Here is a 62,718-nt window from a genome sequence, read left to right as displayed (position 1 = left end):
CAGAATGACCACCTGCAACGTTTGGTTTATGTTTTATAAGCATTTTTTGTTTTATTGCTTAAATCGCATTTTCTCGACGAGCTGAGCACGTTTTCTGGATGGTGCCTCTCCCGTCACTCTGGTTAGGTTGGCATAGTAAAAAGCGCTCTTGGGGGCTTCAGAGTGCCCAGTTTATCACTGCGCATGCAGAAATGACCACCTGCAACGTTTGGTTTATGTTTTATAAGCATTTTTAGTTTCATTGCTTAAATCGCATTTTCTCGACGAGCTGAGCACGTTTTCTGGATGGTGCCTCTCCCGTCACTCTGGTTAGGTTGGCAAAGTAAAAAGCGCTCTTGGGTGCTTCAGAGTGCCGAGTTTATCACTGCACATAAAGAAATGACCACCTGCAACGTTTGGTTTATGTTTTATGAGCATTTTTAATTGTATTGCTTAGAGCGCATTTTCTCGACGAGCTGAGCACTATTTCTAGTAAAAAGCGCTCTTGGGTGCTTCAGAGTGCCGGGTTTATCACTGCGCATGCAGAAATGACCACCTGCAACGTTTGGTTTATGTTTTATAAGCATTTTTTGTTTTATTGCTTAAATCGCATTTTCTCGACGAGCTGAGCACGTTTTCTGGATGGTGCCTCTCCCGTCACTCTGGTTAGGTTGGCATAGTAAAAAGCGCTCTTGGGGGCTTCAGAGTGCCCAGTTTATCACTGCGCATGCAGAAATGACCACCTGCAACGTTTGGTTTATGTTTTATAAGCATTTTTAGTTTTATTGCTTAAATCGCATTTTCTCGACGAGCTGAGCACGTTTTCTGGATGGTGCCTCTCCCGTCACTCTGGTTAGGTTGGCAAAGTAAAAAGCGCTCTTGGGTGCTTCAGAGTGCCGAGTTTATCACTGCACATAAAGAAATGACCACCTGCAACGTTTGGTTTATGTTTTATGAGCATTTTTAATTGTATTGCTTAGAGCGCATTTTCTCGACGAGCTGAGCACTATTTCTAGTAAAAAGCGCTCTTGGGTGCTTCAGAGTGCCGGGTTTATCACTGCGCATGCAGAAATGACCACCTGCAACGTTTGGTTTATGTTTTATAAGCATTTTTTGTTTTATTGCTTAAATCGCATTTTCTCGACGAGCTGAGCACGTTTTCTGGATGGTGCCTCTCCCGTCACTCTGGTTAGGTTGGCATAGTAAAAAGCGCTCTTGGGGGCTTCAGAGTGCCCAGTTTATCACTGCGCATGCAGAAATGACCACCTGCAACGTTTGGTTTATGTTTTATAAGCATTTTTAGTTTTATTGCTTAAATCGCATTTTCTCGACGAGCTGAGCACGTTTTCTGGATGGTGCCTCTCCCGTCACTCTGGTTAGGTTGGCAAAGTAAAAAGCGCTCTTGGGTGCTTCAGAGTGCCGAGTTTATCACTGCACATAAAGAAATGACCACCTGCAACGTTTGGTTTATGTTTTATGAGCATTTTTAATTGTATTGCTTAGAGCGCATTTTCTCGACGAGCTGAGCACTATTTCTAGTAAAAAGCGCTCTTGGGTGCTTCAGAGTGGCGGGTTTATCACTGCGCATGCAGAAATGACCACCTGCAACGTTTGGTTTATGTTTTATAAGCATTTTTTGTTTTATTGCTTAAATCGCATTTTCTCGACGAGCTGAGCACGTTTTCTGGATGGTGCCTCTCCCGTCACTCTGGTTAGGTTGGCAAAGTAAAAAGCGCTCTTGGGGGCTTCAGAGTGCCCAGTTTATCACTGCGCATGCAGAAATGACCTCCTGCAACGTTTGGTTTATGTTTTATAAGCATTTTTAGTTTTATTGCTTAAATCGCATTTTCTCGACGAGCTGAGCACGTTTTCTGGATGGTGCCTCTCCCGTCACTCTGGTTAGGTTGGCAAAGTAAAAAGCGCTCTTGGGTGCGTCAGAGTGCCGAGTTTATCACTGCGCATGAAGAAATGACCACCTGCAACGTTTGGTTTATGTTTTATAAGCATTTTTAATTGTATTGCTTAGAGTGCATTTTCTCGACGAGCTGAGCACGTTTTCTAGTAAAAAGCGCTCTTGGGTGCTTCAGAGTGCCGAGTTGAGTGCGTGGTTTAGCGTCCGCCCCCGGTCCCTTATGGGACCCTATTTGGCCCGCGGACCGGCTGGCGGTACATCCGTGAATGCCTATCCGCCGTCCGAGCACTCCTGCCGGGCCTGAGTTAGAGACCGCGCCCGGTCACTTATGGGACCCTAAATGGCCCGCGGACCGGCTGGCGGTACCACCGTGAAAGCCTATCCGCCCTCCGAGCACTCCTGCCGGGCGTGAGTTCGAGACCGCGCCCGGTCACTTATGGGACCCTAAATGGCCCGCGGACCGGCTGGCGGGAGCTCCGTGAAAGCCTGTCCGCCCTCCGAGCACTCCTGCCGGGCGTGGGTTAGAGACCGCGCCCGGTCACTTATGGGACCCTAAATGGCCCGCGGACCGGCTGGCGGTACCACCGTGAAAGCCTATCCGCCCTCCGAGCACTCCTGCCGGGCGTGAGTTCGAGACCGCGCCCGGTCACTTATGGGACCCTAAATGGCCCGCGGACCTGCTGGCGGTACCTCCGTGAATGCCTATCCGCCCTCCGAGCACTCCTGCCGGGCCTGAGTTCGAGACCGCGCCCGGTCATGTATGGGACCCTGAATGGCCCGCGGACCGGCTGGCGGGACGTCCGTGGATGCCTATCCGCCCTCCGAGCACTCCCGCCGGGCGTGGGTTAGAGACCGCGCCCGGTCATGTATGGGACCCTGAATGGCCCGCGGACCGGCTGGCGGGACCTCCGTGAATGCCTATCCGCCCTCCGAGCACTCCTGCCGGGCGTGGGTTAGAGACCGCGCCCGGTCAGTTATGGGACCCTAAATAGCCCGCGGACCGGCTGGCGGGACCTCCGTGAATGCCTATCCGCCCTCCGAGCACTCCTGCCGGGCCTGAGTTTGAGACCGCGCCCGGTCAGTTATGGGAACCTAAATAGCCCGCGGACCGGCTGGCGGGACTTCCGTGAATGCCTATCCGCCCTCCGAGCACTCCTGCCGGGCCTGAGTTTGAGACCGCGCCCGGTCAGTTATGGGACCCTAAATAGCCCGCGGACCGGCTGGCGGGACCTCCGTGAATGCCTATCCGCCCTCCGAGCACTCCTGCCGGGCGTGGGTTTGAGACCGCGCCCGGTCAGTTATGGGACCCTAAATAGCCCGCGGACCGGCTGGCGGTACCTCCGTGAAAGCCTATCCGCCCTCCGAGCACTCCTGCCGGGCGTGAGTTAGAGACCGCGCACGGTCACTTATGGGACCCTAAATGGCCCGCGGACCTGCTGGCGGGGCTTCCGTGAAAGCCTATCCGCCTTCCGAGCGCTCTTGCCGGGCGTGAGTTAGCGTCCGCGCCCGGTCGCCTCACGTCACTGTGGTTAAGTTGGCATAGTAAAAAGCGCTCTTGGGTCCTTCAGAGTGCGGAGTTTATCACTGCGCATGAAGAAATGACAACCTGCAACGTTTGGTTTATGTTTTATAAGCATTTTTAGTTTTATTGCTTAAATCGCTTTTTCTCGACGAGCTGAGCACGTTTTCTGGATGGTGCCTCTCCCGTCACTCTGGTTAGGTTGGCAAAGTAAAAAGCGCTCTTGGGTGCTTCAGAGTGCCGAGTTTATCACTGCACATAAAGAAATGACCACCTGCAACGTTTGGTTTATGTTTTATGAGCATTTTTAATTGTATTGCTTAGAGCGCATTTTCTCGACGAGCTGAGCACTATTCCTAGTAAAAAGCGCTCTTGGGTGCTTCAGAGTGCCGGGTTCATCACTGCGCATGCAGAAATGACCACCTGCAACGTTTGGTTTATGTTTTATAAGCATTTTTTGTTTTATTGCTTAAATCGCATTTTCTCGACGAGCTGAGCACGTTTTCTGGATGGTGCCTCTCCCGTCACTCTGGTTAGGTTGGCATAGTAAAAAGCGCTCTTGGGGGCTTCAGAGTGCCCAGTTTATCACTGCGCATGCAGAAATGACCACCTGCAACGTTTGGTTTATGTTTTATAAGCATTTTTAGTTTTATTGCTTAAATCGCATTTTCTCGACGAGCTGAGCACGTTTTCTGGATGGTGCCTCTCCCGTCACTCTGGTTAGGTTGGCAAAGTAAAAAGCGCTCTTGGGTGCTTCAGAGTGCCGAGTTTATCACTGCACATAAAGAAATGACCACCTGCAACGTTTGGTTTATGTTTTATGAGCATTTTTAATTGTATTGCTTAGAGCGCATTTTCTCGACGAGCTGAGCACTATTTCTAGTAAAAAGCGCTCTTGGGTGCTTCAGAGTGCCGGGTTTATCACTGCGCATGCAGAAATGACCACCTGCAACGTTTGGTTTATGTTTTATAAGCATTTTTAGTTTTATTGCTTAAATCGCATTTTCTCGACGAGCTGAGCACGTTTTCTGGATGGTGCCTCTCCCGTCACTCTGGTTAGGTTGGCAAAGTAAAAAGCGCTCTTGGGTGCTTCAGAGTGCCGAGTTTATCACTGCACATAAAGAAATGACCACCTGCAACGTTTGGTTTATGTTTTATGAGCATTTTTAATTGTATTGCTTAGAGCGCATTTTCTCGACGAGCTGAGCACTATTTCTAGTAAAAAGCGCTCTTGGGTGCTTCAGAGTGCCGGGTTTATCACTGCGCATGCAGAAATGACCACCTGCAACGTTTGGTTTATGTTTTATAAGCATTTTTTGTTTTATTGCTTAAATCGCATTTTCTCGACGAGCTGAGCACGTTTTCTGGATGGTGCCTCTCCCGTCACTCTGGTTAGGTTGGCATAGTAAAAAGCGCTCTTGGGGGCTTCAGAGTGCCCAGTGTCACGTCCCCACGTCACCTGACTTCCAGCCTAGCCCGACTCATGGAATTGCCAGCACCTGCTACAGCTCGTTAGGTTCCCTATTTAACCTCTCTGTGTTCTGCCAGTAGTTGTCAGTTCGTCTGATTACCCTGCACGTGATACTGCTGCCTTTTTGTCCCCGGACCAAACTTTGTAGCCAACAGCTTCCTTGACCTTCGACCACGCTCCAGATCGCCGCCTGCCCTGACTACTTGCTCGTTCTACATCCCCGTTTTCCCTCTCACCATTAAAGGATCGTGCTGCACTTGGTTCCCTGTCTTTGTTGCCTGACAGAACGAACTGACCAGAAATGCAACCAGCGCACGATTCCCTAGACACGGCCCGCTTGACCCACACGGAGTGGGAGCTCGGCAAGACCACAGAGGAGATGGCGGCGTTAACCAGGGTCGTCCAGCAGCTGCAACAGCAGCTCCAGCTGCAGCAACAGCAACTGCAGCAGCAGCAACAGCAACTGCAGCAGCAGCAACAGCAACTGCAGCAGCACCACCAGCTCCACCAGGACCTGGTAGAGGCTCTCAGGGATCACAGAGACTTGGCTCCTCTGGCTGCTGCAGATCGGTTTGTGCCATCTCTGTCCACGTCCGTGCCGCTTAGCCCCGCCGATCAGCCCACCGTTATGTCCACGCCCCGTCCTGCCTCGGCACCCGGGCAGTACGTGGACGTCCCTGAGCCCAGACTCAGCAACCTCGCAAGGTTCGACGGTGACCCCAAGTACGTCCGGGCCTTTCTGACGAACTGCCGTGTCTTGTTCGACCTCCAGCCCGTCACATTTGCCACGGAGCCAGCCAAGGTGGGTTTCGTGCTGACTCACCTGACGGGCGAGGCATGGCTGTGGGGAACGGCAGAATATGAGCGGCAGGGACCCGCCTGTTCGTCGTTTGACGCCTTCGCCGCTGAGATCCTGCGCGTATTTGACCTGGGCTCCGCCTCGGAGGACGCCTCCACAGAGCTCCTCACGCTGCGCCAAGGCAGCAGATCCGTCGCCCAGTACGCCATCCGGTTCCAGACGGTGGCGCGTCGTAGCGACTGGAACACCCCGGCTCTCGTCGGTGCCTTCATCCACGGACTCGCGGACTATATCAAGGACGAGATGGTGTCCTGCGAGCGCCCACAGACCCTTGAAGTGGCCATGGACCTGGCAGTACGGGTGGACCGGCGGATCCAGTCGAGGCGACGCGAGGAGAGGAGAGCGGCTCCGCCCCCCCGTCACCGTGACATCAGCCCGACACCTCGGGTGTCATGGAGCGCACCGGTTTTTTCACCGGACCTGTCGTCCGCCAGGGACCCTGTCCACGTAAGTCAGCGCGCCTTTATTGCTCCTCACACCCAGCCCAGCAGGTCAGAACCCATGGAGATCGGACGCACCTCTCTCTCTGTGAGGAAACGCAGTCAGCGCATCAGAGAGGGGCTTTGCCTGTACTGCGGGGGTGAGGGTCACTGGGTGGTCTCTTGCCCGACGAGACCCAAGGACACCCGCCAAGCAAGGATCCGTGTGGGGTCGGTTTTTTTTGCCCCCCACTACCTGTCGCGAGTCCCTGTCCCAGGACCACTACTCGACTCCAGCCCGCGCCCTTGCCTCTCGGCCCTCCGCTTCTCCAATCCGTGGGCAGCCGCCGCGGGTCCGGTCTCGCCGTCGGCCGCAGCGGATGGCCCGGGCCCTTACTCCGCTGCCGTTGCGACGTCCGCAGCCGGGTTCTGCTCCGGTGGGCGGGGTATTGGGGTCTGACCGGCTTCCTGCTCGGAGTCGTCCGGTAGGGACCCGTCCGGTTCCCACGCCGGCCCCCTGGTCGGCGTCTCCCGACGCCGCGGCTGGGAAGGTGGACTGGGCGGGAGTGCCGCCTGATGACGGGGCTTGGTCGACGTGTTCTGATTCGGAATATTGACTGCCGCACGTCTTGGGTTCCCCCCCTCCCGCCCGGTCTCATGCTCCGTCTTGGGGTTCTGCTTTTGGGACGTCGGGGGCCGTCCCTTGGGGGGGGGGTTCTGTCACGTCCCCACGTCACCTGACTTCCAGCCTAGCCCGACTCATGGAATTGCCAGCACCTGCTACAGCTCGTTAGGTTCCCTATTTAACCTCTCTGTGTTCTGCCAGTAGTTGTCAGTTCGTCTGATTACCCTGCACGTGATACTGCTGCCTTTTTGTCCCCGGACCAAACTTTGTAGCCAACAGCTTCCTTGACCTTCGACCACGCTCCAGATCGCCGCCTGCCCTGACTACTTGCTCGTTCTACATCCCCGTTTTCCCTCTCACCATTAAAGGATCGTGCTGCACTTGGTTCCCTGTCTTTGTTGCCTGACACCCAGTTTATCACTGCGCATGCAGAAATGACCACCTGCAACGTTTGGTTTATGTTTTATAAGCATTTTTAGTTTTATTGCTTAAATCGCATTTTCTCGACGAGCTGAGCACGTTTTCTGGATGGTGCCTCTCCCGTCACTCTGGTTAGGTTGGCAAAGTAAAAAGCGCTCTTGGGTGCTTCAGAGTGCCGAGTTTATCACTGCACATAAAGAAATGACCACCTGCAACGTTTGGTTTATGTTTTATGAGCATTTTTAATTGTATTGCTTAGAGCGCATTTTCTCGACGAGCTGAGCACTATTTCTAGTAAAAAGCGCTCTTGGGTGCTTCAGAGTGCCGGGTTTATCACTGCGCATGCAGAAATGACCACCTGCAACGTTTGGTTTATGTTTTATAAGCATTTTTTGTTTTATTGCTTAAATCGCATTTTCTCGACGAGCTGAGCACGTTTTCTGGATGGTGCCTCTCCCGTCACTCTGGTTAGGTTGGCATAGTAAAAAGTGCTCTTGGGGGCTTCAGAGTGCCCAGTTTATCACTGCGCATGCAGAAATGACCACCTGCAACGTTTGGTTTATGTTTTATAAGCATTTTTAGTTTTATTGCTTAAATCGCATTTTCTCGACGAGCTGAGCACGTTTTCTGGATGGTGCCTCTCCCGTCACTCTGGTTAGGTTGGCAAAGTAAAAAGCGCTCTTGGGTGCTTCAGAGTGCCGAGTTTATCACTGCACATAAAGAAATGACCACCTGCAACGTTTGGTTTATGTTTTATGAGCATTTTTAATTGTATTGCTTAGAGCGCATTTTCTCGACGAGCTGAGCACTATTTCTAGTAAAAAGCGCTCTTGGGTGCTTCAGAGTGCCGGGTTTATCACTGCGCATGCAGAAATGACCACCTGCAACGTTTGGTTTATGTTTTATAAGCATTTTTTGTTTTATTGCTTAAATCGCATTTTCTCGACGAGCTGAGCACGTTTTCTGGATGGTGCCTCTCCCGTCACTCTGGTTAGGTTGGCATAGTAAAAAGCGCTCTTGGGGGCTTCAGAGTGCCCAGTTTATCACTGCGCATGCAGAAATGACCACCTGCAACGTTTGGTTTATGTTTTATAAGCATTTTTAGTTTTATTGCTTAAATCGCATTTTCTCGACGAGCTGAGCACGTTTTCTGGATGGTGCCTCTCCCGTCACTCTGGTTAGGTTGGCAAAGTAAAAAGCGCTCTTGGGTGCTTCAGAGTGCCGAGTTTATCACTGCACATAAAGAAATGACCACCTGCAACGTTTGGTTTATGTTTTATGAGCATTTTTAATTGTATTGCTTAGAGCGCATTTTCTCGACGAGCTGAGCACTATTTCTAGTAAAAAGCGCTCTTGGGTGCTTCAGAGTGCCGGGTTTATCACTGCGCATGCAGAAATGACCACCTGCAACGTTTGGTTTATGTTTTATAAGCATTTTTAGTTTTATTGCTTAAATCGCATTTTCTCGACGAGCTGAGCACGTTTTCTGGATGGTGCCTCTCCCGTCACTCTGGTTAGGTTGGCAAAGTAAAAAGCGCTCTTGGGTGCTTCAGAGTGCCGAGTTTATCACTGCACATAAAGAAATGACCACCTGCAACGTTTGGTTTATGTTTTATGAGCATTTTTAATTGTATTGCTTAGAGCGCATTTTCTCGACGAGCTGAGCACTATTTCTAGTAAAAAGCGCTCTTGGGTGCTTCAGAGTGCCGGGTTTATCACTGCGCATGCAGAAATGACCACCTGCAACGTTTGGTTTATGTTTTATAAGCATTTTTTGTTTTATTGCTTAAATCGCATTTTCTCGACGAGCTGAGCACGTTTTCTGGATGGTGCCTCTCCCGTCACTCTGGTTAGGTTGGCATAGTAAAAAGCGCTCTTGGGTGCTTCAGAGTGCCGAGTTTATCACTGCACATAAAGAAATGACCACCTGCAACGTTTGGTTTATGTTTTATGAGCATTTTTAATTGTATTGCTTAGAGCGCATTTTCTCGACGAGCTGAGCACTATTTCTAGTAAAAAGCGCTCTTGGGTGCTTCAGAGTGCCGGGTTTATCACTGCGCATGCAGAAATGACCACCTGCAACGTTTGGTTTATGTTTTATAAGCATTTTTTGTTTTATTGCTTAAATCGCATTTTCTCGACGAGCTGAGCACGTTTTCTGGATGGTGCCTCTCCCGTCACTCTGGTTAGGTTGGCATAGTAAAAAGCGCTCTTGGGGGCTTCAGAGTGCCCAGTTTATCACTGCGCATGCAGAAATGACCACCTGCAACGTTTGGTTTATGTTTTATAAGCATTTTTAGTTTTATTGCTTAAATCGCATTTTCTCGACGAGCTGAGCACGTTTTCTGGATGGTGCCTCTCCCGTCACTCTGGTTAGGTTGGCAAAGTAAAAAGCGCTCTTGGGTGCTTCAGAGTGCCGAGTTTATCACTGCACATAAAGAAATGACCACCTGCAACGTTTGGTTTATGTTTTATGAGCATTTTTAATTGTATTGCTTAGAGCGCATTTTCTCGACGAGCTGAGCACTATTTCTAGTAAAAAGCGCTCTTGGGTGCTTCAGAGTGCCGGGTTTATCACTGCGCATGCAGAAATGACCACCTGCAACGTTTGGTTTATGTTTTATAAGCATTTTTTGTTTTATTGCTTAAATCGCATTTTCTCGACGAGCTGAGCACGTTTTCTGGATGGTGCCTCTCCCGTCACTCTGGTTAGGTTGGCATAGTAAAAAGTGCTCTTGGGGGCTTCAGAGTGCCCAGTTTATCACTGCGCATGCAGAAATGACCACCTGCAACGTTTGGTTTATGTTTTATAAGCATTTTTAGTTTTATTGCTTAAATCGCATTTTCTCGACGAGCTGAGCACGTTTTCTGGATGGTGCCTCTCCCGTCACTCTGGTTAGGTTGGCAAAGTAAAAAGCGCTCTTGGGTGCTTCAGAGTGCCGAGTTTATCACTGCACATAAAGAAATGACCACCTGCAACGTTTGGTTTATGTTTTATGAGCATTTTTAATTGTATTGCTTAGAGCGCATTTTCTCGACGAGCTGAGCACTATTTCTAGTAAAAAGCGCTCTTGGGTGCTTCAGAGTGCCGGGTTTATCACTGCGCATGCAGAAATGACCACCTGCAACGTTTGGTTTATGTTTTATAAGCATTTTTTGTTTTATTGCTTAAATCGCATTTTCTCGACGAGCTGAGCACGTTTTCTGGATGGTGCCTCTCCCGTCACTCTGGTTAGGTTGGCATAGTAAAAAGCGCTCTTGGGGGCTTCAGAGTGCCGAGTTTATCACTGCGCATGCAGAAATGACCACCTGCAACGTTTGGTTTATGTTTTATAAGCATTTTTAGTTTTATTGCTTAAATCGCATTTTCTCGACGAGCTGAGCACGTTTTCTGGATGGTGCCTCTCCCGTCACTCTGGTTAGGTTGGCAAAGTAAAAAGCGCTCTTGGGTGCTTCAGAGTGCCGAGTTTATCACTGCACATAAAGAAATGACCACCTGCAACGTTTGGTTTATGTTTTATGAGCATTTTTAATTGTATTGCTTAGAGCGCATTTTCTCGACGAGCTGAGCACTATTTCTAGTAAAAAGCGCTCTTGGGTGCTTCAGAGTGCCGGGTTTATCACTGCGCATGCAGAAATGACCACTTGCAACGTTTGGTTTATGTTTTATAAGCATTTTTTGTTTTATTGCTTAAATCGCATTTTCTCGACGAGCTGAGCACGTTTTCTGGATGGTGCCTCTCCCGTCACTCTGGTTAGGTTGGCATAGTAAAAAGTGCTCTTGGGGGCTTCAGAGTGCCCAGTTTATCACTGCGCATGCAGAAATGACCACCTGCAACGTTTGGTTTATGTTTTATAAGCATTTTTAGTTTTATTGCTTAAATCGCATTTTCTCGACGAGCTGAGCACGTTTTCTAGTAAAAAGCGCTCTTGGGTGCTTCAGAGTGCCGAGTTGAGTGCGTGGTTTAGCGTCCGCCCCCGGTCCCTTATGGGACCCTATTTGGCCCGCGGACCGGCTGGCGGGAGCTCCGTGAAAGCCTGTCAGCCCTCCGAGCACTCCTGCCGGGCGTGGGTTAGAGACCGCGCCCGGTCACTTATGGGACCCTAAATGGCCCGCGGACCGGCTGGCGGTACCACCGTGAAAGCCTATCCGCCCTCCGAGCACTCCTGCCGGGCGTGAGTTCGAGACCGCGCCCGGTCACTTATGGGACCCTAAATGGCCCGCGGACCTGCTGGCGGGAGCTCCGTGAAAGCCTGTCCGCCCTCCGAGCACTCCTGCCGGGCGTGGGTTAGAGACCGCGCCCGGTCACTTATGGGACCCTAAATGGCCCGCGGACCGGCTGGCGGTACCACCGTGAAAGCCTATCCGCCCTCCGAGCACTCCTGCCGGGCGTGAGTTCGAGACCGCGCCCGGTCACTTATGGGACCCTAAATGGCCCGCGGACCTGCTGGCGGTACCTCCGTGAATGCCTATCCGCCCTCCGAGCACTCCTGCCGGGCCTGAGTTCGAGACCGCGCCCGGTCATGTATGGGACCCTGAATGGCCCGCGGACCGGCTGGCGGGACGTCCGTGGATGCCTATCCGCCCTCCGAGCACTCCCGCCGGGCGTGGGTTAGAGACCGCGCCCGGTCATGTATGGGACCCTGAATGGCCCGCGGACCGGCTGGCGGGACCTCCGTGAATGCCTATCCGCCCTCCGAGCACTCCTGCCGGGCGTGGGTTAGAGACCGCGCCCGGTCAGTTATGGGACCCTAAATAGCCCGCGGACCGGCTGGCGGGACCTCCGTGAATGCCTATCCGCCCTCCGAGCACTCCTGCCGGGCCTGAGTTTGAGACCGCGCCCGGTCAGTTATGGGACCCTAAATAGCCCGCGGACCGGCTGGCGGGACTTCCGTGAATGCCTATCCGCCCTCCGAGTACTCCTGCCGGGCCTGAGTTTGAGACCGCGCCCGGTCGGTTATGGGACCCTAAATAGCCCGCGGACCGGCTGGCGGGACTTCCGTGAATGCCTATCCGCCCTCCGAGCACTCCTGCCGGGCGTGGGTTTGAGACCGCGCCCGGTCAGTTATGGGACCCTAAATAGCCCGCGGACCGGCTGGCGGTACCTCCGTGAAAGCCTATCCGCCCTCCGAGCACTCCTGCCGGTCGTGAGTTAGAGACCGCGCACGGTCACTTATGGGACCCTAAATGGCCCGCGGACCTGCTGACGGGGCTTCCGTGAAAGCCTATCCGCCTTCCGAGCGCTCTTGCCGGGCGTGAGTTAGCGTCCGCGCCCGGTCGCCTCACGTCACTGTGGTTAAGTTGGCATAGTAAAAAGCGCTCTTGGGTCCTTCAGAGTGCGGAGTTTATCACTGCGCATGAAGAAATGACAACCTGCAACGTTTGGTTTATGTTTTATAAGCATTTTTAGTTTTATTGCTTAAATCGCATTTTCTCGACGAGCTGAGCACGTTTTCTGGATGGTGCCTCTCCCGTCACTCTGGTTAGGTTGGCAAAGTAAAAAGCGCTCTTGGGTGCTTCAGAGTGCCGAGTTTATCACTGCACATAAAGAAATGACCACCTGCAACGTTTGGTTTATGTTTTATGAGCATTTTTAATTGTATTGCTTAGAGCGCATTTTCTCGACGAGCTGAGCACTATTTCTAGTAAAAAGCGCTCTTGGGTGCTTCAGAGTGCCGGGTTTATCACTGCACATAAAGAAATGACCACCTGCAACGTTTGGTTTATGTTTTATGAGCATTTTTAATTGTATTGCTTAGAGCGCATTTTCTCGACGAGCTGAGCACTATTTCTAGTAAAAAGCGCTCTTGGGTGCTTCAGAGTGCCGGGTTCATCACTGCGCATGCAGAAATGACCACCTGCAACGTTTGGTTTATGTTTTATAAGCATTTTTTGTTTTATTGCTTAAATCGCATTTTCTCGACGAGCTGAGCACGTTTTCTGGATGGTGCCTCTCCCGTCACTCTGGTTAGGTTGGCATAGTAAAAAGCGCTCTTGGGGGCTTCAGAGTGCCCAGTTTATCACTGCGCATGCAGAAATGACCACCTGCAACGTTTGGTTTATGTTTTATAAGCATTTTTAGTTTTATTGCTTAAATCGCATTTTCTCGACGAGCTGAGCACGTTTTCTGGATGGTGCCTCTCCCGTCACTCTGGTTAGGTTGGCAAAGTAAAAAGCGCTCTTGGGTGCTTCAGAGTGCCGAGTTTATCACTGCACATAAAGAAATGACCACCTGCAACGTTTGGTTTATGTTTTATGAGCATTTTTAATTGTATTGCTTAGAGCGCATTTTCTCGACGAGCTGAGCACTATTTCTAGTAAAAAGCGCTCTTGGGTGCTTCAGAGTGCCGGGTTTATCACTGCGCATGCAGAAATGACCACCTGCAACGTTTGGTTTATGTTTTATAAGCATTTTTTGTTTTATTGCTTAAATCGCATTTTCTCGACGAGCTGAGCACGTTTTCTGGATGGTGCCTCTCCCGTCACTCTGGTTAGGTTGGCATAGTAAAAAGCGCTCTTGGGTGCTTCAGAGTGCCCAGTTTATCACTGCGCATGCAGAAATGACCACCTGCAACGTTTGGTTTATGTTTTATAAGCATTTTTAGTTTTATTGCTTAAATCGCATTTTCTCGACGAGCTGAGCACGTTTTCTGGATGGTGCCTCTCCCGTCACTCTGGTTAGGTTGGCAAAGTAAAAAGCGCTCTTGGGTGCTTCATAGTGCCGAGTTTATCACTGCACATAAAGAAATGACCACCTGCAACGTTTGGTTTATGTTTTATGAGCATTTTTAATTGTATTGCTTAGAGCGCATTTTCTCGACGAGCTGAGCACTATTTCTAGTAAAAAGCGCTCTTGGGTGCTTCAGAGTGCCGGGTTTATCACTGCGCATGCAGAAATGACCACCTGCAACGTTTGGTTTATGTTTTATAAGCATTTTTTGTTTTATTGCTTAAATCGCATTTTCTCGACGAGCTGAGCACGTTTTCTGGATGGTGCCTCTCCCGTCACTCTGGTTAGGTTGGCATAGTAAAAAGCGCTCTTGGGGGCTTCAGAGTGCCCAGTTTATCACTGCGCATGCAGAAATGACCACCTGCAACGTTTGGTTTATGTTTTATAAGCATTTTTAGTTTTATTGCTTTAAATCGCATTTTCTCGACGAGCTGAGCACGTTTTCTGGATGGTGCCTCTCCCGTCACTCTGGTTAGGTTGGCAAAGTAAAAAGCGCTCTTGGGTGCTTCAGAGTGCCGAGTTTATCACTGCACATAAAGAAATGACCACCTGCAACGTTTGGTTTATGTTTTATGAGCATTTTTAATTGTATTGCTTAGAGCGCATTTTCTCGACGAGCTGAGCACTATTTCTAGTAAAAAGCGCTCTTGGGTGCTTCAGAGTGCCGGGTTTATCACTGCGCATGCAGAAATGACCACCTGCAACGTTTGGTTTATGTTTTATAAGCATTTTTTGTTTTATTGCTTAAATCGCATTTTCTCGACGAGCTGAGCACGTTTTCTGGATGGTGCCTCTCCCGTCACTCTGGTTAGGTTGGCATAGTAAAAAGCGCTCTTGGGGGCTTCAGAGTGCCCAGTTTATCACTGCGCATGCAGAAATGACCACCTGCAACGTTTGGTTTATGTTTTATAAGCATTTTTAGTTTTATTGCTTAAATCGCATTTTCTCGACGAGCTGAGCACGTTTTCTGGATGGTGCCTCTCCCGTCACTCTGGTTAGGTTGGCAAAGTAAAAAGCGCTCTTGGGTGCTTCAGAGTGCCGAGTTTATCACTGCACATAAAGAAATGACCACCTGCAACGTTTGGTTTATGTTTTATGAGCATTTTTAATTGTATTGCTTAGAGCGCATTTTCTCGACGAGCTGAGCACTATTTCTAGTAAAAAGCGCTCTTAGGTGCTTCAGAGTGCCGGGTTTATCACTGCGCATGCAGAAATGACCACCTGCAACGTTTGGTTTATGTTTTATAAGCATTTTTTGTTTTATTGCTTAAATCGCATTTTCTCGACGAGCTGAGCACGTTTTCTGGATGGTGCCTCTCCCGTCACTCTGGTTAGGTTGGCATAGTAAAAAGCGCTCTTGGGGGCTTCAGAGTGCCCAGTTTATCACTGCGCATGCAGAAATGACCACCTGCAACGTTTGGTTTATGTTTTATAAGCATTTTTAGTTTTATTGCTTAAATCGCATTTTCTCGACGAGCTGAGCACGTTTTCTGGATGGTGCCTCTCCCGTCACTCTGGTTAGGTTGGCAAAGTAAAAAGCGCTCTTGGGTGCTTCAGAGTGCCGAGTTTATCACTGCACATAAAGAAATGACCACCTGCAACGTTTGGTTTATGTTTTATGAGCATTTTTAATTGTATTGCTTAGAGCGCATTTTCTCGACGAGCTGAGCACTATTTCTAGTAAAAAGCGCTCTTGGGTGCTTCAGAGTGCCGGGTTCATCACTGCGCATGCAGAAATGACCACCTGCAACGTTTGGTTTATGTTTTATAAGCATTTTTTGTTTTATTGCTTAAATCGCATTTTCTCGACGAGCTGAGCACGTTTTCTGGATGGTGCCTCTCCCGTCACTCTGGTTAGGTTGGCATAGTAAGAAGCGCTCTTGGGGGCTTCAGAGTGCCCAGTTTATCACTGTGCATGCAGAAATGACCACCTGCAACGTTTGGTTTATGTTTTATAAGCATTTTTAGTTTTATTGCTTAAATCGCATTTTCTCGACGAGCTGAGCACGTTTTCTGGATGGTGCCTCTCCCGTCACTCTGGTTAGGTTGGCAAAGTAAAAAGCGCTCTTGGGTGCTTCAGAGTGCCGAGTTTATCACTGCACATAAAGAAATGACCACCTGCAACGTTTGGTTTATGTTTTATGAGCATTTTTAATTGTATTGCTTAGAGCGCATTTTCTCGACGAGCTGAGCACTATTTCTAGTAAAAAGCGCTCTTGGGTGCTTCAGAGTGCCGGGTTTATCACTGCGCATGCAGAAATGACCACCTGCAACGTTTGGTTTATGTTTTATAAGCATTTTTTGTTTTATTGCTTATATCGCATTTTCTCGACGAGCTGAGCACGTTTTCTGGATGGTGCCTCTCCCGTCACTCTGGTTAGGTTGGCATAGTAAAAAGTGCTCTTGGGGGCTTCAGAGTGCCCAGTTTATCACTGCGCATGCAGAAATGACCACCTGCAACGTTTGGTTTATGTTTTATAAGCATTTTTAGTTTTATTGCTTAAATCGCATTTTCTCGACGAGCTGAGCACGTTTTCTGGATGGTGCCTCTCCCGTCACTCTGGTTAGGTTGGCAAAGTAAAAAGCGCTCTTGGGTGCTTCAGAGTGCCGAGTTTATCACTGCGCATAAAGAAATGACCACCTGCAACGTTTGGTTTATGTTTTATGAGCATTTTTAATTGTATTGCTTAGAGCGCATTTTCTCGACGAGCTGAGCACTATTTCTAGTAAAAAGCGCTCTTGGGTGCTTCAGAGTGCCGGGTTTATCACTGCGCATGCAGAAATGACCACCTGCAACGTTTGGTTTATGTTTTATAAGCATTTTTTGTTTTATTGCTTAAATCGCATTTTCTCGACGAGCTGAGCACGTTTTCTGGATGGTGCCTCTCCCGTCACTCTGGTTAGGTTGGCATAGTAAAAAGCGCTCTTGGGGGCTTCAGAGTGCCCAGTTTATCACTGCGCATGCAGAAATGACCACCTGCAACGTTTGGTTTATGTTTTATAAGCATTTTTTGTTTTATTGCTTAAATCGCATTTTCTCGACGAGCTGAGCACGTTTTCTGGATGGTGCCTCTCCCGTCACTCTGGTTAGGTTGTGTTAGGTTACGGATTTTAGCTATTGATCTGACTCCAAATTATGATCAACACTTAACACAAGAGTTGTTACGTCCAAATCTACACACTGTCGCACCTAACAATTCTGCGAGTTCGTTCTGTCAAAGAGAAGACCAGTAGATCAATTAGGCCGAATTTACCAATTGTTTAATCCTGACAAAGCAAACTAATACAGGCCTGGGTCTCGGGTCCCTAACACAAAAACTCGTGTGCCTTCGTGACCATCAAAGACAACACATTCTTCCGGGTTGCCCAGTTTTAAAGAAACACAATATGAATATTCAAGCATGCAAAATATTGTGTGGTGATTGGTCGATGGTCGATGGTCGATGGTCGTCTCCTCCTGGTTTGGGTTTTACCCCTGCTCAGCACAGGTGTCTGGACCACAAAGACGAGTTGTTCTTCACCGGCCTTGAGATATCCTCCCTGTCTGGTCATCCTGTTCCACAATACTTTGTAGAGAACAAATTCATTGTAGCCTGCACATTCCTTTCCACTTATTAATCACCACACGAGTACACTACTACTGATATGATTGATATGATTATAAGTCTAGCGCTGTCTTAACAAAATATGTTTGCAAACTGCCGAAAGCACATTTCCCTTTTTTCCCTCTCATGACCTCATTTATGAGGTCATCACCAGTTACTCTAGTAATCAGCGACCAGCACACTGTCGGTCCTTTCTTCCCCCCGCGGCTCCTGTTGAGTCACCAGGGTATATTGGCCCTTCGGTGACAACGGGCCAACGGTTTTCTCGATCAACCGAACAGTGAGTGATCTAATACATGGAATACAGCAACAACCGCATAAAATCATTATTGTAGTAAAAATAGCCACAGCAACCAGCACAGACATGATGAGGCCTTTCCAGTTTCCGAACGTTTTCATCCAATCAGACCAAATATCGGTGCGTACACCTGAATGATCTTTCATCTTTTTATTCAGTATCCTTAGTCCTTCCAACGCCCGGGTCAGTCGGCCCCCTGGTGCCGTGTTGTTGGGGATGAAAGTACAACATGCATCCCCGAACATTCCGCACACACCATGTTCCTTAGCCAATAGCATGTCCAACGCAATTCTATTTTGGAACGACATCAATGACGTCGCGGCCAATTGTTCATGGACCGCTGCAAATGATTCAGCTGTATAATTACCCAGCCGTTGGACATTGTAATGAATATAATTAATACGGTCAACATTTTTATTGGGGGTGATCCATAAGAAAATGCTTTCGAATCCCGAGGACACTTGATTAACGAGTTTATACTCATCTGGCACACCCCGGGGCACTCCTATAGCGTCAATATATGTCGGACCATGGGGGCAAAACGTCTCTTTTGGCTCGCCTTAGGAGCCCCGCCAATGGGAACTCCATGTTCCAATTGAGATTCTGTATTTCAATGGGGACAACCACCACAGGCATTATCAAAGACACAAGGGCACAGATACCTGATGCATTCTTCGGCAAGCGATCATATAATTTGTTGTCACCACACCACAACCAGAGGTCTGCACGAGAGAGAGGAGAGGGGACATTCAAAAACAAATTTATCCTGCACCATGTGTGATCTATTGTCCCAATACTTATGCCGTTTCCCTTTAACTTTAAACATGTCATATTTTGTTGAGTCACATGGCTATCAAAAATGGGCTTTCTTTTCTCCAAGCCCACGACTGGGAAAATATCATTATAAATCAAACAATCGCCACTGGTCCTGGACTGGGTCAACACCTGTAAAACACATGCTGATTCTATTGCAGCTGGAACAATTTTTAACACTACTCTTGCTTCGAGACAAACCACACAATCTTCACCAGTTGCATTAGCAGCTTGTTCCGCCATCAAAAGCCAATTATTGTTTACAGCGGTGACTCCCGTAGTGACCCGAAACCAATCATCTACGCTCCTAATCGCTTTCGCTAAAATTCGGGGGTCTGTTGAGGGACTCAAAGATACTTCTTGTTTGGCATCCTCACCTTGACAGAGGAACATCTGCCAATACGGGTATTTATACACATATATGTTTAACTGGAAACCCCAGCACCCTACTGTGCGTCTTCCTAAATGTAAATCGTGTGAAGCATTAACCCACAAGGTGATGCCTGTCTGCGTTTTTTCCCCTTTTATCATTTGCTGATGTTGTTTTGCTTGAACACTAGTCCCCCATGACTTATACCAATCTTTAGTGTCCCATACCAGATCTTTCCAACCCCTATTTACCAAGTCGTTGGTCAAATACCAATCATAATCCCGATAATCCTGTCCTCTAATCTGCCCGTTCACCAAACTTTCAAACGGTATGATAATTTGTACTGTCACGTTTTTAGGGATGCAAACCTGGATCCCCCATTTAAATGATTGGACCGGTTCGCAGTGTCCCCGGTGTGTCTGAGTGACCCCGGTCACTTGTCTTTTGGACCGGATGTTTAAATGATGCTCAGACATGATGTTGTTTGTGACCGATTTTTGTTCCGGGGACGTGGCACCCTGGGCGGCACACAGATCGGCATGCGAGAGTGACAGAGGCAAACAGGAGTCGGGGTGTTCCCCGTCCACAATTAGTGGACCGCGGGACACCATCATGTCCTCTGCCCCGCCATACCCGGCCGTCTGCTTGGCCAATTCATCAGCCGCTCGATTCCCCCTAGCTACTAAGGTGTCAGCTTTGGAGTGACCAGGCACTTTGACAATGGCCACCTCGCTCGGGTACTTCAATGCCTCAAACAAATGCAACATCAAATCCTTGTGCGCAATCTCCGAGCCCCTGGCCGTCGTGAACCCATTCTGCAGCCACCCCACCAGATCGAGTAAAGCCGCCGACACCGCATAAGCGGAGTCAGAATAGATGGTCACGGCTTCCCCCTTGCATTGTCGTAAAGCTAACACCAGAGCAAAGACTTCTGCCGCCTGGGCCGATGGGTGGGTGTTGAGCTTCATCACTTTAAGAGGCTGGAAGGAACCATCCCTCCACTCGACCGCAGCCGCGGCCGCATGGAGGGAGCCCATCCTGTCTCTCCAGCAGCAGCCATCTGTGAACACCACACGACCGTGCCCGAGCGGAGTCGAATAGAGGTCAGGTCGGACTTTCGCCACCGTCTGGACCTTTGATGCACACTCATGGGGTCCCACCAACAATTGATCGGCCATGTTCACTCCGGAATGGACATAGTTGACATTTGGGGCAGTCAATATTTTCAACAACCGTGTTTGTCGCAGTGGAGTCAACGTGAACGCCGCCGATGCGACAAATGAAGACACTGCATGATCAGTTAACACATAAACTGGATGCCCCATGACCGTGTGGGCTGTTTTGAGTAAGACCTTTGCCAGGCCAGCCGCATATCTGGAACAATCGGGTTGTCGTTGCTCAATGTTGTCCAAGGGGACGCTGCAATACATCAACACTGCACGTCCATGCTGCATTTTCTGGTACAGAGCTCCATTCACAACTTTCCCTGAAATAGAGACATCTAGATGGAAGGGCAGAGTGTAGTCAGGAGTGGCCAAAGCCGCAGCAGAGGCCAGCTCCTGCACCAGTGACACAAAGACCTCAGCAGCCTCCGGTGTCCAAACCAGGCAAGCCCTGAGATTCCTCGCCCCCTGTTCGCGGATCAGGGCCCGTAGGACACCAGTTTTGTCAGCAAAACAGGGTATGTAATGTCTGCTGTAGCCGCACAACCCCAGGAATGATAGCATCTCCTGGACGGTGGCGGGCCGTGGGTGTCGGAGGATGGAGCTTCTATGTTCAGGCGACATGGCGAGGCCACTAGGGGTCAACACACGTCCCAGAAAAGTGACCTGTTGGCGACAGCATTGCAGTTTCTTTCTTGACACCTTGAACCCTTTCTCCCCTAACCACAACAACACTTTCTTTGTTCCTTCAAGACACGTCTGCTCGTCTTTTGCTGCAATCAACAAATCATCGACATATTGCAACAACAATGTGCCATCCGGCATTTGGCATGGTTCGAGGAGTTCTTTGAGGACCTGATTGAACAATCCTGGCGAATTTTTGAATCCCTGCGGCATGCGTGTGTATTGCAATTTCATCCCTTTGTAAGTGAAGGCGAACACGTGCCGCACTGAGGGGGAAAGCGGGAGGCAGAAGAAGGCATTAGCCAAATCAATTACGGTGAACCACTGATAGGCAGGGTTCAATGATGCAAGGATTCGGTGCGGGTCTGGCACGGGAAGAACAGGAGTTATAGTGACATCATTTACTGCTCTCAAATCATGTGCCATGCGCCATGTTTTCCCATCTGCTTTTTGGACTGGCCTTAACGGGGTGTTCCATTCGGAGCATGACACTTCCAACACCCCTGCGTCCCAGAGGCCGCACAGAGTGTCTTCCATGCCTTGGTCCGCCTCACTCGGCCAACGATATTGGGGTCGTTTGATAGGCTGCGTCTCATCCATTTGGAGATCAATAGGGGCCATCGAGTGACAAAACCCGACATCAAATGGACCTTGGGACCACAAGGTGTCGGGCAAGGCCGCGAGCATTACTTCAGCGTCCTCATGATCAGTTAATTCCCTGCCATGTGTGCGAGATACCAACATCATCTCCAGCAGCCCTGAGTCTACCATGGGTTGTTTAATTTGGTAAGCTTTCTGAGACTCTGACCAATACAAATTAGGGATGTGTGTTTTCCGCCAGTCGGTTTGCAGCAACAAATGTTTGACCATTGAGCCCAATTGTCTGGCTTCATGACCTGGGGCAAGAGCTAGCGAAATGTGTGGTACCCCTTTTTCTGTCATTTTGAACCACTGCATTTGTTCAGGTGTTAATTCAGTAGCTGCTGCAACTCCCTCTTTACCAATCAAAATGCATGATGAAGTTAAATCCCACATGTGCCCTTCAATTTCTTCAAACAAATCCCGATAAACATCATCACTTTTTCGGTCATAATATAGAGTGCAATGCAAAGGATCAACAGGTGGGTGGTATGGCGCCAGTGAGCAGATCCAGGGCTTCCACAGTAGGTAGGTCGAGAACACACCGCCACCAGCAGGGGTTTCTGGCTCCAGCCTGGCCCAGTAGATGGTTGCAGTTTCTGCTTCTGTCTGTAGGGGCGCCATCAGCCACTGGCCATGTTGTTGTAGCTGCTGTGAGCACGGAATGCTGACACCATTTGGAAATTGAATTATCACTCCCTCCGGCCCACACAGGATTTTAGCTTCAACGGCTGACAGCAAATCCCTCCCCATCAAATTGATCGGAGTGTCTGTAGAATGGATATATTTGTGCCACAGTCTACACCCCGTCTGGGTGATCACCGTCTCAAGTGGTTTGGTAAAAGGCAGAGTTCGTGGTTGTCCCGAAAAGCCGACTAAAGTTGTTGTTTTCTTTGACAGTGAGGATACAGGTAGGGCAGTGTTTATTGATGAATAAGTTGCTCCTGTGTCCACCAGCATCTGCACAGGTTTTCCCTCCACTGTCACATGAAGCATTGGCTCCGCCGCGCCACTGCTTCTCTGGCTTCCCGGGCAGCCCTATTCAAATTGTCCACACCAGAGATCATCATGTTGGTAGTACTGACCTCCGTGTGTTTGTGGCTGTTGCCAGGGCCGTCCACCAAATGGAGCTGTTGCTGCCTGTTGCATCGGCGCCCCGGGTTGGCGTGGGGGGCCTCCGGCTGGGCGGGCGGCTCCGCGCGGTCGACTTTGTGGGCATCCTCTTGCCCAATGATCGGTTTCGCCGCAGATGAAGCATGCGTTGGATGGGTCGGGTTGGTATGTCATCCTGCCCGGGTAAGCGGGTGCACTCCCTCCCCGGCCTCTGTATCCACCCCGGAACTGGCCCCTCCCGCGCCCAACCACCTGAGGAGCCTGTGACATTTGCATTTCCTTTTTCTGTGATTTTGACTGTTTAGCTTCACCATGCATCTTTGCCAATTGTAATTTCAGCAACTGTTTTGATAATGCGTCTGTCTCGTTCTCAACTTTAGCTTGTGACTCAGTGAACGTTCTGCAGTGATACAAAAGATGACGTTTAAATCGTGCTTCGGCACAAACCAGAATGTCAGGGTCTGACATCAGCTGCTGCTTCACGTCTGGCGGAAGTCCATCCACTAGCGCCGTCCGGAAGAGCACCTCTGCCTCGGGCGAGAGAGCCGGATGACGACCTGTAGTTTCAATCCAACTTTCCACACATGTTACATAATGCTGTGCTGGTGACATTTTCACATCATAAGGAAACATAGTGGGGGCCAGATCGGTGGGTTGTGGGAAAGTCAATTTAATGTTTTCAAACAGGGGCGCTGCTACTTGTGGCAAGGGCACCTCCCTCCCCAGTCTCGCTGTGCCTGCTGCTTCCTCAATCGCCTGCAATTGTACTAGAGAGCATGCTCCTGCCAATGTCTGACGCATGTCACCGAGTGTACAGCTCTGCCCACTCATCAGAGCCAAAAATTTGTTCAGCCACACTTTACCTCCTCTGTGAAGTGGGGGCATTTTTTCCATCATCGCAGTCACATCACGGAGCACCATAGGCTCGTAGTGCTGGCCGCCTGGTGTGGTCACCAGCGGACACATTAATTCATTTTTCTGCCCCTCGGTCTGCGTCATCTGACCCTGACCACTCCGCAAATTGTATCCTTTCCGCATCTCTTTCTCTCCCTGCCTGTACCTCTTTCTACTATCCTGATTCGCGTACTGTAACATTTTCCTCTGTTGCATTACAACGTTATCTTCCCCCTCCCCCTCGCTGCTATCACACTGTGGAAGCTCTTTCTGTCTCCGCTCGCCCTTTGCGTCTTCTCGTCTCACTTTTTCTGTTGCCCATTTCAACATCTGCATTTCCAGTCTACGCTGCTCCTCAGCTTGATCAACTTTTTTCTTTAGCTCCTCATTTTCAGCACTAAGTCTCTGCCAACTTTCTCCTTTCGTCACGTTGGAGGAGTGGGGGCTCGGGCCGGGGGTGGATGTGACCACGTGGGCTATATCCCCCTCCCGGGCCCGGCGCCTCTCTTTATTTACTGCTTGTTCAATCAGCTGCACAATGCTCTGATCTGCCCTTTCGCCTTCGCCCTCAACATCCAACACCATCCGGCCACCCAACGTCACCACCGGAGCCATCACTCCGGGGGCGCCGTACGGCGGCGGTCCAACATTGGTCACTCCGAGTGTGGGGGCACTCGGGTGTGTCACATCATGCAAAGATGGATAAATGCCCTTGTATTCATTCCTTTCCTCGTCTATTTTCACCACTTTCTCTACCTTCTCTGCTCTTCTCTCACTCTCTGCATGTTCTACGGGAATTTTCTTTTGAGTAGCGAACAAAGCTGTTGCAGCTGTCGCCAAATTGTGCAGAGAGCGCCGCTCTTCCTCTTTTTCCCTAATGTGCTTCTCTAGCAACCTGCGCTTGCGCCAGTCGGCGCCTTTTTTCTCAACCTCTAGGTCAAGCTTTCCTTTCAACACCACACACTCTTTTTTCTGCAATTGCCTTGCCAGGCGTTCCATGTCCCAAGCTGTTGGGAAGCCCTGAAACAATTTGTCAGCTTCCAATTTCACGAAGACTTTTCTGTGTTTCATGCGCTCCTTTGCAACTTCTTTTCGGTCAAATCCACTCACAATTTGCGCTTCCACATCAGCATACAATCCTTCAACCTCATTCCATTCATTCCTCTCACCACACACACTCTCACTCCATTCATTCCTCTCACCACACACACTCCCCCCAATTTGGTTGCTCATTTTGGACATTTTAGCGGTCTTATCTCTCACAGGAGGAACTGTTATCACCGGATACTTTTTGAGGAGGCCTCACTTCTCCTCGGGGATCTCAAAAAACACCCCAGCTATTTGAATACGATCGTCACCGCACCCTTGTCCGCCACGACGAAGCACTAGGTCCCTGACCTATTCTTAGTACGCGTAAGTCCCTGACTTTACCGTACACGTTACACACGTAAGTTCACTAGGTCCCTGACCTATTCTTAGTACGCGTAAGTCCCTGACTTTACCGTACACGTTACACACATAAGTTCCACGACGAAGCACTAGGTCCCTGACCTATTCTTAGTACGCGTAAGTCCCTGACTTTACCGTACACGTTACACACGTAAGTTCCAAACTTACTTAACTTCTTGCACACCTTATTTGATCTGAACGACAGTCTCCTCTTAAATTTCCTCTTTCAATTTGCAGAATTTCGACATATAGTAACAGGTATTCTGCTTACCTCATCAGTGATGAGCTCAGGGTTGAGGAGACGTCGTACCAGCTCAACGTTGTGCGCTTATTCCTTATTCCCAAACGGTACGCCGACCGGGAGACAGCTGTCCCAGACTAACTGTCCGATGACCTGGATACAGACCACGAGTTTGTCAATTACCCTTCTCTTGACATCACGTTCGGGGTCACCAAGAAATTGTTAGGTTACGGATTTTAGCTATTGATCTGACTCCAAATTATGATCAACACTTAACACAAGAGTTGTTACGTCCAAATCTACACACTGTCGCACCTAACAATTCTGCGAGTTCGTTCTGTCAAAGAGAAGACCAGTAGATCAATTAGGCCGAATTTACCAATTGTTTAATCCTGACAAAGCAAACTAATACAGGCCTGGGTCTCGGGTCCCTAACACAAAAACTCGTGTGCCTTCGTGACCATCAAAGACAACACATTCTTCCGGGTTGCCCAGTTTTAAAGAAACACAATATGAATATTCAAGCATGCAAAATATTGTGTGGTGATTGGTCGATGGTCGATGGTCGTCTCCTCCTGGTTTGGGTTTTTCCCCTGCTCAGCACAGGTGTCTGGACCACAAAGACGAGTTGTTCTTCACCGGCCTTGAGATATCCTCCCTGTCTGGTCATCCTGTTCCACAATACTTTGTAGAGAACAAATTCATTGTAGCCTGCACATTCCTTTCCACTTATTAATCACCACACGAGTACACTACTACTGATATGATTGATATGATTATAAGTCTAGCGCTGTCTTAACAAAATATGTTTGCAAACTGCCGAAAGCACATTTCCCTTTAGTTGGCATAGTAAAAAGCGCTCTTGGGGGCTTCAGAGTGCCCAGTTTATCACTGCGCATGCAGAAATGACCACCTGCAACGTTTGGTTTATGTTTTATAAGCATTTTTAGTTTTATTGCTTAAATCGCATTTTCTCGACGAGCTGAGCACGTTTTCTGGATGGTGCCTCTCCCGTCACTCTGGTTAGGTTGGCAAAGTAAAAAGCGCTCTTGGGTGCTTCAGAGTGCCGAGTTTATCACTGCACATAAAGAAATAACCACCTGCAACGTTTGGTTTATGTTTTATGAGCATTTTTAATTGTATTGCTTAGAGCGCATTTTCTCGACGAGCTGAGCACTATTTCTAGTAAAAAGCGCTCTTGGGTGCTTCAGAGTGCCGGGTTTATCACTGCGCATGCAGAAATGACCACCTGCAACGTTTGGTTTATGTTTTATAAGCATTTTTTGTTTTATTGCTTAAATCGCATTTTCTCGACGAGCTGAGCACGTTTTCTGGATGGTGCCTCTCCCGTCACTCTGGTTAGGTTGGCATAGTAAAAAGCGCTCTTAGGGGCTTCAGAGTGCCCAGTTTATCACTGCGCATGCAGAAATGACCACCTGCAACGTTTGGTTTATGTTTTATAAGCATTTTTAGTTTTATTGCTTAAATCGCATTTTCTCGACGAGCTGAGCACGTTTTCTGGATGGTGCCTCTCCCGTCACTCTGGTTAGGTTGGCAAAGTAAAAAGCGCTCTTGGGTGCTTCAGAGTGCCGAGTTTATCACTGCACATAAAGAAATGACCACCTGCAACGTTTGGTTTATGTTTTATGAGCATTTTTAATTGTATTGCTTAGAGCGCATTTTCTCGACGAGCTGAGCACTATTTCTAGTAAAAAGCGCTCTTGGGTGCTTCAGAGTGCCGGGTTTATCACTGCGCATGCAGAAATGACCACCTGCAACGTTTGGTTTATGTTTTATAAGCATTTTTTGTTTTATTGCTTAAATCGCATTTTCTCGACGAGCTGAGCACGTTTTCTGGATGGTGCCTCTCCCGTCACTCTGGTTAGGTTGGCATAGTAAAAAGCGCTCTTGGGGGCTTCAGAGTGCCCAGTTTATCACTGCGCATGCAGAAATGACCACCTGCAACGTTTGGTTTATGTTTTATAAGCATTTTTAGTTTTATTGCTTAAATCGCATTTTCTCGACGAGCTGAGCACGTTTTCTGGATGGTGCCTCTCCCGTCACTCTGGTTAGGTTGGCAAAGTAAAAAGCGCTCTTGGGTGCTTCAGAGTGCCGAGTTTATCACTGCACATAAAGAAATGACCACCTGCAACGTTTGGTTTATGTTTTATGAGCATTTTTAATTGTATTGCTTAGAGCGCATTTTCTCGACGAGCTGAGCAGTATTTCTAGTAAAAAGCGCTCTTGGGTGCTTCAGAGTGCCGGGTTTATCACTGCGCATGCAGAAATGACCACCTGCAACGTTTGGTTTATGTTTTATAAGCATTTTTAGTTTTATTGCTTAAATCGCATTTTCTCGACGAGCTGAGCACGTTTTCTGGATGGTGCCTCTCCCGTCACTCTGGTTAGGTTGGCAAAGTAAAAAGCGCTCTTGGGTGCTTCAGAGTGCCGAGTTTATCACTGCACATAAAGAAATGACCACCTGCAACGTTTGGTTTATGTTTTATGAGCATTTTTAATTGTATTGCTTAGAGCGCATTTTCTCGACGAGCTGAGCACTATTTCTAGTAAAAAGCGCTCTTGGGTGCTTCAGAGTGCCGGGTTTATCACTGCGCATGCAGAAATGACCACCTGCGACGTTTGGTTTATGTTTTATAAGCATTTTTTGTTTTATTGCTTAAATCGCATTTTCTCGACGAGCTGAGCACGTTTTCTGGATGGTGCCTCTCCCGTCACTCTGGTTAGGTTGGCATAGTAAAAAGCGCTCTTGGGGGCTTCAGAGTGCCCAGTTTATCACTGCGCATGCAGAAATGACCACCTGCAACGTTTGGTTTATGTTTTATAAGCATTTTTAGTTTTATTGCTTAAATCGCATTTTCTCGACGAGCTGAGCACGTTTTCTGGATGGTGCCTCTCCCGTCACTCTGGTTAGGTTGGCAAAGTAAAAAGCGCTCTTGGGTGCTTCAGAGTGCCGAGTTTATCACTGCACATAAAGAAATGACCACCTGCAACGTTTGGTTTATGTTTTATGAGCATTTTTAATTGTATTGCTTAGAGCGCATTTTCTCGACGAGCTGAGCACTATTTCTAGTAAAAAGCGCTCTTGGGTGCTTCAGAGTGCCGGGTTTATCACTGCGCATGCAGAAATGACCACCTGCAACGTTTGGTTTATGTTTTATAAGCATTTTTTGTTTTATTGCTTAAATCGCATTTTCTCGACGAGCTGAGCACGTTTTCTGGATGGTGCCTCTCCCGTCACTCTGGTTAGGTTGGCATAGTAAAAAGCGCTCTTGGGGGCTTCAGAGTGCCCAGTTTATCACTGCGCATGCAGAAATGACCACCTGCAACGTTTGGTTTATGTTTTATAAGCATTTTTAGTTTTATTGCTTAAATCGCATTTTCTCGACGAGCTGAGCACGTTTTCTGGATGGTGCCTCTCCCGTCACTCTGGTTAGGTTGGCAAAGTAAAAAGCGCTCTTGGGTGCTTCAGAGTGCCGAGTTTATCACTGCACATAAAGAAATGACCACCTGCAATGTTTGGTTTATGTTTTATGAGCATTTTTAATTGTATTGCTTAGAGCGCATTTTCTCGACGAGCTGAGCACTATTTCTAGTAAAAAGCGCTCTTGGGTGCTTCAGAGTGCCGGGTTTATCACTGCGCATGCAGAAATGACCACCTGCAACGTTTGGTTTATGTTTTATAAGCATTTTTTGTTTTATTGCTTAAATCGCATTTTCTCGACGAGCTGAGCACGTTTTCTGGATGGTGCCTCTCCCGTCACTCTGGTTAGGTTGGCATAGTAAAAAGCGCTCTTGGGGGCTTCAGAGTGCCCAGTTTATCACTGCGCATGCAGAAATGACCACCTGCAACGTTTGGTTTATGTTTTATAAGCATTTTTAGTTTTATTGCTTAAATCGCATTTTCTCGACGAGCTGAGCACGTTTTCTGGATGGTGCCTCTCCCGTCACTCTGGTTAGGTTGGCAAAGTAAAAAGCGCTCTTGGGTGCTTCAGAGTGCCGAGTTTATCACTGCACATAAAGAAATGACCACCTGCAACGTTTGGTTTATGTCTTATGAGCATTTTTAATTGTATTGCTTAGAGCGCATTTTCTCGACGAGCTGAGCACTATTTCTAGTAAAAAGCGCTCTTGGGTGCTTCAGAGTGCCGGGTTTATCACTGCGCATGCAGAAATGACCACCTGCAACGTTTGGTTTATGTTTTATAAGCATTTTTTGTTTTATTGCTTAAATCGCATTTTCTCGACGAGCTGAGCACGTTTTCTGGATGGTGCCTCTCCCGTCACTCTGGTTAGGTTGGCATAGTAAAAAGCGCTCTTGGGGGCTTCAGAGTGCCCAGTTTATCACTGCGCATGCAGAAATGACCACCTGCAACGTTTGGTTTATGTTTTATAAGCATTTTTAGTTTTATTGCTTAAATCGCATTTTCTCGACGAGCTGAGCACGTTTTCTGGATGGTGCCTCTCCCGTCACTCTGGTTAGGTTGGCAAAGTAAAAAGCGCTCTTGGGTGCTTCAGAGTGCCGAGTTTATCACTGCGCATGAAAAAATGACCACCTGCAACGTTTGGTTTATGTTTTATGAGCATTTTTAATTGTATTGCTTAGAGCGCATTTTCTCGACGAGCTGAGCACTATTTCTAGTAAAAAGCGCTCTTGGGTGCTTCAGAGTGCCGGGTTTATCACTGCGCATGCAGAAATGACCACCTGCAACGTTTGGTTTATGTTTTATAGGCATTTTTTGTTTTATTGCTTAAATCGCATTTTCTCGACGAGCTGAGCACGTTTTCTGGATGGTGCCTCTCCCGTCACTCTGGTTAGGTTGGCATAGTAAAAAGCGCTCTTGGGGGCTTCAGAGTGCCCAGTTTATCACTGCGCATGCAGAAATGACCACCTGCAACGTTTGGTTTATGTTTTATAAGCATTTTTAGTTTTATTGATTAAATCGCATTTTCTCGACGAGCTGAGCACGTTTTCTGGATGGTGCCTCTCCCGTCACTCTGGTTAGGTTGGCAAAGTAAAAAGCGCTCTTGGGTGCTTCAGAGTGCCGAGTTTATCACTGCACATAAAGAAATGACCACCTGCAACGTTTGGTTTATGTTTTATGAGCATTTTTAATTGTATTGCTTAGAGCGCATTTTCTCGACGAGCTGAGCACTATTTCTAGTAAAAAGCGCTCTTGGGTGCTTCAGAGTGCCGGGTTTATCACTGCGCATGCAGAAATGACCACCTGCAACGTTTGGTTTATGTTTTATAAGCATTTTTTGTTTTATTGCTTAAATCGCATTTTCTCGACGAGCTGAGCACGTTTTCTGGATGGTGCCTCTCCCGTCACTCTGGTTAGGTTGGCATAGTAAAAAGTGCTCTTGGGGGCTTCAGAGTGCCCAGTTTATCACTGCGCATGCAGAAATGACCACCTGCAACGTTTGGTTTATGTTTTATAAGCATTTTTAGTTTTATTGCTTAAATCGAATTTTCTCGACGAGCTGAGCACGTTTTCTGGATGGTGCCTCTCCCGTCACTCTGGTTAGGTTGGCAAAGTAAAAAGCGCTCTTGGGTGCTTCAGAGTGCCGAGTTTATCACTGCGCATGAAGAAATGACCACCTGCAACGTTTGGTTTATGTTTTATAAGCATTTTTAATTGTATTGCTTAGAGTGCATTTTCTCGACGAGCTGAGCACGTTTTCTAGTAAAAAGCGCTCTTGGGTGCTTCAGAGTGCCGAGTTGAGTGCGTGGTTTAGCGTCCGCCCCCAGTCCCTTATGGGACCCTATTTGGCCCGCGGACCGGCTGGCGGGAGCTCCGTGAAAGCCTGTCCGCCCTCCGAGCACTCCTGCCGGGCGTGGGTTAGAGACCGCGCCCGGTCACTTATGGGACCCTAATTGGCCCGCGGACCGGCTGGCGGTACCTCCGTGAATGCCTATCCGCCGTCCGAGCACTCCTGCCGGGCCTGAGTTAGAGACCGCGCCCGGTCACTTATGGGACCCTAAATGGCCCGCGGACCGGCTGGCGGTACCACCGTGAAAGCCTATCCGCCCTCCGAGCACTCCTGCCGGGCGTGAGTTCGAGACCGCGCCCGGTCACTTATGGGACCCTAAATGGCCCGCGGACCGGCTGGCGGGAGCTCCGTGAAAGCCTGTCCGCCCTCCGAGCACTCCTGCCGGGCGTGGGTTAGAGACCGCGCCCGGTCACTTATGGGACCCTAAATGGCCCGCGGACCGGCTGGCGGTACCACCGTGAAAGCCTATCCGCCCTCCGAGCACTCCTTCCGGGCGTGAGTTCGAGACCGCGCCCGGTCACTTATGGGACCCTAAATGGCCCGCGGACCTGCTGGCGGTACTTCCGTGAATGCCTATCCGCCCTCCGAGCACTCCTGCCGGGCCTGAGTTCGAGACCGCGCCCGGTCATGTATGGGACCCTGAATGGCCCGCGGACCGGCTGGCGGGACGTCCGTGGATGCCTATCCGCCCTCCGAGCACTCCCGCCGGGCGTGGGTTAGAGACCGCGCCCGGTCATGTATGGGACCCTGAATGGCCCGCGGACCGGCTGGCGGGACCTCCGTGAATGCCTATCCGCCCTCCGAGCACTCCTGCCGGCCGTGGGTTAGAGACCGCGCCCGGTCAGTTATGGGACCCTAAATAGCCCGCGGACCGGCTGGCGGGACCTCCGTGAAAGCCTATCCGCCCTCCGAGCACTCCTGCCGGGCGTGAGTTAGAGACCGCGCACGGTCACTTATGGGACCCTAAATGGCCCGCGGACCTGCTGGCGGGGCTTCCGTGAAAGCCTATCCGCCTTCCGAGCGCTCTTGCCGGGCGTGAGTTAGCGTCCGCGCCCGGTCGCCTCACGTCACTGTGGTTAAGTTGGCATAGTAAAAAGCGCTCTTGGGTCCTTCAGAGTGCGGAGTTTATCACTGCGCATGAAGAAATGACAACCTGCAACGTTTGGTTTATGTTTTATAAGCATTTTTAGTTTTATTGCTTAAATCGCTTTTTCTCGACGAGCTGAGCACGTTTTCTGGATGGTGCCTCTCCCGTCACTCTGGTTAGGTTGGCAAAGTAAAAAGCGCTCTTGGGTGCTTCAGAGTGCCGAGTTTATCACTGCACATAAAGAAATGACCACCTGCAACGTTTGGTTTATGTCTTATGAGCATTTTTAATTGTATTGCTTAGAGCGCATTTTCTCGACGAGCTGAGCACTATTTCTAGTAAAAAGCGCTCTTGGGTGCTTCAGAGTGCCGGGTTTATCACTGCGCATGCAGAAATGACCACCTGCAACGTTTGGTTTATGTTTTATAAGCATTTTTTGTTTTATTGCTTAAATCGCATTTTCTCGACGAGCTGAGCACGTTTTCTGGATGGTGCCTCTCCCGTCACTCTGGTTAGGTTGGCATAGTAAAAAGCGCTCTTGGGGGCTTCAGAGTGCCCAGTTTATCACTGCGCATGCAGAAATGACCACCTGCAACGTTTGGTTTATGTTTTATAAGCATTTTTAGTTTTATTGCTTAAATCGCATTTTCTCGACGAGCTGAGCACGTTTTCTGGATGGTGCCTCTCCCGTCACTCTGGTTAGGTTGGCAAAGTAAAAAGCGCTCTTGGGTGCTTCAGAGTGCCGAGTTTATCACTGCACATAAAGAAATGACCACCTGCAACGTTTGGTTTATGTTTTATGAGCATTTTTAATTGTATTGCTTAGAGCGCATTTTCTCGACGAGCTGAGCACTATTTCTAGTAAAAAGCGCTCTTGGGTGCTTCAGAGTGCCGGGTTTATCACTGCGCATGCAGAAATGACCACCTGCAACGTTTGGTTTATGTTTTATAAGCATTTTTTGTTTTATTGCTTAAATCGCATTTTCTCGACGAGCTGAGCACGTTTTCTGGATGGTGCCTCTCCCGTCACTCTGGTTAGGTTGGCATAGTAAAAAGCGCTCTTGGGGGCTTCAGAGTGCCCAGTTTATCACTGCGCATGCAGAAATGACCACCTGCAACGTTTGGTTTATGTTTTATAAGCATTTTTAGTTTTATTGCTTAAATCGCATTTTCTCGACGAGCTGAGCACGTTTTCTGGATGGTGCCTCTCCCGTCACTCTGGTTAGGTTGGCAAAGTAAAAAGCGCTCTTGGGTGCTTCAGAGTGCCGAGTTTATCACTGCACATAAAGAAATGACCACCTGCAACGTTTGGTTTATGTTTTATGAGCATTTTTTGTTTTATTGCTTAAATCGCATTTTCTCGACGAGCTGAGCACGTTTTCTGGATGGTGCCTCTCCCGTCACTCTGGTTAGGTTGGCATAGTAAAAAGCGCTCTTGGGGGCTTCAGAGTGCCCAGTTTATCACTGCGCATGCAGAAATGACCACCTGCAACGTTTGGTTTATGTTTTATAAGCATTTTTAGTTTTATTGCTTAAATCGCATTTTCTCGACGAGCTGAGCACGTTTTCTGGATGGTGCCTCTCCCGTCACTCTGGTTAGGTTGGCAAAGTAAAAAGCGCTCTTGGGTGCTTCAGAGTGCCGAGTTTATCACTGCACATAAAGAAATGACCACCTGCAACGTTTGGTTTATGTTTTATGAGCATTTTTAATTGTATTGCTTAGAGCGCATTTTCTCGACGAGCTGAGCACTATTTCTAGTAAAAAGCGCTCTTGGGTGCTTCAGAGTGCCGGGTTTATCACTGCGCATGCAGAAATGACCACCTGCAACGTTTGGTTTATGTTTTATAAGCATTTTTTGTTTTATTGCTTAAATCGCATTTTCTCGACGAGCTGAGCACGTTTTCTGGATGGTGCCTCTCCCGTCACTCTGGTTAGGTTGGCATAGTAAAAAGTGCTCTTGGGGGCTTCAGAGTGCCCAGTTTATCACTGCGCATGCAGAAATGACCACCTGCAACGTTTGGTTTATGTTTTATAAGCATTTTTAGTTTTATTGCTTAAATCGAATTTTCTCGACGAGCTGAGCACGTTTTCTGGATGGTGCCTCTCCCGTCACTCTGGTTAGGTTGGCAAAGTAAAAAGCGCTCTTGGGTGCTTCAGAGTGCCGAGTTTATCACTGCGCATGAAGAAATGACCACCTGCAACGTTTGGTTTATGTTTTATAAGCATTTTTAATTGTATTGCTTAGAGTGCATTTTCTCGACGAGCTGAGCACGTTTTCTAGTAAAAAGCGCTCTTGGGTGCTTCAGAGTGCCGAGTTGAGTGCGTGGTTTAGCGTCCGCCCCCGGTCCCTTATGGGACCCTATTTGGCCCGCGGACCGGCTGGCGGGAGCTCCGTGAATGCCTATCCGCCCTCCGAGCACTCCTGCCGGGCGTGGGTTAGAGACCGCGCCCGGCCAGTTATGGGACCCTAAATAGCCCGCGGACCGGCTGGCGGGACCTCCGTGAATGCCTATCCGCCCTCCGAGCACTCCTGCCGGGCCTGAGTTTGAGACCGCGCCCGGTCAGTTATGGGACCCTAAATAGCCCGCGGACCGGCTGGCGGGACTTCCGTGAATGCCTATCCGCCCTCCGAGCACTCCTGCCGAGCCTGAGTTTGAGACCACGCCCGGTCAGTTATGGGACCCTAAATAGCCCGCGGACCGGCTGGCGGGACCTCCGTGAATGCCTATCCGCCCTCCGAGCACTCCTGCCGGGCGTGGGTTTGAGACCGCGCCCGGTCAGTTATGGGACCCTAAATAGCCCGCGGACCGGCTGGCGGTACCTCCGTGAAAGCCTATCCGCCCTCCGAGCACTCCTGCCGGGCGTGAGTTAGAGACCGCGCACGGTCACTTATGGGACCCTAAATGGCCCGCGGACCTGCTGGCGGGGCTTCCGTGAAAGCCTATTCGCCTTCCGAGCGCTCTTGCCGGGCGTGAGTTAGCGTCCGCGCCCGGTCGCCTCACGTCACTGTGGTTAAGTTGGCATAGTAAAAAGCGGTCTTGGGTCCTTCAGAGTGCGGAGTTTATCACTGCGCATGAAGAAATGACAACCTGCAACGTTTGGTTTATGTTTTATAAGCATTTTTAGTTTTATTGCTTAAATCGCATTTTCTCGACGAGCTGAGCACGTTTTCTGGATGGTGCCTCTCCCGTCACTCTGGTTAGGTTGGCAAAGTAAAAAGCGCTCTTGGGTGCTTCAGAGTGCCGAGTTTATCACTGCACATAAAGAAATGACCACCTGCAACGTTTGGTTTATGTTTTATGAGCATTTTTAATTGTATTGCTTAGAGCGCATTTTCTCGACGAGCTGAGCACTATTTCTAGTAAAAAGCGCTCTTGGGTGCTTCAGAGTGCCGGGTTTATCACTGCGCATGCAGAAATGACCACCTGCAACGTTTGGTTTATGTTTTATAAGCATTTTTTGTTTTATTGCTTAAATCGCATTTTCTCGACGAGCTGAGCACGTTTTCTGGATGGTGCCTCTCCCGTCACTCTGGTTAGGTTGGCATAGTAAAAAGCGCTCTTGGGGGCTTCAGAGTGCCCAGTTTATCACTGCGCATGCAGAAATGACCACCTGCAACGTTTGGTTTATGTTTTATAAGCATTTTTAGTTTTATTGCTTAAATCGCATTTTCTCGACGAGCTGAGCACGTTTTCTGGATGGTGCCTCTCCCGTCACTCTGGTTAGGTTGGCAAAGTAAAAAGTGCTCTTGGGTGCTTCAGAGTGCAGAGTTTATCACTGCGCATGAAGAAATGACCACCTGCAACGTTTGGTTTATGTTTTATAAGCATTTTTAATTGTATTGCTTAGAGCGCATGTTCTCGACGAGCTGAGCACGTTTTCTAGTAAAAAGCGCTCTTGGGTGCTTCAGAGTGCCGGGTTTATCACTGCGCATGCAGAAATGACCACCTGCAACGTTTGGTTTATGTTTTATAAGCATTTTTTGTTTTATTGCTTAAATCGCATTTTCTCGACGAGCTGAGCACGTTTTCTGGATGGTGCCTCTCCCGTCACTCTGGTTAGGTTGGCATAGTAAAAAGTGCTCTTGGGGGCTTCAGAGTGCCCAGTTTATCACTGCGCATGCAGAAATGACCACCTGCAACGTTTGGTTTATGTTTTATAAGCATTTTTAGTTTTATTGCTTAAATCGCATTTTCTCGACGAGCTGAGCACGTTTTTGGATGGTGCCTCTCCCGTCACTCTTGTTAGGTTGGCAAAGTAAAAAGCGCTCTTGGGTGCTTCAGAGTGCCGAGTTTATCACTGCACATAAAGAAATGACCACCTGCAACGTTTGGTTTATGTTTTATGAGCATTTTTAATTGTATTGCTTAGAGCGCATTTTCTCGACGAGCTGAGCACGTTTTCTAGTTAAAAGCGCTCTTGGGTGCTTCAGAGTGCCGGGTTTATCACTGCGCATGCAGAAATGACCACCTGCAACGTTTGGTTTATGTTTTATAAGCATTTTTTGTTTTATTGCTTAAATCGCATTTTCTCGACGAGCTGAGCACGTTTTCTGGATGGTGCCTCTCCCGTCACTCTGGTTAGGTTGGCAAAGTAAAAAGCGCTCTTGGGTGCTTCAGAGTGCCGAGTTTATCACTGCACATAAAGAAATGACCACCTGCAACGTTTGGTTTATGTTTTATGAGCATTTTTAATTGTATTGCTTAGAGCGCATTTTCTCGACGAGCTGAGCACTATTTCTAGTAAAAAGCGCTCTTGGGTGCTTCAGAGTGCCGGGTTTATCACTGCGCATGCAGAAATGACCACCTGCAACGTTTGGTTTATGTTTTATAAGCATTTTTTGTTTTATTGCTTAAATCGCATTTTCTCGACGAGCTGAGCACGTTTTCTGGATGGTGCCTCTCCCGTCACTCTGGTTAGGTTGGCATAGTAAAAAGCGCTCTTGGGGGCTTCAGAGTTCCCAGTTTATAACTGCGCATGCAGAAATGACCACCTGCAACGTTTGGTTTATGTTTTATAAGCATTTTTAGTTTTATTGCTTAAATCGCATTTTCTCGACGAGCTGAGCACGTTTTCTGGATGGTGCCTCTCCCGTCACTCTGGTTAGGTTGGCAAAGTAAAAAGCGCTCTTGGGTGCTTCAGAGTGCCGAGTTTATCACTGCACATAAAGAAATGACCACCTGCAACGTTTGGTTTATGTTTTATGAGCATTTTTAATTGTATTGCTTAGAGCGCATTTTCTCGACGAGCTGAGCACTATTTCTAGTAAAAAGCGCTCTTGGGTGCTTCAGAGTGCCGGGTTTATCACTGCGCATGCAGAAATGACCACCTGCAACGTTTGGTTTATGTTTTATAAGCATTTTTTGTTTTATTGCTTAAATCGCATTTTCTCGACGAGCTGAGCACGTTTTCTGGATGGTGCCTCTCCCGTCACTCTGGTTAGGTTGGCATAGTAACAAGCGCTCTTGGGGGCTTCAGAGTGCCCAGTTTATCACTGCGCATGCAGAAATGACCACCTGCAACGTTTGGTTTATGTTTTATAAGCATTTTTAGTTTTATTGCTTAAATCGCATTTTCTCGACGAGCTGAGCACGTTTTCTGGATGGTGCCTCTCCCGTCACTCTGGTTAGGTTGGCAAAGTAAAAAGCGCTCTTGGGTGCTTCAGAGTGCCGAGTTTATCACTGCACATAAAGAAATGACCACCTGCAACGTTTGGTTTATGTTTTATGAGCATTTTTAATTGTATTGCTTAGAGCGCATTTTCTCGACGAGCTGAGCACTATTTCTAGTAAAAGCGCTCTTGGGTGCTTCAGAGTGCCGGGTTTATCACTGCGCATGCAGAAATGACCACCTGCAACGTTTGGTTTATGTTTTATAAGCATTTTTTGTTTTATTGCTTAAATCGCATTTTCTCGACGAGCTGAGCACGTTTTCTGGATGGTGCCTCTCCCGTCACTCTGGTTAGGTTGGCATAGTAAAAAGTGCTCTTGGGGGCTTCAGAGTGCCCAGTTTATCACTGCGCATGCAGAAATGACCACCTGCAACGTTTGGTTTATGTTTTATAAGCATTTTTAGTTTTATTGCTTAAATCGAATTTTCTCGACGAGCTGAGCACGTTTTCTGGATGGTGCCTCTCCCGTCACTCTGGTTAGGTTGGCAAAGTAAAAAGCGCTCTTGGGTGCTTCAGAGTGCCGAGTTTATCACTGCGCATGAAGAAATGACCACCTGCAACGTTTAGTTTATGTTTTATAAGCATTTTTAATTGTATTGCTTAGAGTGCATTTTCTCGACGAGCTGAGCACGTTTTCTAGTAAAAAGCGCTCTTGGGTGCTTCAGAGTGCCGAGTTGAGTGCGTGGTTTAGCGTCCGCCCCCGGTCCCTTATGGGACCCTATTTGGCCCGCGGACCGGCTGGCGGGAGCTCCGTGAAAGCCTGTCCGCCCTCCGAGCACTCCTGCCGGGCGTGGGTTAGAGACCGCGCCCGGTCACTTATGGGACCCTAATTGGCCCGCGCACCTGCTGGCGGTACCTCCGTGAATGCCTATCCGCCGTCCGAGCACTCCTGCCGGGCCTGAGTTAGAGACCGCGCCCAGTCACTTATGGGACCCTAAATGGCCCGCGGACTGGCTGGCGGTACCACCGTGAAAGCCTATCCGCCCTCCGAGCACTCCTGCCGGGCGTGAGTTCGAGACCGCGCCCGGTCACTTATGGGACCCTAAATGGCCCGCGGACCTGCTGGCGGGAGCTCCGTGAAAGCCTGTCCGCCCTCCGAGCACTCCTGCCGGGCGTGGGTTAGAGACCGCGCCCGGTCACTTATGGGACCCTAAATGGCCCGCGGACCGGCTGGCGGTGCCACCGTGAAAGCCTATCCGCCCTCCGAGCACTCCTGCCGGGCGTGAGTTCGAGACCGCGCCCGGTCACTTATGGGACCCTAAATGGCCCGCGGACCTGCTGGCGGTACCTCCGTGAATGCCTATCCGCCCTCCGAGCACTCCTGCCGGGCCTGAGTTCGAGACCGCGCCCGGTCATGTATGGGACCCTGAATGGCCCGCGGACCGGCTGGCGGGACGTCCGTGGATGCCTATCCGCCCTCCGAGCACTCCCGCCGGGCGTGGGTTAGAGACCGCGCCCGGTCATGTATGGGACCCTGAATGGCCCGCGGACCGGCTGGCGGGACCTCCGTGAATGCCTATCCGCCCTCCGAGCACTCCTGCCGGGCGTGGGTTAGAGACCGCGCCCGGTCAGTTATGGGACCCTAAATAGCCCGCGGACCGGCTGGTGGGACCTCCGTGAATGCCTATCCGCCCTCCGAGCACTCCTGCCGGGCCTGAGTTTGAGACCGCGCCCGGTCAGTTATGGGACCCTAAATAGCCCACGGACCGGCTGGCGGGACTTCCGTGAATGCCTATCCGCCCTCCGAGCACTCCTGCCGGGCCTGAGTTTGAGACCGAGCCCGGTCAGTTATGGGACCCTAAATAGCCAGCGGACCGGCTGGCGGGACCTCCGTGAATGCCTATCCGCCCTCCGAGCACTCCTGCCGGGCGTGGGTTTGAGACCGCGCCCGGTCAGTTATGGGACCCTAAATAGCCCGCGGACCGGCTGGCGGTACCTCCGTGAAAGCCTATCCGCCCTCCGAGCACTCCTGCCGGGCGTGAGTTAGAGACCGCGCACGGTCACTTATGGGACCCTAAATGGCCCGCGGACCTGCTGGCGGGGCTTCCGTGAAAGCCTATCCGCCTTCCGAGCGCTCTTGCCGGGCGTGAGTTAGCGTCCGCGCCCGTTCGCCTCACGTCACTGTGGTTAAGTTGGCATAGTAAAAAGCGCTCTTGGGTCCTTCAGAGTGCGGAGTTTATCACTGCGCATGAAGAAATGACAACCTGCAACGTTTGGTTTATGTTTTATAAGCATTTTTAGTTTTATTGCTTAAATCGCATTTTCTCGACGAGCTGAGCACGTTTTCTGGATGGTGCCTCTCCCGTCACTCTGGTTAGGTTGGCAAAGTAAAAAGCGCTCTTGGGTGCTTCAGAGTGCCGAGTTTATCACTGCACATAAAGAAATGACCACCTGCAACGTTTGGTTTATGTTTTATGAGCATTTTTAATTGTATTGCTTAGAGCGCATTTTCTCGACGAGCTGAGCACTATTTCTAGTAAAAAGCGCTCTTGGGTGCTTCAGAGTGCCGGGTTTATCACTGCGCATGCAGAAATGACCACCTGCAACGTTTGGTTTATGTTTTATAAGCATTTTTTGTTTTATTGCTTAAATCGCATTTTCTCGACGAGCTGAGCACGTTTTCTGGATGGTGCCTCTCCCGTCACTCTGGTTAGGTTGGCATAGTAAAAAGCGCTCTTGGGGGCTTCAGAGTGCCCAGTTTATCACTGCGCATGCAGAAATGACCACCTGCAACGTTTGGTTTATGTTTTATAAGCATTTTTAGTTTTATTGCTTAAATCGCATTTTCTCGACGAGCTGAGCACGTTTTCTGGATGGTGCCTCTCCCGTCACTCTGGTTAGGTTGGCAAAGTAAAAAGCGCTCTTGGGTGCTTCAGAGTGCCGAGTTTATCACTGCACATAAAGAAATGACCACCTGCAACGTTTGGTTTATGTTTTATGAGCATTTTTAATTGTATTGCTTAGAGCGCATTTTCTCGACGAGCTGAGCACTATTTCTAGTAAAAAGCGCTCTTGGGTGCTTCAGAGTGCCGGGTTTATCACTGCGCATGCAGAAATGACCACCTGCAACGTTTGGTTTATGTTTTATAAGCATTTTTTGTTTTATTGCTTAAATCGCATTTTCTCGACGAGCTGAGCACGTTTTCTGGATGGTGCCTCTCCCGTCACTCTGGTTAGGTTGGCATAGTAAAAAGCGCTCTTGGGGGCTTCAGAGTGCCCAGTTTATCACTGCGCATGCAGAAATGACCACCTGCAACGTTTGGTTTATGTTTTATAAGCATTTTTAGTTTTATTGCTTAAATCGCATTTTCTCGACGAGCTGAGCACGTTTTCTGGATGGTGCCTCTCCCGTCACTCTGGTTAGGTTGGCAAAGTAAAAAGCGCTCTTGGGTGCTTCAGAGTGCCGAGTTTATCACTGCACATAAAGAAATGACCACCTGCAACGTTTGGTTTATGTTTTATGAGCATTTTTAATTGTATTGCTTAGAGCGCATTTTCTCGACGAGCTGAGCACTATTTCTAGTAAAAAGCGCTCTTGGGTGCTTCAGAGTGCCGGGTTTATCACTGCGCATGCAGAAATGACCACCTGCAACGTTTGGTTTATGTTTTATAAGCATTTTTTGTTTTATTGCTTAAATCGCATTTTCTCGACGAGCTGAGCACGTTTTCTGGATGGTGCCTCTCCCGTCACTCTGGTTAGGTTGGCATAGTAAAAAGCGCTCTTGGGGGCTTCAGAGTGCCCAGTTTATCACTGCGCATGCAGAAATGACCACCTGCAACGTTTGGTTTATGTTTTATAAGCATTTTTAGTTTTATTGCTTAAATCGCATTTTCTCGACGAGCTGAGCACGTTTTCTGGATGGTGCCTCTCCCGTCACTCTGGTTAGGTTGGCAAAGTAAAAAGCGCTCTTGGGTGCTTCAGAGTGCCGAGTTTATCACTGCACATAAAGAAATGACCACCTGCAACGTTTGGTTTATGTTTTATGAGCATTTTTAATTGTATTGCTTAGAGCGCATTTTCTCGACGAGCTGAGCACTATTTCTAGTAAAAAGCGCTCTTGGGTGCTTCAGAGTGCCGGGTTTATCACTGCGCATGCAGAAATGACCACCTGCAACGTTTGGTTTATGTTTTATAAGCATTTTTTGTTTTATTGCTTAAATCGCATTTTCTCGACGAGCTGAGCACGTTTTCTGGATGGTGCCTCTCCCGTCACTCTGGTTAGGTTGGCATAGTAAAAAGCGCTCTTGGGGGCTTCAGAGTGCCCAGTTTATCACTGCGCATGCAGAAATGACCACCTGCAACGTTTGGTTTATGTTTTATAAGCATTTTTAGTTTTATTGCTTAAATCGCATTTTCTCGACGAGCTGAGCACGTTTTCTGGATGGTGCCTCTCCCGTCACTCTGGTTAGGTTGGCAAAGTAAAAAGCGCTCTTGGGTGCTTCAGAGTGCCGAGTTTATCACTGCACATAAAGAAATGACCACCTGCAACGTTTGGTTTATGTTTTATGAGCATTTTTAATTGTATTGCTTAGAGCGCATTTTCTCGACGAGCTGAGCACTATTTCTAGTAAAAAGCGCTCTTGGGTGCTTCAGAGTGCCGGGTTTATCACTGCGCATGCAGAAATGACCACCTGCAACGTTTGGTTTATGTTTTATAAGCATTTTTTGTTTTATTGCTTAAATCGCATTTTCTCGACGAGCTGAGCACGTTTTCTGGATGGTGCCTCTCCCGTCACTCTGGTTAGGTTGGCATAGTAAAAAGCGCTCTTGGGGGCTTCAGAGTGCCCAGTTTATCACTGCGCATGCAGAAATGACCACCTGCAACGTTTGGTTTATGTTTTATAAGCATTTTTAGTTTTATTGCTTAAATCGCATTTTCTCGACGAGCTGAGCACGTTTTCTGGATGGTGCCTCTCCCGTCACTCTGGTTAGGTTGGCAAAGTAAAAAGCGCTCTTGGGTGCTTCAGAGTGCCGAGTTTATCACTGCACATAAAGAAATGACCACCTGCAACGTTTGGTTTATGTTTTATGAGCATTTTTAATTGTATTGCTTAGAGCGCATTTTCTCGACGAGCTGAGCACTATTTCTAGTAAAAAGCGCTCTTGGGTGCTTCAGAGTGCCGGGTTTATCACTGCGCATGCAGAAATGACCACCTGCAACGTTTGGTTTATGTTTTATAAGCATTTTTTGTTTTATTGCTTAAATCGCATTTTCTCGACGAGCTGAGCACGTTTTCTGGATGGTGCCTCTCCCGTCACTCTGGTTAGGTTGGCATAGTAAAAAGCGCTCTTGGGGGCTTCAGAGTGCCCAGTTTATCACTGCGCATGCAGAAATGACCACCTGCAACGTTTGGTTTATGTTTTATAAGCATTTTTAGTTTTATTGCTTAAATCGCATTTTCTCGACGAGCTGAGCACGTTTTCTGGATGGTGCCTCTCCCGTCACTCTGGTTAGGTTGGCAAAGTAAAAAGCGCTCTTGGGTGCTTCAGAGTGCCGAGTTTATCACTGCACATAAAGAAATGACCACCTGCAACGTTTGGTTTATGTTTTATGAGCATTTTTAATTGTATTGCTTAGAGCGCATTTTCTCGACGAGCTGAGCACTATTTCTAGTAAAAAGCGCTCTTGGGTGCTTCAGAGTGCCGGGTTTATCACTGCGCATGCAGAAATGACCACCTGCAACGTTTGGTTTATGTTTTATAAGCATTTTTTGTTTTATTGCTTAAATCGCATTTTCTCGACGAGCTGAGCACGTTTTCTGGATGGTGCCTCTCCCGTCACTCTGGTTAGGTTGGCATAGTAAAAAGTGCTCTTGGGGGCTTCAGAGTGCCCAGTTTATCACTGCGCATGCAGAAATGACCACCTGCAACGTTTGGTTTATGTTTTATAAGCATTTTTAGTTTTATTGCTTAAATCGCATTTTCTCGACGAGCTGAGCACGTTTTCTGGATGGTGCCTCTCCCGTCACTCTGGTTAGGTTGGCAAAGTAAAAAGCGCTCTTGGGTGCTTCAGAGTGCCGAGTTTATCACTGCACATAAAGAAATGACCACCTGCAACGTTTGGTTTATGTTTTATGAGCATTTTTAATTGTATTGCTTAGAGCGCATTTTCTCGACGAGCTGAGCACTATTTCTAGTAAAAAGCGCTCTTGGGTGCTTCAGAGTGCCGGGTTTATCACTGCGCATGCAGAAATGACCACCTGCAACGTTTGGTTTATGTTTTATAAGCATTTTTTGTTTTATTGCTTAAATCGCATTTTCTCGACGAGCTGAGCACGTTTTCTGGATGGTGCCTCTCCCGTCACTCTGGTTAGGTTGGCATAGTAAAAAGCGCTCTTGGGGGCTTCAGAGTGCCCAGTTTATCACTGCGCATGCAGAAATGACCACCTGCAACGTTTGGTTTATGTTTTATAAGCATTTTTAGTTTTATTGCTTAAATCGCATTTTCTCGACGAGCTGAGCACGTTTTCTGGATGGTGCCTCTCCCGTCACTCTGGTTAGGTTGGCAAAGTAAAAAGCGCTCTTGGGTGCTTCAGAGTGCCGAGTTTATCACTGCACATAAAGAAATGACCACCTGCAACGTTTGGTTTATGTTTTATGAGCATTTTTAATTGTATTGCTTAGAGCGCATTTTCTCGACGAGCTGAGCACTATTTCTAGTAAAAAGCGCTCTTGGGTGCTTCAGAGTGCCGGGTTTATCACTGCGCATGCAGAAATGACCACCTGCAACGTTTGGTTTATGTTTTATAAGCATTTTTTGTTTTATTGCTTAAATCGCATTTTCTCGACGAGCTGAGCACGTTTTCTGGATGGTGCCTCTCCCGTCACTCTGGTTAGGTTGTGTTAGGTTACGGATTTTAGCTATTGATCTGACTCCAAATTATGATCAACACTTAACACAAGAGTTGTTACGTCCAAATCTACACACTGTCGCACCTAACAATTCTGCGAGTTCGTTCTGTCAAAGAGAAGACCAGTAGATCAATTAGGCCGAATTTACCAATTGTTTAATCCTGACAAAGCAAACTAATACAGGCCTGGGTCTCGGGTCCCTAACACAAAAACTCGTGTGCCTTCGTGACCATCAAAGACAACACATTCTTCCGGGTTGCCCAGTTTTAAAGAAACACAATATGAATATTCAAGCATGCAAAATATTGTGTGGTGATTGGTCGATGGTCGATGGTCGATGGTCGTCTCCTCCTGGTTTGGGTTTTTCCCCTGCTCAGCACAGGTGTCTGGACCACAAAGACGAGTTGTTCTTCACCGGCCTTGAGATATCCTCCCTGTCTGGTCATCCTGTTCCACAATACTTTGTAGAGAACAAATTCATTGTAGCCTGCACATTCCTTTCCACTTATTAATCACCACACGAGTACACTACTACTGATATGATTGATATGATTATAAGTCTAGCGCTGTCTTAACAAAATATGTTTGCAAACTGCCGAAAGCACATTTCCCTTTATTCCCTCTCATGACCTCATTTATGAGGTCATCACCAGTTACTCTAGTAATCAGCGACCAGCACACTGTCGGTCCTTTCTTCCCCCCGCGGCTCCTGTTGAGTCACCAGGGTATATTGGCCCTTCGGTGACAACGGGCCAACGGTTTTCTCGATCAACCGAACAGTGAGTGATCTAATACATGGAATACAGCAACAACCGCATAAAATCATTATTGTAGTAAAAATAGCCACAGCAACCAGCACAGACATGATGAGGCCTTTCCAGTTTCCGAACGTTTTCATCCAATCAGACCAAATATCGGTGCGTACACCTGAATGATCTTTCATCTTTTTATTCAGTATCCTTAGTCCTTCCAACGCCCGGGTCAGTCGGCCCCCTGGTGCCGTGTTGTTGGGGATGAAAGTACAACATGCATCCCCGAACATTCCGCACACACCATGTTCCTTAGCCAATAGCATGTCCAACGCAATTCTATTTTGGAACGACATCAATGACGTCGCGGCCAATTGTTCATGGACCGCTGCAAATGATTCAGCTGTATAATTACCCAGCCGTTGGACATTGTAATGAATATAATTAATACGGTCAACATTTTTATTGGGGGTGATCCATAAGAAAATGCTTTCGAATCCCGAGGACACTTGATTAACGAGTTTATACTCATCTGGCACACCCCGGGGCACTCCTATAGCGTCAATATATGTCGGATCGTTGTCGCTCAACCATGGGGGCAAAACGTCTCTTTTGGCTCGCCTTAGGAGCCCCGCCAATGGGAACTCCATGTTCCAATTGAGATTCTGTATTTCAATGGGGACAACCACCACAGGCATTATCAAAGACACAAGGGCACAGATACCTGATGCATTCTTCGGCAAGCGATCATATAATTTGTTGTCACCACACCACAACCAGAGGTCTGCACGAGAGAGAGGAGAGGGGACATTCAAAAACAAATTTATCCTGCACCATGTGTGATCTATTGTCCCAATACTTATGCCGTTTCCCTTTAACTTTAAACATGTCATATTTTGTTGAGTCACATGGCTATCAAAAATGGGCTTTCTTTTCTCCAAGCCCACGACTGGGAAAATATCATTATAAATCAAACAATCGCCACTGGTCCTGGACTGGGTCAACACCTGTAAAACACATGCTGATTCTATTGCAGCTGGAACAATTTTTAACACTACTCTTGCTTCGAGACAAACCACACAATCTTCACCAGTTGCATTAGCAGCTTGTTCCGCCATCAAAAGCCAATTATTGTTTACAGCGGTGACTCCCGTAGTGACCCGAAACCAATCATCTACGCTCCTAATCGCTTTCGCTAAAATTCGGGGGTCTGTTGAGGGACTCAAAGATACTTCTTGTTTGGCATCCTCACCTTGACAGAGGAACATCTGCCAATACGGGTATTTATACACATATATGTTTAACTGGAAACCCCAGCACCCTACTGTGCGTCTTCCTAAATGTAAATCGTGTGAAGCATTAACCCACAAGGTGATGCCTGTCTGCGTTTTTTCCCCTTTTATCATTTGCTGATGTTGTTTTGCTTGAACACTAGTCCCCCATGACTTATACCAATCTTTAGTGTCCCATACCAGATCTTTCCAACCCCTATTTACCAAGTCGTTGGTCAAATACCAATCATAATCCCGATAATCCTGTCCTCTAATCTGCCCGTTCACCAAACTTTCAAACGGTATGATAATTTGTACTGTCACGTTTTTAGGGATGCAAACCTGGATCCCCCATTTAAATGATTGGACCGGTTCGCAGTGTCCCCGGTGTGTCTGAGTGACCCCGGTCACTTGTCTTTTGGACCGGATGTTTAAATGATGCTCAGACATGATGTTGTTTGTGGTGTGTGAAATTTGAATCTGGGACGTTTTCTGCTGGAAGGTCTCATCAATCGTCATCACTGTCCACACAAAAATACAACCTACAAATAACAGTCCTAAAATTAATCTCGCAAATTTCGAAAAACCATTCGGGCCCTCCCCTTTCCTTCTCCGTATTGCTTCCCCTACTCCTTCTGTTCCCCCCCTCTTGGCCGGGTCCGGGACACGGCCAACCAGGAATACCTTCATCCTGACGGAACAAACTCTGGGGCCGGACGGAGTTGTGAGTAGTGATACCACCGGCGTCCTTTGAAGTCGAGTTGGGCCGCGTGAGACGTCCTGGCCAAGACACGAAAGGGGCCCTTCCACCGGGGGTCCGTCCACTTCCTGGAGATGACTCGGACGTACACGTACGGCGTGAGCTGTTTCTCCACCGACACACCTTCCTCCGCCGCAGCCGCAGCGGATTTTTCTCCAAGCTGTGCAGAAACACTGGACACCAAAGCAGACAAATAGGACCAGTATGCTGTATGAGATAAATTAGGTACCGGAACATCCTCTGGTGGGACGAGCGTCGTCGCTGGTCCTGGCATTAGACGGCCCGTCATCAACTCAAACGGTGCGAATCCAGTGCTCCTGTTAACGGATTGTCTCACAGACAGCAAAGCAAGCGGAAGTGCTTGTAGCCAATTCATTGCCGTCTGAGCCATAATTTTGGCCAATTTCTCTTTTAGCGTTCGGTTAAGTCGTTCAACGCGGCCTTGAGACTGAGGATGGTAGACACACCCGAATCGATGCTTCAACCCCAAAATTGATTCTACCTTGGCCAAGGCTTTGTTGTTAAAGTGTGTACCATTGTCAGAACGGATCAAGGCCGGAAAACCGTGGGTAGGGATGTAATGGGTGATCAAAGCCTTGATCACCGCAGCAGAATCTTCCTTCGAGCACGGATATGCCTCCGGCCAGCCCGAGTAAGCGTCAACCAACACAAGCAAAAAGCGTTTTCCATTCACTCTTGTATTCATGTCTGTGAAATCAATGATCACCTCTGCCCCCGGCCATGGGGCCGGCTGAAACAGGCCGGGCTTAGGCTTCAACGTAGGGCGTGCATTGAACGTCTGACAAGACTCACAATCCGCAACGAATTTCCAGACCACATCTGAGAGTTTGGGATGCCACCAACTTCGAAGATGGATCATCATGGCATGGGGACCCACATGGGAAGGTGTGTGAGCCTGTGTCAGGACCTCCGACATCAGCCTTCCCTCCGGAAGAGCTGGCTGTCCTTTGGGTCCTACCCACAAGCCATCTGATCGTTTGACAGCCTTTGCTGCCAGCCAGACCGATTTTTGTTCCGGGGACGTGGCACCCTGGGCGGCACACAGATCGGCATGCGAGAGTGACAGAGGCAAACAGGAGTCGGGGTGTTCCCCGTCCACAATTAGTGGACCGCGGGACACCATCATGTCCTCTGCCCCGCCATACCCGGCCGTCTGCTTGGCCAATTCATCAGCCGCTCGATTCCCCCTAGCTACTAAGGTGTCAGCTTTGGAGTGACCAGGCACTTTGACAATGGCCACCTCGCTCGGGTACTTCAATGCCTCAAACAAATGCAACATCAAATCCTTGTGCGCAATCTCCGAGCCCCTGGCCGTCGTGAACCCATTCTGCAGCCACCCCACCAGATCGAGTAAAGCCGCCGACACCGCATAAGCGGAGTCAGAATAGATGGTCACGGCTTCCCCCTTGCATTGTCGTAAAGCTAACACCAGAGCAAAGACTTCTGCCGCCTGGGCCGATGGGTGGGTGTTGAGCTTCATCACTTTAAGAGGCTGGAAGGAACCATCCCTCCACTCGACCGCAGCCGCGGCCGCATGGAGGGAGCCCATCCTGTCTCTCCAGCAGCAGCCATCTGTGAACACCACACGACCGTGCCCGAGCGGAGTGGAATAGAGGTCAGGTCGGACTTTCGCCACCGTCTGGACCTTTGATGCACACTCATGGGGTCCCACCAACAATTGATCGGCCATGTTCACTCCGGAATGGACATAGTTGACATTTGGGGCAGTCAATATTTTCAACAACCGTGTTTGTCGCAGTGGAGTCAACGTGAACGCCGCCGATGCGACAAATGAAGACACTGCATGATCAGTTAACACATAAACTGGATGCCCCATGACCGTGTGGGCTGTTTTGAGTAAGACCTTTGCCAGGCCAGCCGCATATCTGGAACAATCGGGTTGTCGTTGCTCAATGTTGTCCAAGGGGACGCTGCAATACATCAACACTGCACGTCCATGCTGCATTTTCTGGTACAGAGCTCCATTCACAACTTTCCCTGAAATAGAGACATCTAGATGGAAGGGCAGAGTGTAGTCAGGAGTGGCCAAAGCCGCAGCAGAGGCCAGCTCCTGCACCAGTGACACAAAGACCTCAGCAGCCTCCGGTGTCCAAACCAGGCAAGCCCTGAGATTCCTCGCCCCCTGTTCGCGGATCAGGGCCCGTAGGACACCAGTTTTGTCAGCAAAACAGGGTATGTAATGTCTGCTGTAGCCGCACAACCCCAGGAATGATAGCATCTCCTGGACGGTGGCGGGCCGTGGGTGTCGGAGGATGGAGCTTCTATGTTCAGGCGACATGGCGAGGCCACTAGGGGTCAACACACGTCCCAGAAAAGTGACCTGTTGGCGACAGCATTGCAGTTTCTTTCTTGACACCTTGAACCCTTTCTCCCCTAACCACAACAACACTTTCTTTGTTCCTTCAAGACACGTCTGCTCGTCTTTTGCTGCAATCAACAAATCATCGACATATTGCAACAACAATGTGCCATCCGGCATTTGGCATGGTTCGAGGAGTTCTTTGAGGACCTGATTGAACAATCCTGGCGAATTTTTGAATCCCTGCGGCATGCGTGTGTATTGCAATTTCATCCCTTTGTAAGTGAAGGCGAACACGTGCCGCACTGAGGGGGAAAGCGGGAGGCAGAAGAAGGCATTAGCCAAATCAATTACGGTGAACCACTGATAGGCAGGGTTCAATGATGCAAGGATTCGGTGCGGGTCTGGCACGGGAAGAACAGGAGTTATAGTGACATCATTTACTGCTCTCAAATCATGTGCCATGCGCCATGTTTTCCCATCTGCTTTTTGGACTGGCCTTAACGGGGTGTTCCATTCGGAGCATGACACTTCCAACACCCCTGCGTCCCAGAGGCCGCACAGAGTGTCTTCCATGCCTTGGTCCGCCTCACTCGGCCAACGATATTGGGGTCGTTTGATAGGCTGCGTCTCATCCATTTGGAGATCAATAGGGGCCATCGAGTGACAAAACCCGACATCAAATGGACCTTGGGACCACAAGGTGTCGGGCAAGGCCGCGAGCATTACTTCAGCGTCCTCATGATCAGTTAATTCCCTGCCATGTGTGCGAGATACCAACATCATCTCCAGCAGCCCTGAGTCTACCATGGGTTGTTTAATTTGGTAAGCTTTCTGAGACTCTGACCAATACAAATTAGGGATGTGTGTTTTCCGCCAGTCGGTTTGCAGCAACAAATGTTTGACCATTGAGCCCAATTGTCTGGCTTCATGACCTGGGGCAAGAGCTAGCGAAATGTGTGGTACCCCTTTTTCTGTCATTTTGAACCACTGCATTTGTTCAGGTGTTAATTCAGTAGCTGCTGCAACTCCCTCTTTACCAATCAAAATGCATGATGAAGTTAAATCCCACATGTGCCCTTCAATTTCTTCAAACAAATCCCGATAAACATCATCACTTTTTCGGTCATAATATAGAGTGCAATGCAAAGGATCAACAGGTGGGTGGTATGGCGCCAGTGAGCAGATCCAGGGCTTCCACAGTAGGTAGGTCGAGAACACACCGCCACCAGCAGGGGTTTCTGGCTCCAGCCTGGCCCAGTAGATGGTTGCAGTTTCTGCTTCTGTCTGTAGGGGCGCCATCAGCCACTGGCCATGTTGTTGTAGCTGCTGTGAGCACGGAATGCTGACACCATTTGGAAATTGAATTATCACTCCCTCCGGCCCACACAGGATTTTAGCTTCAACGGCTGACAGCAAATCCCTCCCCATCAAATTGATCGGAGTGTCTGTAGAATGGATATATTTGTGCCACAGTCTACACCCCGTCTGGGTGATCACCGTCTCAAGTGGTTTGGTAAAAGGCAGAGTTCGTGGTTGTCCCGAAAAGCCGACTAAAGTTGTTGTTTTCTTTGACAGTGAGGATACAGGTAGGGCAGTGTTTATTGATGAATAAGTTGCTCCTGTGTCCACCAGCATCTGCACAGGTTTTCCCTCCACTGTCACATGAAGCATTGGCTCCGCCGCGCCACTGCTTCTCTGGCTTCCCGGGCAGCCCTATTCAAATTGTCCACACCAGAGATCATCATGTTGGTAGTACTGACCTCCGTGTGTTTGTGGCTGTTGCCAGGGCCGTCCACCAAATGGAGCTGTTGCTGCCTGTTGCATCGGCGCCCCGGGTTGGCGTGGGGGGCCTCCGGCTGGGCGGGCGGCTCCGCGCGGTCGACTTTGTGGGCATCCTCTTGCCCAATGATCGGTTTCGCCGCAGATGAAGCATGCGTTGGATGGGTCGGGTTGGTATGTCATCCTGCCCGGGTAAGCGGGTGCACTCCCTCCCCGGCCTCTGTATCCACCCCGGAACTGGCCCCTCCCGCGCCCAACCACCTGAGGAGCCTGTGACATTTGCATTTCCTTTTTCTGTGATTTTGACTGTTTAGCTTCACCATGCATCTTTGCCAATTGTAATTTCAGCAACTGTTTTGATAATGCGTCTGTCTCGTTCTCAACTTTAGCTTGTGACTCAGTGAACGTTCTGCAGTGATACAAAAGATGACGTTTAAATCGTGCTTCGGCACAAACCAGAATGTCAGGGTCTGACATCAGCTGCTGCTTCACGTCTGGCGGAAGTCCATCCACTAGCGCCGTCCGGAAGAGCACCTCTGCCTCGGGCGAGAGAGCCGGATGACGACCTGTAGTTTCAATCCAACTTTCCACACATGTTACATAATGCTGTGCTGGTGACATTTTCACATCATAAGGAAACATAGTGGGGGCCAGATCGGTGGGTTGTGGGAAAGTCAATTTAATGTTTTCAAACAGGGGCGCTGCTACTTGTGGCAAGGGCACCTCCCTCCCCAGTCTCGCTGTGCCTGCTGCTTCCTCAATCGCCTGCAATTGTACTAGAGAGCATGCTCCTGCCAATGTCTGACGCATGTCACCGAGTGTACAGCTCTGCCCACTCATCAGAGCCAAAAATTTGTTCAGCCACACTTTACCTCCTCTGTGAAGTGGGGGCATTTTTTCCATCATCGCAGTCACATCACGGAGCACCATAGGCTCGTAGTGCTGGCCGCCTGGTGTGGTCACCAGCGGACACATTAATTCATTTTTCTGCCCCTCGGTCTGCGTCATCTGACCCTGACCACTCCGCAAATTGTATCCTTTCCGCATCTCTTTCTCTCCCTGCCTGTACCTCTTTCTACTATCCTGATTCGCGTACTGTAACATTTTCCTCTGTTGCATTACAACGTTATCTTCCCCCTCCCCCTCGCTGCTATCACACTGTGGAAGCTCTTTCTGTCTCCGCTCGCCCTTTGCGTCTTCTCGTCTCACTTTTTCTGTTGCCCATTTCAACATCTGCATTTCCAGTCTACGCTGCTCCTCAGCTTGATCAACTTTTTTCTTTAGCTCCTCATTTTCAGCACTAAGTCTCTGCCAACTTTCTCCTTTCGTCACGTTGGAGGAGTGGGGGCTCGGGCCGGGGGTGGATGTGACCACGTGGGCTATATCCCCCTCCCGGGCCCGGCGCCTCTCTTTATTTACTGCTTGTTCAATCAGCTGCACAATGCTCTGATCTGCCCTTTCGCCTTCGCCCTCAACATCCAACACCATCCGGCCACCCAACGTCACCACCGGAGCCATCACTCCGGGGGCGCCGTACGGCGGCGGTCCAACATTGGTCACTCCGAGTGTGGGGGCACTCGGGTGTGTCACATCATGCAAAGATGGATAAATGCCCTTGTATTCATTCCTTTCCTCGTCTATTTTCACCACTTTCTCTACCTTCTCTGCTCTTCTCTCACTCTCTGCATGTTCTACGGGAATTTTCTTTTGAGTAGCGAACAAAGCTGTTGCAGCTGTCGCCAAATTGTGCAGAGAGCGCCGCTCTTCCTCTTTTTCCCTAATGTGCTTCTCTAGCAACCTGCGCTTGCGCCAGTCGGCGCCTTTTTTCTCAACCTCTAGGTCAAGCTTTCCTTTCAACACCACACACTCTTTTTTCTGCAATTGCCTTGCCAGGCGTTCCATGTCCCAAGCTGTTGGGAAGCCCTGAAACAATTTGTCAGCTTCCAATTTCACGAAGACTTTTCTGTGTTTCATGCGCTCCTTTGCAACTTCTTTTCGGTCAAATCCACTCACAATTTGCGCTTCCACATCAGCATACAATCCTTCAACCTCATTCCATTCATTCCTCTCACCACACACACTCTCACTCCATTCATTCCTCTCACCACACACACTCCCCCCAATTTGGTTGCTCATTTTGGACATTTTAGCGGTCTTATCTCTCACAGGAGGAACTGTTATCACCGGATACTTTTTGAGGAGGCCTCACTTCTCCTCGGGGATCTCAAAAAACACCCCAGCTATTTGAATACGATCGTCACCGCACCCTTGTCCGCCACGACGAAGCACTAGGTCCCTGACCTATTCTTAGTACGCGTAAGTCCCTGACTTTACCGTACACGTTACACACGTAAGTTCACTAGGTCCCTGACCTATTCTTAGTACGCGTAAGTCCCTGACTTTACCGTACACGTTACACACATAAGTTCCACGACGAAGCACTAGGTCCCTGACCTATTCTTAGTACGCGTAAGTCCCTGACTTTACCGTACACGTTACACACGTAAGTTCCAAACTTACTTAACTTCTTGCACACCTTATTTGATCTGAACGACAGTCTCCTCTTAAATTTCCTCTTTCAATTTGCAGAATTTCGACATATAGTAACAGGTATTCTGCTTACCTCATCAGTGATGAGCTCAGGGTTGAGGAGACGTCGTACCAGCTCAACGTTGTGCGCTTATTCCTTATTCCCAAACGGTACGCCGACCGGGAGACAGCTGTCCCAGACTAACTGTCCGATGACCTGGATACAGACCACGAGTTTGTCAATTACCCTTCTCTTGACATCACGTTCGGGGTCACCAAGAAATTGTTAGGTTACGGATTTTAGCTATTGATCTGACTCCAAATTATGATCAACACTTAACACAAGAGTTGTTACGTCCAAATCTACACACTGTCGCACCTAACAATTCTGCGAGTTCGTTCTGTCAAAGAGAAGACCAGTAGATCAATTAGGCCGAATTTACCAATTGTTTAATCCTGACAAAGCAAACTAATACAGGCCTGGGTCTCGGGTCCCTAACACAAAAACTCGTGTGCCTTCGTGACCATCAAAGACAACACATTCTTCCGGGTTGCCCAGTTTTAAAGAAACACAATATGAATATTCAAGCATGCAAAATATTGTGTGGTGATTGGTCGATGGTCGATGGTCGATGGTCGTCTCCTCCTGGTTTGGGTTTTTCCCCTGCTCAGCACAGGTGTCTGGACCACAAAGACGAGTTGTTCTTCACCGGCCTTGAGATATCCTCCCTGTCTGGTCATCCTGTTCCACAATACTTTGTAGAGAACAAATTCATTGTAGCCTGCACATTCCTTTCCACTTATTAATCACCACACGAGTACACTACTACTGATATGATTGATATGATTATAAGTCTAGCGCTGTCTTAACAAAATATGTTTGCAAACTGCCGAAAGCACATTTCCCTTTAGTTGGCATAGTAAAAAGCGCTCTTGGGGGCTTCAGAGTGCCCAGTTTATCACTGCGCATGCAGAAATGACCACCTGCAACGTTTGGTTTATGTTTTATAAGCATTTTTAGTTTTATTGCTTAAATCGCATTTTCTCGACGAGCTGAGCACGTTTTCTGGATGGTGCCTCTCCCGTCACTCTGGTTAGGTTGGCAAAGTAAAAAGCGCTCTTGGGTGCTTCAGAGTGCCGAGTTTATCACTGCACATAAAGAAATGACCACCTGCAACGTTTGGTTTATGTTTTATGAGCATTTTTAATTGTATTGCTTAGAGCGCATTTTCTCGACGAGCTGAGCACTATTTCTAGTAAAAAGCGCTCTTGGGTGCTTCAGAGTGCCGGGTTTATCACTGCGCATGCAGAAATGACCACCTGCAACGTTTGGTTTATGTTTTATAAGCATTTTTTGTTTTATTGCTTAAATCGCATTTTCTCGACGAGCTGAGCACGTTTTCTGGATGGTGCCTCTCCCGTCACTCTGGTTAGGTTGGCATAGTAAAAAGCGCTCTTGGGGGCTTCAGAGTGCCCAGTTTATCACTGCGCATGCAGAAATGACCACCTGCAACGTTTGGTTTATGTTTTATAAGCATTTTTAGTTTTATTGCTTAAATCGCATTTTCTCGACGAGCTGAGCACGTTTTCTGGATGGTGCCTCTCCCGTCACTCTGGTTAGGTTGGCAAAGTAAAAAGCGCTCTTGGGTGCTTCAGAGTGCCGAGTTTATCACTGCACATAAAGAAATGACCACCTGCAACGTTTGGTTTATGTTTTATGAGCATTTTTAATTGTATTGCTTAGAGCGCATTTTCTCGACGAGCTGAGCACTATTTCTAGTAAAAAGCGCTCTTGGGTGCTTCAGAGTGCCGGGTTTATCACTGCGCATGCAGAAATGACCACCTGCAACGTTTGGTTTATGTTTTATAAGCATTTTTTGTTTTATTGCTTAAATCGCATTTTCTCGACGAGCTGAGCACGTTTTCTGGATGGTGCCTCTCCCGTCACTCTGGTTAGGTTGGCATAGTAAAAAGCGCTCTTGGGGGCTTCAGAGTGCCCAGTTTATCACTGCGCATGCAGAAATGACCACCTGCAACGTTTGGTTTATGTTTTATAAGCATTTTTAGTTTTATTGCTTAAATCGCATTTTCTCGACGAGCTGAGCACGTTTTCTGGATGGTGCCTCTCCCGTCACTCTGGTTAGGTTGGCAAAGTAAAAAGCGCTCTTGGGTGCTTCAGAGTGCCGAGTTTATCACTGCACATAAAGAAATGACCACCTGCAACGTTTGGTTTATGTTTTATGAGCATTTTTAATTGTATTGCTTAGAGCGCATTTTCTCGACGAGCTGAGCACTATTTCTAGTAAAAAGCGCTCTTGGGTGCTTCAGAGTGCCGGGTTTATCACTGCGCATGCAGAATGACCACCTGCAACGTTTGGTTTATGTTTTATAAGCATTTTTAGTTTTATTGCTTAAATCGCATTTTCTCGACGAGCTGAGCACGTTTTCTGGATGGTGCCTCTCCCGTCACTCTGGTTAGGTTGGCAAAGTAAAAAGCGCTCTTGGGTGCTTCAGAGTGCCGAGTTTATCACTGCACATAAAGAAATGACCACCTGCAACGTTTGGTTTATGTTTTATGAGCATTTTTAATTGTATTGCTTAGAGCGCATTTTCTCGACGAGCTGAGCACTATTTCTAGTAAAAAGCGCTCTTGGGTGCTTCAGAGTGCCGGGTTTATCACTGCGCATGCAGAAATGACCACCTGCGACGTTTGGTTTATGTTTTATAAGCATTTTTTGTTTTATTGCTTAAATCGCATTTTCTCGACGAGCTGAGCACGTTTTCTGGATGGTGCCTCTCCCGTCACTCTGGTTAGGTTGGCATAGTAAAAAGCGCTCTTGGGGGCTTCAGAGTGCCCAGTTTATCACTGCGCATGCAGAAATGACCACCTGCAACGTTTGGTTTATGTTTTATAAGCATTTTTAGTTTTATTGCTTAAATCGCATTTTCTCGACGAGCTGAGCACGTTTTCTGGATGGTGCCTCTCCCGTCACTCTGGTTAGGTTGGCAAAGTAAAAAGCGCTCTTGGGTGCTTCAGAGTGCCGAGTTTATCACTGCACATAAAGAAATGACCACCTGCAACGTTTGGTTTATGTTTTATGAGCATTTTTAATTGTATTGCTTAGAGCGCATTTTCTCGACGAGCTGAGCACTATTTCTAGTAAAAAGCGCTCTTGGGTGCTTCAGAGTGCCGGGTTTATCACTGCGCATGCAGAAATGACCACCTGCAACGTTTGGTTTATGTTTTATAAGCATTTTTTGTTTTATTGCTTAAATCGCATTTTCTCGACGAGCTGAGCACGTTTTCTGGATGGTGCCTCTCCCGTCACTCTGGTTAGGTTGGCATAGTAAAAAGCGCTCTTGGGGGCTTCAGAGTGCCCAGTTTATCACTGCGCATGCAGAAATGACCACCTGCAACGTTTGGTTTATGTTTTATAAGCATTTTTAGTTTTATTGCTTAAATCGCATTTTCTCGACGAGCTGAGCACGTTTTCTGGATGGTGCCTCTCCCGTCACTCTGGTTAGGTTGGCAAAGTAAAAAGCGCTCTTGGGTGCTTCAGAGTGCCGAGTTTATCACTGCACATAAAGAAATGACCACCTGCAACGTTTGGTTTATGTTTTATGAGCATTTTTAATTGTATTGCTTAGAGCGCATTTTCTCGACGAGCTGAGCACTATTTCTAGTAAAAAGCGCTCTTGGGTGCTTCAGAGTGCCGGGTTTATCACTGCGCATGCAGAAATGACCACCTGCAACGTTTGGTTTATGTTTTATAAGCATTTTTTGTTTTATTGCTTAAATCGCATTTTCTCGACGAGCTGAGCACGTTTTCTGGATGGTGCCTCTCCCGTCACTCTGGTTAGGTTGGCATAGTAAAAAGCGCTCTTGGGGGCTTCAGAGTGCCCAGTTTATCACTGCGCATGCAGAAATGACCACCTGCAACGTTTGGTTTATGTTTTATAAGCATTTTTAGTTTTATTGCTTAAATCGCATTTTCTCGACGAGCTGAGCACGTTTTCTGGATGGTGCCTCTCCCGTCACTCTGGTTAGGTTGGCAAAGTAAAAAGCGCTCTTGGGTGCTTCAGAGTGCCGAGTTTATCACTGCACATAAAGAAATGACCACCTGCAACGTTTGGTTTATGTTTTATGAGCATTTTTAATTGTATTGCTTAGAGCGCATTTTCTCGACGAGCTGAGCACTATTTCTAGTAAAAAGCGCTCTTGGGTGCTTCAGAGTGCCGGGTTTATCACTGCGCATGCAGAAATGACCACCTGCAACGTTTGGTTTATGTTTTATAAGCATTTTTTGTTTTATTGCTTAAATCGCATTTTCTCGACGAGCTGAGCACGTTTTCTGGATGGTGCCTCTCCCGTCACTCTGGTTAGGTTGGCATAGTAAAAAGCGCTCTTGGGGGCTTCAGAGTGCCCAGTTTATCACTGCGCATGCAGAAATGACCACCTGCAACGTTTGGTTTATGTTTTATAAGCATTTTTAGTTTTATTGCTTAAATCGCATTTTCTCGACGAGCTGAGCACGTTTTCTGGATGGTGCCTCTCCCGTCACTCTGGTTAGGTTGGCAAAGTAAAAAGCGCTCTTGGGTGCTTCAGAGTGCCGAGTTTATCACTGCACATAAAGAAATGACCACCTGCAACGTTTGGTTTATGTTTTATGAGCATTTTTAATTGTATTGCTTAGAGCGCATTTTCTCGACGAGCTGAGCACTATTTCTAGTAAAAAGCGCTCTTGGGTGCTTCAGAGTGCCGGGTTTATCACTGCGCATGCAGAAATGACCACCTGCAACGTTTGGTTTATGTTTTATAAGCATTTTTTGTTTTATTGCTTAAATCGCATTTTCTCGACGAGCTGAGCACGTTTTCTGGATGGTGCCTCTCCCGTCACTCTGGTTAGGTTGGCATAGTAAAAAGCGCTCTTGGGGGCTTCAGAGTGCCCAGTTTATCACTGCGCATGCAGAAATGACCACCTGCAACGTTTGGTTTATGTTTTATAAGCATTTTTAGTTTTATTGCTTAAATCGCATTTTCTCGACGAGCTGAGCACGTTTTCTGGATGGTGCCTCTCCCGTCACTCTGGTTAGGTTGGCAAAGTAAAAAGCGCTCTTGGGTGCTTCAGAGTGCCGAGTTTATCACTGCACATAAAGAAATGACCACCTGCAACGTTTGGTTTATGTTTTATGAGCATTTTTAATTGTATTGCTTAGAGCGCATTTTCTCGACGAGCTGAGCACTATTTCTAGTAAAAAGCGCTCTTGGGTGCTTCAGAGTGCCGGGTTTATCACTGCGCATGCAGAAATGACCACCTGCAACGTTTGGTTTATGTTTTATAAGCATTTTTTGTTTTATTGCTTAAATCGCATTTTCTCGACGAGCTGAGCACGTTTTCTGGATGGTGCCTCTCCCGTCACTCTGGTTAGGTTGGCATAGTAAAAAGCGCTCTTGGGGGCTTCAGAGTGCCCAGTTTATCACTGCGCATGCAGAAATGACCACCTGCAACGTTTGGTTTATGTTTTATAAGCATTTTAGTTTTATTGCTTAAATCGCATTTTCTCGACGAGCTGAGCACGTTTTCTGGATGGTGCCTCTCCCGTCACTCTGGTTAGGTTGGCAAAGTAAAAAGCGCTCTTGGGTGCTTCAGAGTGCCGAGTTTATCACTGCACATAAAGAAATGACCACCTGCAACGTTTGGTTTATGTTTTATGAGCATTTTTAATTGTATTGCTTAGAGCGCATTTTCTCGACGAGCTGAGCACTATGACAATTTTTATACGACGAGGCATGAGCCACGTACGTTTATCTAGTAAAAAGCGCTCTTGGGTGCTTCAGAGTGCCGAGATTGAGCTGAGTGGTTTACGTCCGCGCCCGGACCCCTTAGGGACCCTATTTGGCGCCGAGGACCGCTGGCGGAGCTCTCCGTGAAAGCCTGTCCGCCCTCCGAGCACATCCTGCCGGGCGTGGGTTAGAGACCGCGCCCGGTCACTTTATGGCTACCCTAATTGGGCCCGCGTACGCGGCTGGCGGTACCGCCGTGAAATGCCTATCCGCCGTCCGTAGCACTCCTCCGGGCCTGAGTTAGAGACCGCGCCCGGTCACGTATGGGACCCTAATGGCCCGCGTACCGGCTGGCGGTACCACCGTGAAAGCCTATCCGCCCTCCGAGCACTCCTGCCGGGCGTGAGTTCGAGACCGCGCCCGGTCACTTATGGGACCCTAAATGGCCCGCGGACCTGCTGGCGGGAGCTCCGTGAAAGCCTGTCCGCCCTCCGAGCACTCCTGCCGGGCGTGGGTTAGAGACCGCGCCCGGTCACTTATGGGACCCTAATGGCCCGCGGACCGGCTGGCGGTACCACCGTGAAAGCCTATCCGCCCTCCGAGCACTCCTGCCGGGCGTGAGTTCGAGACCGCGCCCGGTCACTTATGGGACCCTAAATGGCCCGCGGACCTGCTGGCGGTACCTCCGTGAATGCCTATCCGCCCTCCGAGCACTCCTGCCGGGCCTGAGTTCGAGACCGCGCCCGGTCATGTATGGGACCCTGAATGGCCCGCGGACCGGCTGGCGGGACGTCCGTGGATGCCTATCCGCCCTCCGAGCACTCCCGCCGGGCGTGGGTTAGAGACCGCGCCCGGTCATGTATGGGACCCTGAAATGGCCCGCGGACCGGCTGGCGGGACCTCCGTGAATGCCTATCCGCCCTCCGAGCACTCCTGCCGGGCGTGGGTTAGAGACCGCGCCCGGTCAGTTATGGGACCCTAAATAGCCCGCGGACCGGCTGGCGGGACCTCCGTGAATGCCTATCCGCCCTCCGAGCACTCCTGCCGGGCCTGAGTTTGAGACCGCGCCCGGTCAGTTATGGGACCCTAAATAGCCCGCGGACCGGCTGGCGGGACTTCCGTGAATGCCTATCCGCCCTCCGAGCACTCCTGCCGGGCCTGAGTTTGAGACCGCGCCCGGTCAGTTATGGGACCCTAAATAGCCCGCGGACCGGCTGGCGGGACCTCCGTGAATGCCTATCCGCCCTCCGAGCACTCCTGCCGGGCGTGGGTTTGAGACCGCGCCCGGTCAGTTATGGGACCCTAAATAGCCCGCGGACCGGCTGGCGGTACCTCCGTGAAAGCCTATCCGCCCTCCGAGCACTCCTGCCGGGCGTGAGTTAGAGACCGCGCACGGTCACTTATGGGACCCTAAATGGCCCGCGGACCTGCTGACGGGGCTTCCGTGAAAGCCTATCCGCCTTCCGAGCGCTCTTGCCGGGCGTGAGTTAGCGTCCGCGCCCGGTCGCCTCACGTCACTGTGGTTAAGTTGGCATAGTAAAAAGCGCTCTTGGGTCCTTCAGAGTGCGGAGTTTATCACTGCGCATGAAGAAATGACAACCTGCAACGTTTGGTTTATGTTTTATAAGCATTTTTAGTTTTATTGCTTAAATCGCATTTTCTCGACGAGCTGAGCACGTTTTCTGGATGGTGCCTCTCCCGTCACTCTGGTTAGGTTGGCAAAGTAAAAAGCGCTCTTGGGTGCTTCAGAGTGCCGAGTTTATCACTGCACATAAAGAAATGACCACCTGCAACGTTTGGTTTATGTTTTATGAGCATTTTTAATTGTATTGCTTAGAGCGCATTTTCTCGACGAGCTGAGCACTATTTCTAGTAAAAAGCGCTCTTGGGTGCTTCAGAGTGCCGGGTTTATCACTGCGCATGCAGAAATGACCACCTGCAACGTTTGGTTTATGTTTTATAAGCATTTTTTGTTTTATTGCTTAAATCGCATTTTCTCGACGAGCTGAGCACGTTTTCTGGATGGTGCCTCTCCCGTCACTCTGGTTAGGTTGGCATAGTAAAAAAGCGCTCTTGGGGGCTTCAGAGTGCCCAGTTTATCACTGCGCATGCAGAAATGACCACCTGCAACGTTTGGTTTATGTTTTATAAGCATTTTTAGTTTTATTGCTTAAATCGCATTTTCTCGACGAGCTGAGCACGTTTTCTGGATGGTGCCTCTCCCGTCACTCTGGTTAGGTTGGCAAAGTAAAAAGCGCTCTTGGGTGCTTCAGAGTGCCGAGTTTATCACTGCACATAAAGAAATGACCACCTGCAACGTTTGGTTTATGTTTTATGAGCATTTTTAATTGTATTGCTTAGAGCGCATTTTCTCGACGAGCTGAGCACTATTTCTAGTAAAAAGCGCTCTTGGGTGCTTCAGAGTGCCGGGTTTATCACTGCGCATGCAGAAATGACCACCTGCAAACGTTTGGTTTATGTTTTATAAGCATTTTTTGTTTTATTGCTTAAATCGCATTTTCTCGACGAGCTGAGCACGTTTTCTGGATGGTGCCTCTCCCGTCACTCTGGTTAGGTTGGCATAGTAAAAAGCGCTCTTGGGGGCTTCAGAGTGCCCAGTTTATCACTGCGCATGCAGAAATGACCACCTGCAACGTTTGGTTTATGTTTTATAAGCATTTTTAGTTTTATTGCTTAAATCGCATTTTCTCGACGAGCTGAGCACGTTTCTGGATGGTGCCTCTCCCGTCACTCTGGTTAGGTTGGCAAAGTAAAAAGCGCTCTTGGGTGCTTCAGAGTGCCGAGTTTATCACTGCACATAAAGAAATGACCACCTGCAACGTTGGTTTATGTTTTATGAGCATTTTTAATTGTATTGCTTAGAGCGCATTT

General features: G+C 48.7%; 2 protein-coding genes across 2 annotated transcripts; both read right to left on the bottom strand.

The window, feature by feature from the left end:
• Window positions 1-18,538: 18,538 nt before the first annotated feature.
• On the bottom strand, window positions 18,539-23,619 carry LOC119119355. Its single transcript, XM_037245716.1, has 3 exons — window positions 22,901-23,619; window positions 19,655-21,931; window positions 18,539-18,560 (listed from the first exon to the last, which is right to left on the bottom strand). Exons 1-3 carry the CDS (start codon window positions 23,617-23,619, stop codon window positions 18,539-18,541), a joined length of 3,018 nt encoding a protein of 1,005 aa, XP_037101611.1.
• A 22,933-nt stretch (window positions 23,620-46,552) lies between these two features.
• On the bottom strand, window positions 46,553-52,520 carry LOC119119356. Its single transcript, XM_037245718.1, has 2 exons — window positions 51,802-52,520; window positions 46,553-50,832 (listed from the first exon to the last, which is right to left on the bottom strand). Exons 1-2 carry the CDS (start codon window positions 52,518-52,520, stop codon window positions 47,316-47,318), a joined length of 4,236 nt encoding a protein of 1,411 aa, XP_037101613.1. The 3' UTR covers window positions 46,553-47,315.
• Between the last annotated feature and the right edge of the window lie 10,198 nt (window positions 52,521-62,718).

The sequence above is a fragment of the Syngnathus acus genome, unplaced genomic scaffold, assembly GCF_901709675.1.
Source record: "Syngnathus acus unplaced genomic scaffold, fSynAcu1.2, whole genome shotgun sequence".
Lineage (NCBI taxonomy): Eukaryota > Metazoa > Chordata > Actinopteri > Syngnathiformes > Syngnathidae > Syngnathus > Syngnathus acus.
This window is presented reverse-complemented; position numbering and strand designations above follow the sequence as displayed.

Excerpts from the sequence above, each read along its gene's own strand:
- LOC119119355 (XM_037245716.1), bottom strand. The coding sequence starts at position 23,619 with ATGACGCAGACCGAGGGGCAGAAAAATGAATTAATGTGTCCGCTGGTG. Across the intron at positions 21,932-22,900 it reads CAGTCAAAATCACAGAAAAA|GGATTTGTTTGAAGAAATTG; the intron begins GGAAATGCAAAT and ends TGATGTTTATCG. Across the intron at positions 18,561-19,654 it reads TTGGCCAAGCAGACGGCCGG|ACCTCTGGTTGTGGTGTGGT; the intron begins GTATGGCGGGGC and ends TCTCTCGTGCAG.
- LOC119119356 (XM_037245718.1), bottom strand. The coding sequence starts at position 52,520 with ATGACGCAGACCGAGGGGCAGAAAAATGAATTAATGTGTCCGCTGGTG. Across the intron at positions 50,833-51,801 it reads CAGTCAAAATCACAGAAAAA|GGATTTGTTTGAAGAAATTG; the intron begins GGAAATGCAAAT and ends TGATGTTTATCG.